This window comes from Nicotiana tabacum, chromosome 22 (assembly GCF_000715075.1).
Source record: "Nicotiana tabacum cultivar K326 chromosome 22, ASM71507v2, whole genome shotgun sequence".
NCBI lineage: Eukaryota > Viridiplantae > Streptophyta > Magnoliopsida > Solanales > Solanaceae > Nicotiana > Nicotiana tabacum.
Genome location: NC_134101.1, coordinates 156,000,273 through 156,072,361, shown reverse-complemented (window position 1 = coordinate 156,072,361; position 72,089 = coordinate 156,000,273). Strand labels below are relative to the sequence as shown.

Genomic DNA, 72,089 nt, shown 5'->3' with positions numbered 1-72,089 from the left:
TTGAAAACATAAACCAACTAACCGATTCGAAACAACGACGAATAAACGAAGAAGATGGAGAGGAAGGAGCAGCAGTCCGCAACCATTGATTCAATGTTTGTTCCTGAAGAAGCTGGACGCGGAGCTGCTCACGTTGATTCAAATGGAGAAGCTGCCGCGAAACAGCAACGTCGGGGAACTGGACGCGGCGAGAAGCAGTAACAGGCCGGAACGCAGCAGCAGTGGGGGAAACGGGCAGCAATGGCGCGTTTGAACGATGAGGAAGCAGCTGCGGCGAGCAAAAGGAGTTGAAGAAGAAGCCGCGATAGTAGCGGCGTACGTGTGGAGGACGACGAAGCAGTGGCTATGGCTGTTTGAGCTGAAGAAGACGACGTGAGGCAGCAGCTATTGCGGACGCTGAAGCAGACGCAGCGGGTAGTCCATGGTCGAGCTTGAGCTCGTCAATGGAGAAACAACGCTGGGATGATGGACTGTTGTGTCGTTTGTTTGTGTATGTGTGTGTGAGTGTGACGACGTGAGGGGGTGTTCATGGTGGAGGGTGGTCGATGTTGGTGAGGGCAGCCATGGTTGTGCTTTGGAGTTGTGAGGAAGAAGAAGGAGAAATGGGGGGGGGATGCTTAGGCATTTTTTAGGGTTTTCTTCTATTTATTTTTTTTGTTTTTCTTTGTTTTATTTTTTGAAATGCAAGATAATAGGGTGTTGGGTTATGGACCGGGTTGACCCAGTTCGAAATGGACTGGGTCGTAGGGAAGATTGGGCCATTTTTTGGGCCTATGGCTTGAAGTTGAAGAAGAGGCCTAATTCCGACTTTCTTTATATTTTCGCTCTCTTTTCTTCTTTTATTTTTCTAAAACTAAATTATAAAAATACTTAAACTATTATTAAGAACTAAATTAAGTTATAAAAGCGCAAATTAACTCCCAATAATAATTAATGCACAATTAAGTATTAATTAAGCATAAAATTGTATATTTGGACATTAAATGCTAAAAATGCAAACGATGCCTATTTTTGTAATTTTTAATTTTTGTAAAACAAATTTAATTATTATCAATTATAGAATTAAATCCTACATGCAAAATGCGACATATTTTTGTATTTTTTATTAATTTAGCAAATAAACACGCACAGACAACTACAAATAATTATTCCAAATATCACAAAATTGCACACCAAAGAAAAATCATTTTATTTTTGAATTTTTGGGAGTAATTCTCATATTGGGCAAAAATCACGTGCTTACAGCTGCCCCTCTTTGCCCGGAGACACGAAGGGTTTTCGTGCAAAGATAAAGCGAGCGATTTTTGCCCATCCGAATACTCTGTTGAAGCATTTTTTTGAAAAAGATTTGACCGAACCTTTGCTTCAAAGGTTTCCTACATATCCTGGGCTAAACAGGAATCAGGTCAATGTAGTTCGGGAAGTCTTGGTAGCTGGGACTACCATGGGACTGCAATGTTACTGCTGTTGCATGCTACTTTTACTGTTTGCTGACCTCCTTATTACACCATGCTTAAAAAAATAAGAAGCTAGACTAAGCTAGAAATTACAGAATCTTATCTGTTTTCCCCCTTGCTCCGGTTGCCTTGCTTTTTGTCGGTTTGTGTTTCCTCTGGTGCCTTTTTACCAAGACTTCTGGCCCTTGTTTTTTTTTTTAATACCAGTTTTATTCATTTTGTTCGGTCCGCTGGGGACATGGCTTTCTTCATTAAGCTTTTTGGCTGTTCCTCTTGGGACACGATTATCTTCATCAGATTCATCAAGACGCGTCTTTTCTTTCTTTTGACTCATGCGCTTGAATTTGCGCTGGGACTTCTTGTTGCCACCTTCTGCCTTCCGGTGTTGGGATTTTTATTGTTTCCTGCTGGGGATTCTTGTTGTAACCTTCTGCCATCCGGTGGGGTTACTGACTTCAAAATCTGCAGTATAAGACTGAAAAGTATTCCTCTCGTTATACAGGTGGGTGCCTGGAAATGGAAAAATGAAATGTATGCCCGCATTATACTGGTGGGCGACCTGGAAATGGAAAACTGAAATGTATGCCTGCATTATACTGGTGGGCGACCTGGAAATGGAAAACTGAAATGTATGCCCGCATTATACTGGAGGGCGACCTAGAATATGGAATGAACAGACAAAATGTATTCCCTCATTATACTAGTGGGCGACCTAGAACTGAAATGTATTCCCGCATTATACTGGTGGGCGACCTAGAACTTAAATGTATTCCCGCATTTTACTGGTGGGTGACCTAGAACTTAAAAGTATTCCCGCATTATACTGGTGGGTAACCTAGAACTTAAATGTATTCCCGCATTTTACTGGTGGGCGACCTAGAACTGAAAAGTATTCCCGCATTTTACTGGTGGGCGACCTAGAACTGAAATGTATTCCCGCATTTTACTGGTGGGCGACCTAGAACTGAAATGTATTCCCGCATTTTACTGGTGGGCGACCTAGAACATAAAGTATTCCCGCATTTTACTGGTGGGCGACCTAGAACTGAAATGTATTCCCGCATTATACTGGTGGGCGACCTAGAACTGAAATGTATTCCCGCATTATACTGGTGGGCGACCTAGAACTGAAATGTATTCCCGCATTATACTGGTGGGCGACCTAGAACTTAAATGTATTCCCGCATTTTACTGGTGGGCGACCTAGAACTGAAAAGTATTCCCGCATTTTACTGGTGGGCGACCTAGAACATAAAGTATTCCCGCATTTTACTGGTGGGCGACCTAGAACTGAAATGTATTCCCGCATTATACTGGTGGGCGACCTAGAACTGAAATGTATTCCCGCATTATACTGGTGGGCGACCTAGAACTTAAATGTATTCCCGCATTATACTGGTGGGCGACCTAGAACTTAAAAGTATTCCCGCATTATACTGGTGGGCGACCTAGAACTGAAATGTATTCCCGCATTATACTGGTGGGCGACCTAGAACTTAAATGTATTCCCGCATTTTACTGGTGGGCGACCTAGAACTTAAAAGTATTCCCGCATTATACTGGTGGGCGCCTAATTGGTAAAGAATAATTTGAATTTGTTTCCTTGATTCTCCGAGAAAATTTCCACTTGTGGCAGAAAATTTTCTGCCCCAATTCTGGCGATCTTTCTTATGGCGTATCTTTAGGCCATCATCAACACTTTATTTTCCTGTTCAAATCAAAGAAAATTTAGTTAGTTTTTTTTTTCGAATATGGCGAGTGGTCATGTCACTCCTGATGGGGATGATTGTCCCCTTTCCCTTATTTCTATCCGGCGTTCTCAAAACTTGTTGGGGATGATGTTATTTGCTGGAGATAACATTCTGCTGGGGATGGTTTTTCCATTTATCCCTTCACCATTTTGTATCTCAAAATTTCTGGAGGTTATTTTGCCGAAGATGGATTTTCCTTTCTTCCCTTCCACTTCTGTGTTGTCCGACCACCTCGGAGCTTGGTCGATATTCGGTCGGAGTACTCTGGGGATCGTCTTGGAACTTGGCTTACAATTTCCTCAACATGTAAGCCATGTTGGGGATCGTCTTGGGGATCGTTTTTCTGCTTGTTCGTTTTTTTTTCCGGCTCTTCCCCGTACTTTCCTTGCCATTTTAGGACAATATTATTCGGCCTGGCAATCAACGTCTTTTGCCTTATTGCCTTGTCTCTGGATTGCCCTTTTCACCTTTTATGTTGTACCATTTTGGCAACTGGTAGTAAGCTCTGAAAGACCTTTCTTAAAACATAAATTTCTAGAAAAATTCTTTTAAACAAAGAAATGAAAAGATAGAAAAATGAGAAAATCTTTCTGAACAAAAAAAATGAACTTATCTGGGTGATACAACCGATTCCAATGATCATGTTGTGCATTCTGGATTAGTCAACCCAGTCTATTTGTGTCGATCAAACTTTCTGATGTCTTCACTTGCTGGGGATAAATAGGTGCCCAATTCTTCGCAAAATACGGATCTTTTCCGTCAATCTATCTTGTCGCCTTATAGTGCCCTTCGCAGGGTTTTCACTAACAAGGCTCTCTCATTTCTCACAACTCCCGTCGCCTTATGGTGCCTGTGAAGGTTTTCACCGATAAGACTCTCTCATTTTGTATTTCTCAGCTTACGTCGCCTTATGGCGCCTGTGAAGGTTTTCGCCGATAAGACTCTCTCATCTTATTTTCTCAGCTTGGGATTGGAGTGTTGCCGATAAGATTTATCTCTGCCGGGAATTCTTTTGGCTATAAATTCTTTCAATTCATGATCCTCATTCAGTCAGGGACCGACGTTTTATTCTTGGTTTTCATTTGCCTATCTTAACACCTCTCGGATACTGATCGGGAGGTCTTTTTTGGATATCAATATAGGTTTTAGAAGAAAAGGATATAAAATTCAAAATAACTTTGATGGGTAAAGTATTACAACTCTTGGAATCAAACTCTTTTTTTTCTTCTTTTTTTTTCAAAATTTAGAAACATAATTTCTGCCCCAGTTTTCTTACTTGGGGATTTTTCTTTTGATTTTTTTTTCCTTTTTTTTATTACCTTATGACCGAGCCGTGAGGCGCCTACGTATCCTCTTTGAGGAATCAGGTCGAACGTAGTTCACTGACTCCTTTGTTTTCTTGCGACCTTCAAAAAGTTTTTTTTTCATACATTTTTTCATTAATGATTCCAAGAGAGGGGTATAAAAAGATAAGTATGGCTCAAAGGGGTAAAACAAAGGTTAAAAGTGTTTGGATAGAAGAAAGAATTGCCTCCGTCATTTCATTATCCGATAAGCACTAAGTACAAACAAACAAATAAACAACAAAAGAAATTACACATAATATCTTTTGACTGCATCAGAATTGATAGCCATGTCGACGCATCTTCCTTCAACATCCGTCAGACGTAAAGCGCCATTGGATAATACTCTGGTCACAATATACGGCCCTTGCCAATTCAGGGCGAACTTGCCTTTTGCCTCAATCTGATGTGGGAGGATCTGTTTCAATACTTGTTGCCCTACTTCAAATTTTCTGGGGTGCACCTTCTTATTGTATGCTCTTGCCATTCTCTTTTGATACAACTGGCCATGACATACTGCTGCCAATCTTTTTTCATCCATTAAACTCAGCTGCTCTAGTCGGGTTTTGACCCATTCATCATCGTCAATCCCGGCCTCAGCGATAATTCGAAGGGAAGGAATTTCAACTTCCACTGGTATTACTGCTTCGGTTCCGTATACCAACAAATAAGGAGTCGCACCTATTGAAGTACGAACAGTAGTGCGGTATCCTAACAACGCAAATGGTAGCTTTTCATGCCATTGTCTGGATCCTTCAATCATTTTCCTCAATATCTTCTTTATATTTTTGTTGGCTGCCTCAACTGCTCCATTCGCCTTGGGCCGATACGGGGTGGAATTACGGTGTGTAATCTTAAACTGTTCACATACTTCTCTCATCAAGTTGCTGTTAAGATTAGCACCATTGTCCGTGATTATTATTTTTGGGATCCCAAATCTACAAATGATATGGGAATGGACGAAATCCACCACTGCCTTCTTGGTTACAGACTTAAAAGTTTTGGCTTCAACCCACTTAGTGAAATAATCGATGGCTATCAGAATGAACCTGTGACCGTTCGAAGCTGCCGGCTCGATAGGCCCAATGACATCCATGCCCCATGCTACAAATGGCCATGGTGCGGACATTGTGTGCAATTCCGTTGGTGGAGAATGAATCAGATCTCCGTGTATCTGACACTGATGGCATTTTCGTACGAAACTGATACAATCATGCTCCATAGTGAGCCAATAATATCCCGCTCGCAGAATCTTCTTTGCCAACACATATCCGCTCATATGGGGCCCACAGACTCCAGCATGTACCTCTGTCATTACTATCGTGGCTTGACCTGCATCAATACATCTCAGCAATCCCAGATCTGGGGTTCTTTTGTACAACATTCCTCCACTGAGGAAAAATCCATTTGCGAGTCGTCGAATGGCTCTCTTTTGATCTCCGGTTGCCTGCTCCGGGTATATTCCCATCCTGAGGTATTCCTTGATATCATAAAACCATGGCTCGCCATCCATTTCTTCTTCTATTATGTTGCAGTAGGCATGCTGATTACGAACCTGAATATACAATGGGTCAACATGGATTTTGTCTGGATGGTGCAACATCGATGCTAAAGTGGCCAAAGCATCGACAACCTCATTGTGAACTCTCGGGATGTGTCTGAACTCCACTGATCGAAATCGCTTGCTCAAATCGTGCAAACATTGTCGATATGGTATAAGCTTCAAATCCCGTGTTTCCCATTCACCCTGGATCTGATGTACTAGGAGGTCCGAGTCTCCCAAGACCAAGACGTCCTGAACATCCATGTCTGCAGCCAATCGTAGGCCCAAAATACATGCCTCATATTCAGCCATGTTGTTGGTACAATAGAAACGTAGCTGAGCTGTAACAGGATAGTGATGTCCTGTTTCTGAAATAAGTACTGCTCCTACTCCAACTCCTTTTGCATTAGCAGCCCCGTCAAAGAAAAGCTTCCACCCTGGTTCCTCATTCAGTTCTAACTCCTCTATATGTATCACTTCTTCATCTGGAAAATACGTCCTCAAAGGCTCGTATTCTTCATCAATAGGATTCTCAGCCAAGTGATCGGCCAATGCTTGGGCTTTCATGGCCGTCCTCGTCACATAGACAATGTCGAACTCTGTGAGTAATATCTGCCATTTTGCCAATCTTCCTGTGGGCATAGGCTTCTGGAAAATATACTTTAATGGATCCAGACGTGAAATAAGGTATGTAGTATGTGACGACAGATAATGCTTAAACTTCTGTGCTACCCAAGTTAGAGCACAACATGTCTTCTCAAGTTGAGTGTACTTATTCTCATAGACTGTAAACTTCTTGCTGAGATAATAGATGGCTTGCTTTTTTCTTCCTGTGATGTCGTGTTGACCCAACACGCAACCAAACGAATGATCCAGAACCGTTAGATAAAGGATTAATGGCCTCCCAGACTCAGGTGGAACCAATACAGGTGGATTGGATAAATAACCTTTGATCTGGTCAAATGCCTCCTGACATTCTGCCGTCCATTCTATCGCGGCATCTTTCCTCAGCAATCGAAAGATGGGTTCACAAGTTGTTGTGAGCTGAGCGATGAATCTGCTGATATAGTTCAATCTTCCCAACAGACTCATTACTTCTGTTTTGTTCCTTGGTGGCGGCAATTCCTGGATGGATTTGATCTTTGACGGATCCAACTCAATGCCTCGCCGACTGACGATAAATCCTAACAGCTTTCCAGATGGAACACCAAATGCACATTTGGCTGGGTTGAGCTTAATGTCGTACCTTCGAAGTCTTTGGAAAAACTTCCTAAGGTCTGCTACGTGGTCTTCCTGACGCTTGGATTTGATGATCACATCATCTACGTACACTTCGATCTCTTTGTGTATCATATCATGGAACACAGTAGTCATTGCTCTCATGTACGTTGCCCCAGCGTTCTTCAAACCGAATGGCATTACCCGATAACAATAAGTCCCCCATGGCGTAATGAAAGCTGTTTTCTCTGCATCTTCTTCATCCATCAAAATCTGATGATACCCAGCGTAGCAATCCACAAAGGAGCCGATTTCTCGCCCGGCGCAATTGTCGATCAAGATATGGATATTGGGCAATGGAAAGTTATCCTTTGGGCTTGCCCTGTTCAGATTACGGTAGTCGACGCATACCCAGATCTTCCCATCTTTCTTTGGTACTGGCACTACATTAGCCAACCAATCAGGATATCGAGAGACCCGAATAACCTTTGCTTGCAGCTGCTTGGTTACTTCTTCTTTAATCTTCACACTCATATCTGTCTTGAACTTCCTCAGTTTCTGCTTGACGGGAAGGCATGCCGGGTCAATGGGCAATTTGTGAACCACTAGCTTGGTGCTTAAACCCGGCATGTCGTCATACGACCATGCAAAAATATCTTTAAACTCAATGAGTGCTTTGATTAATTCTTCCCTGATGCCAGGCTCAATGTGGATGCTGATTTTGGTTTCTCGGACATTATCCGCATCCCCTAGATTTACAGCCTCGGTGTCATTCAGATTAGGCTTGAGTTTCTCTTCAAATTGGCATAGTTCTCGGTTTATTTCTTCGAAGGCTTTATCCTCATCATATTCAGACTCATCGTCATAATCGATCTCTTGTATCATTAAATCAGAGTCAGATTGATTTATTAGACTAGGTCGAAGATCCGTCGTGTATGCCATGTCATTAGAACCAGTAAAAAGAGAACTGTTCAGAAAGAGAAAAGAATAAAACAAAATTAAAATAAGACAAGAAAAGAATTTTATTAAAATGCGGGATAACAGGGTTCACACTTTTACAAGATAAAATAAGATTTGGATTACACCCTGAATAATCCGAAAAATAAGAAAGCAAAAATCAAAGCTTACTACCAGGACTCTCCCCGAGTAGGAAGAGGAGTAACCGTCCAATTGTTGGTTTTGGCCTCAGGCCCCATAAACTGTATGTCTGTTCCGCTGGAACCCTCTCCGACTTCTACCATATTGACATCAGTGAACAATCTTTCGAAGCTCTGATTCAGATCCCCGTCAATCCCAATCAATGGCCCGAGAACTTTCGGGACCGGTGACCCCTTGGCGCTTGCTCTAACAAAAGATCTTGAGAGACGTGGCACAGGTTTGGGAAGAAACCAAACTTTCTTCTTCATTTTCCGCGCTCGTTTTACATCTGCCGCAGTCGGTTTGAACCCCAACCCAAAGGTCTCCAAATTCTTGGGCAAGGAAACAGGTTGAACAATTCCCTGAAGTTCAGCTCCCAAGCCTTTTCCTGGCATAAACCCATTACCCAGCATTTCTGAAACCATCATAACCGTTGCGGAAGCTATCCTAGGATGCTGAATGATTTCACCCTCGGGGATCTTGTTTGCCGACACTGCATCAAAAATCTGGTAGACCCAGGGACCTTTTGTCATCATTGGTCTCTATGAAGGGTACAATGGCGCCTCCTACGATGCACGCAGTGTCCTCGCCGTGCAACACGACCTCTTGTCTATCCCACTCGAACTTGACCATCTGATGCAAGGTGGATGGAACTGCTTTGGCTGCATGGATCCACGGTCGTCCCAACAGAAAGTTATAAGATACCGTAGCATCTAATACCTGGAATTCCATGGTAAACTGGACTGGACCGATGGTCAACTCAAGTACAATATCCCCCACGGTGGCTGTTCCATTTCCGTCAAATCCTCGGACGCAAATGCTATTCTTTTGGATTCTTCCGTGGTCGATCTTCAATTGGTTCAGGGTGGATAATGGACAAATATTGGCACTTGAGCCGTTATCCACTAATGCCCGAGTAACTGCCGAATCTTCACATTTGACAGTTAGGTAGAGAGCTTTATTATGCTCCGTGCCCTCCACTGGCAGATCATTATCTGAAAATGTTACCCTGTTCACCTCGAAAATTTTGTTGGCAATCGTTTCCAGGTGATTTACAGAAATCTCATTGGGCACATGAGCTTCATTCAGTATCTTCATCATGGCCCGACGATGTTCATCCGAATGGATTAATAATGATAGCAGTGAGATATGGGCCGGTGTTTTCTTCAACTGTTCGACCACGGAGTAATCCTGCACTTTCATCTTCTTTAAGAAATCCTCAGCTTCTTTTTCTGACACAGGTTTCTTTATTGCAGCTGGATTGGGTCTTCTCAACTCCGCCGGAGCAAAACACCGTCCCGATCGAGTCAGTCCCTGCGCCTCACAACTATTCTCCTCCACTTGTTGTCCCTTGTACATCACCACTGCCTTCTCATACTTCCAAGGCACAACCTTGCTATCAATCACTGGTGTTTGGACTACTGGTTTTATGATGACCGGTTCCCTGCAGACCCCTTTCACAACAACCACGGGTGCAGATGATGCTTCCGTTATTACCAACTTGGCTGGTTCTGGTTTCCTTGTAGCGGCAGATGGATTCTTCCCCAATATCACCACTGGCTTGACATCTTCCCCCTTCAACTGTACCCCTGCTTCCTCATTGATCGATTTTTCTTTCGGAGTGGCACGGATCATCATCACTGTCTGTGGGGGTTTCTTCGGCTCCCCTCCTTCGTGCACAAGCTCGATCATGTGGGCTTCAGGGTGCTTTGGCAATGGGTTCTGGTTAATGTTGGGTGCCTCCGGTGCCTGTACCTCGATCTTGTTGGTATCAATAAGATCTTGTATTGCATGTTTCAGCCTCCAACATTTCTCGGTATCATGTCCGGGAGCTCCCGAACAATATTCACATCTTACCGAGTGATCCATATTTTGGGGTAAGGGATTTGGTAATCTAGGCTCAACAGGATTTAATAAACCCAATTGCCTCAATTTGTGGAACAAGGCAATATAAGTTTCCCCCAACTCAGTAAAAGTTCTTTGCCTCTGCAATCTTTCATTTCTGGCGGCCGGATTTCCCCTGAAACCCATCCCTGGAGGGTTCCTGTAGGCTCTTGGTGGTGGATAGGTGTTTTGTGGTGGTGGGTATGTGTTATGTGAAGGTGGGTATGTATTGTGGGGAACCGGCGCGCGCCATTGTGGGCGAACCGGAGGTTGGGTGTATGTCTGGGCTTGATGGACGGTGAAATGTTGTTCTTGTGGTTGGTAGTAGGGTTGTGGAGGGTAATTTGGAATGTGTGGGTAGTTTAGACGATGGGGTCTGGGTTGGTAATGAGGGGAAGGACCTCTAGATCTGGACCAATTGTCGGCCTCTAATGTCGTGACCTCCTCTCTCCTTTTCTTCCCTAGCGCACCTCCCGTGCCGCTCTGAATGGCCTGAGTTATTGCCTTAATTGCCGAATAACTCAGGATCTTATTGGACTTAAGTCCCTCTTCTATCATACCTCCCATTTTCACAACTTCATTAAATGATTTGCCAACTGACGTCACCAAGTGACCAAAGTAAGTTGGCTCGAGAGTTTGTAAGAAGTAATCCACCATTTCTCCTTCTCTCATTGGGGGATCAACTCTGGCTGCATGTTCTCTCCATCGGAACCCAAATTCCCGGAAGCTCTCTCCGGGTTTCTTCTCGAGCTTTAGCAATGTGAGACGGTCTGGGACTATCTCAAGGTTGTATTGGAAATGTCCTGCGAAAGCCTGTGCCAAGTCATCCCAGGTGTACCACCTGCTCGGATCTTGTCTTGTATACCACTCTAACGCTGACCCGCTCAAACTCTGGCCAAAGTAAGCTATTAATAGCTCATCTTTGCCCCCTGCTCCCCTCATTTTGCTACAAAAACCTCGTAGATGTGCCATAGGATCACCATGCCCTTCGTATAAATCGAACTTGGGCATTTTGAACCCTGCTGGTAATTGAACGTCAGGGAAAGGGCATAGATCCTTGTAAGCCACGCTGACCTGGTTACCTAACCCGTGTATGTTCCTGAAGGATTGCTCCAGGCTTTTAAATTTCCGCATCACCTCGTCCTGCTCTGGGCTCTTAGCCGGCTTTTCAATCTCCGCCGGGACCTCAAAGTGGGGATTATAGGTATGTGGCTCGGGTGCTTTGAATGTGAGTTCAGGGGGTAGTATTGTGTATCGTGAGCCTGAAACAGTGGCTCACTAGATGATCTGTGCAATGGGGCTGGGGGAGGTGCCACAAAGACGGGAACATTTGGTGGAGGAGGGTTTTGAGTGGGTGGTGGAGCTTGGGAATCATAAGTCTCTCTTCCCTGATAATAGTGACGGATTGGGAAACTTGTTGAAGGACCGGGAGAGGGGTATTCCGGCGTGTATGTTGGTTGGAGGGTAGGAGTAACGGGCAGTTCTTGCCCCTTCTGGGCTCTAGCTAAGGCTATCTGCATTTCATTCATTTCTAGCCTCATTTTTTCCATTTTCTCCAGGGCTTCCTTCAGCATCTGATTGGCCGTTTTTTCTGACTCAACGCTGTTGTCTGACCCAGTCATGCTTTCTGGTATAGGACCTTTTGATCTTGTCTGATAATGGTACGGTGCCAGTACGCTCTAACAACTAACTGATATTGATTGGAAAAACAACAAACTTGTCAGTGTTAGAGTCTTAACAGATATTGTAATTGCACGTTAGGGGGATGCAATGCTCCTAGGCAGTTAATCATTTCTAACATGCTTTTGCTCTGACCGCATGCATCATCCCGGCTTATTTTTGCTCTGACAAATATATATTCTTCCTCTTTTTTTTTTTTTTTTTATTACGGTCGAATCCTATAGAGATTGCCTACGTATCGTGACCCCGCACGAATCAGACCAAGCGTAGTTCGTGCCATAAGACCAAATATTATTTTTTTTATTACTCAAAATAATGCTATTACAAGCCATCACAAAAAAAAACAAAAAATACAGACTTTATATATATATATATATATTTTTTTATATATATATATATATATATATATATTTGAGAATGTTTGAAGAAAAAAAACATATGGGTAGACAACAGACTCGAAAAACAAACAAGTGCAAGATTGAACTAGGGATACATTAAAGCTTTGAATTTTGGTGCCCGCGAGGCATCATTCGGCCTTTCCGCGGGCTTGGGGGCCAGGCTTCTTTGCAAGCTTTTTAGTTCCTCCATGATCTGATGGACATAACCCATGATTGAGGCAAATAGGACATCACGAGGCATATCTTCACATGTTAGGCACTTTGTGGTGATATAGCGCCCTATATCATTGATCCTACCCCTGATTCTATCCCTCTCTATGCACAGTTGTTCTATCCGTTGATTCTTTAGTCCCAATATTCGAGTATTGTCAATGAGCTTCTCTTGGAACCTTTCCATTTGTTCTTCCATCCGGGCTATCGACTCATAGCAGTGTTCTCTATATGTTCTAGCATCCTGGGCTTGTTTAAGGACCCGATTATTGAGAATGGAGTTTATCTCTCTCAATGTCGCAACACTCATTTCGTAGTCCCTTTTTACTTGCCATAGGTGCTCTCTCCGTGATGTTGTAACTGTAGCCCACCTGACCCGCATTCTTGTTATACAAGCCTGGGATCTCTCCAAGTCTTCTCGGCTTTGGCTGACTTGATTTCTCAATTCCGCTATCAACCTTTCATCAGAGCGACGTTTCTGTCGGTCGCTATCACTCTTACTGACTTGGCGAATTCGGGCTTTCAGTGCCTGGTTTTCTTTGGCTAATTTGTTCTTCTCACCTTGCTCTGAGGCTACTTGAACGTTGTTTTCAAACATAAGCCTTTCAATTTGTCGCTTCAGCTTCCCGATTTCAACCCGGTAGCCTTCCTCTCTCACTAACCAGCCCCACTGTTCCTGCGAATCATCCGTAAATTGTTGGACGTGAGCTCTTTTGGCAGGCCTCTGACGAATCTGGAACCTTTTCCCGAACCAAACATCGTATTTTGGGTCTACCTCACCCTTAGCCAGCTCTCGAACCATAGTCTTGGGTTCAAGGAATCTACATTCGTGCCACAGCTTTCTAATTTTTCCTTCGGGGAACACGACTCCTGGACTCAACTCAATGGCGTGCTTGCTTAGATCCTCATCAGTGGGAATTACCTGAAATCTTCCTAGTTGGCGCAGTACCCGATGAGGAGCATATGGTTGGATGCTACGAAGTCCCATCAAAAGAACATGACATTCCTCGGCCGCCATGTATATTACCTCAGTATCATTCAACCACCCAAATGCCCATTCAACTTGGTCGGCTGTTGTTGACCTCAATTGTGCAAGCCATGCTTCGACGCCTTCAGGAAATATGACGCCTGTCATTCGTTTCTCAAAGCCGCTAATGCAGTTTCTCTCAGTCAACCCGTGGTTCATGTATCCCACTCGGTGATGGAGGTGTTCTTGCATCCACAGCTGGAGTAACAGATTGCATCCCTGAAAGAACTTGCCTCCTTCTCGGCATATAGTTAAAGCTCAGTAGATTTCAGACAAAATCAAAGGAACCACAGTATTGTCGGTTCTTTTGATTGCAACATCGGCCATCCCTACAAGGCCTATCTCTATTTTTTTATCTTTGCGGGGACAGACCACAACTCCCAGAAATGCTGTGATAAATGCCAAAGTACGTCTTGCTTCCCACTTGATTCTGTTCCCAGTGTGAATTAATCCGAGGTTTGGTTCTTCCAAACCCTGAGGAATTCCGTACCGTTGATACAAGAATTGGAGAGTACAACATCCCTTCGACAAATCATCATTCTGTACCTTCCGACTAATGCTTAGCAAATCCAAGAACGCGTGCGGAGATACTGGTCTTGGTGAAAGTAAATACTGCCCTCTTAGTTTCCCATTCAACCCCGCATATCCGGCGACTTCCTCTAGTGTAGGTGAAAGTTCAAAGTCAGCAAAACGAAACACGTTGCGTGTTGGGTCCCAGAACGGTATTAGAGCCTCGATGATATCTGTCCTTGGCTTGATATTCAACAGATCGACAAAACCTCCCAAAACTCTTTCCACTATCTTTATACTATCCTTTCCCATATCATTCCACCACATGTGGAGTTGCGAAGGGACCTCGCTACACACTGAGAATGGTTCATTTTGACTTGTGCTCATCCTGCACATTTATTATAGTGATTAAAGAAGGAAAATTTTTTATTTGACTTAAAAACTATCTATATTCTAAAGAAATATTTTTTGGATTTTAATTTATTATTTTTTTTTTTGAAAAAAAAACTTTTAAGGAGAAAGGAAATATTTTTGAACCAATATTCTGAATTTATGAAAGAAATACTACAGAAAAAATATTTTTGAATTTTTTTTTGAATATCTTTTAAACAAATAATTGGGATTTTGAGATTAAAAGGAAATATATATATATATATATATATATATATATATATATATATATATATATATATATTTTAAAAAAATTTGAGGTCTAAAAAGAAAAACTTTCTAAAGAAGTGAGTAATGTTAAATATTTTTGGATTTTTTTGAATATGGTGAGCCGAAACCAAAGAGGTTTGCCTCTGATCTCACATCCGGTGAGAATCATACCCGCGTAGTTCAGGCTATAAACTAACTAATTTTTTTTTTGAAAACAAACAAACTTTTCCTTTTTCTTTTATATCAAAAAAAACTATTTTCCTTTTTCATTTTTTTTAAATAAAGCAAATTAAAATAAAAGACTTATTCCTACACACTTTCTGCTTTCTAGGCAAACCAACAATTCTAAAAGTAAAAATATATATGTTTTTTTTTTTAAAAAAAAAATTCGGCAGCATTTCGACAGTACTTGGACACTGATTTTTCTAAATTAATCAAATAACTTTCCACTTGCTATTTTTATTTTATTTTATTTTTTACACTCCCGAGACTCAAAAGCCGGTCAACATGCAAGACCGAGCAAATAAATGCACATAAAACAAATAAGATGCATCAGGATGGTCATTTTCATTTTTGGTGCACCTGTCCTAGACAGACCCAACCCCTGTGTTGAGCCTCCAAAGTCAGATGCACGTGATGCAAACAAACGTTCCTACTAGGGATCCGACATGTGGTTTTGTTATACTAGGTTCAGAACCTGGGTGTTTGTTCTAGACCTAGCTTACCCGAGCGGACAGCTCGAGCCGAGGGGGGGTAGCGTACCGGGAATACAGAAGCTTCACCGGCTTAGCAACTTGTCTGAAACTCGTTCTAAATTGGGATTTTACACTATATAGAAAAGAAGTCGTACTAAGTACACCCTTCTTCATGATTTAGAAGACTCAGAGAGGAGATGGGTTTCGACACAGTTTATACACAGTTCATGTAATATCAAAGCGGTAAAAGCAGCATTTAGCACATTAGGCTCAAACATGTAAAAATCAGATAAAACCAAATAAAACAATTTATATGAGCTCGAATTTCTAACCCTGAACCACTGGTTCTGGGTCCAAATCCCCAGCGGAGTCGCCAGAGCTGTCACACCTCCTTTTTCCGCACCGCGAGGTGCGTAGGGAGTTTTTCCAATTAAAGGACAATCAAAACGGGATTTATTTATTCATTTCAGAGTCGCCACTTGGGAGATTTAGGGTGTCCCAAGTCACCAATTTTAATCCCGGATCGAGGAAAAGAATGACTCCATATTACAATCTGCGTACCAGAAATCCGGATAAGGAATTCTGTTAACCCGGGAGAAGGTGTTAGGCATTCCCGAATTCCGTGGTTCTAGCACGGTCGCTCAACTGTCATATTCGGCTTATTTATCTGATTTTAAATACAATTATGAACCAATGTGCAAATTTAACTTTTTACCACTTTATTATTATTATTATTATTATTTTTTTAAAAAAAATTGTGAACATCGTTTAAAACATGTCTTTGGATTACGTCACATGAAATGCACCCGCAATCCGGAACACATTTTTATTCAATGTTTTAAGATTTAGATTTGGGTCGCATGAAATGCGCATCCGAGTTTAAGAAGGTAAAATTGATTAAATCGCGCCTAAAGAGTCTAGCGCGTCATTATCTTTGGGGAAGGAAGTGAAATTCACTAAACAATCCATCCCAAATTCTAAGTAAAATTTTTTTTAAAAAAAAAATTAAATAAATAAATGAGATTGGAGAATCCTGTAAATTTTTGTATTATTTACATCTATTTATTTTTAGCGAAATCCTTCCTTATTTTAAGAATATCCTTTAATGACTACCTTTTTATTATTACTAAGTTTGTTTATAAATATAAAATCAATATCTACATTCTTGAAAATGACATATTAAATAGAAGAGGAAAATAAATATTAACAGAAAGTAATAAAATTATAATCATAAATACAACATGGAATTATCGAAAAGTAAAAAAATAAAAATAAAAAAAACTAATTATCCCATAGTTGGATTAAAATTCAAATTGTTAGTAAGACTTAAGCTTATTGAAACTAATTATTTACAAATACTGAAAATTGAAAGAAATAAAAATAAAAACTTGAGTACTAAATCATATTTCTAAAAATTTAAACAATTTAACATTAACTAACTTTGTTTTAATTCATCATGTCCTAATACTTGTTCGCAAACTAATTCATGTTATAACTGAAATTGACTACATGATTCGGATTAACTTATCGTTGACGAAGAACCTTATGAATAAGGAACTTAGTTAATTTTTGCCAAACTGATTCAATAACGCCATTTTTACGTTATTTCTTCTATTTTTTGTTATTAAACAGTTTTAATTAATAATCAAGCTTAAATATATTTCCTAATAATCTGGTTAAGGCGTTATTTAATATGTCGCTATAATATGCCTAGTTATGCCAAATGACAGTGATTTACAGAATAATAATACATGAATAACCTAAATACAATACAAAAAATTAAATTAAACTAAATTAAAAAATTTAATTCTCCATTCTTCATTTCAGCTTACAAAATGCCAAAATTACAGTTGTGTACCTGATATTGTCAATATAAGAAGAAGAAAGTCAGCAACGTAATACGTAACACAGCAACAGCAGCAATAACCAGCCAACGAAAATCCCAGTGACAGCTTTGAAAAATTCAAAATAAAATCCAAGAATGCCGAAAATAACGGACAGAAACCAAGGGAAATTTTCAGATTTTTGAAAGGCTATTTAATCTTCAACCCTTAATTTCTACACCTGTATACCAAAATATTTATCAGGTGTGTATTACTTTCTCTTCTAATTTTCAACTTTTTATTTTTTTATTTTTTCTTTGTATGTTTTTCTTTTCTTGAGAGTTTGAATGTTTTTTCGGAATAAATGTTCAGCTCCTTTTTTTTTAATCTCTCTTTTTTTTTCTCCTGTATTTCTTCTCCTCTTGTGTTCAAGACTTCACATATATATAATCCCCACCCTTTAATCAATTAAAAACAATCCCTTTCTCTACCAAACCCATTATCTTCCCACTCATCCCCATTACATTAAATAAATATATCACACCACCCCGTTATATTTTGTCCCCCATGCTTCAAATAAAATAATGCAAGATTCCCCTTTAAATCAAATCTTGTCCCTCCTTTATATTAAATAATCATATCACAACCCACCCATTTCATTTTGCCCCCCATGCTTCAAATAAACAATTACAAAACGTACAATTCCTAAATTACCCCTTCCGACCTTACTGAAATTACCAAACTACCCCTGAACGTATTACAAATTTACCAAACTACCCATCAACTATAACACATCAATTAATCAAACTTAACCAAAATATAGACAATATGATCAATTTCTAACAATGTTCAAACAACAATATGAACACGGATGAACATCATAACAACAATATCACATGAACATGATTTTAACAACATTTCAACAACAAATCACATGAACACAAATTGAACAACAAAGAACAACTAAAATTTGATTGAACAATATTTTAGCAACAAACAATCCTATTTTCGGATTCAACACCAACAACAAACAAAGTATGAAGATTTCTAAATTCAATCATATTGAACTTAAAATCAATTCTAACAACATTACAACAAACAATTCTTATATTAAACTTTAAACAAGATTATGAGAACAATTCAAGCAATAATCATAAATGGTAAACAAGAAATCAAACTATACAAAATTCGGATTCAAGAACAATCAAACAAAGTATGAACATGGATGAACTATTTTAAACAACAAACATGACGGATTAAACGATTAAAACAATATATTCCTTTAATACAACTAAATTCTTTAAACAAATAACAAGATCGACGAAGAAACAATTATGAACTTAAACTTGAACTTAACAATATTAACAATTTCTAACAATACATAAACACATGAAACAAATTGAAGAAATAGTTGATTAAATTTCAATTTGAATCTAACAAACATCAAACCAACAAATACTTACTTAAACAATAATACAAACATGAAATAAACATGAAAACAACTAATTAAACTTCTATTTTGAAATCTGAAAATTAATTTAACGAAACATATGAATAAACTAAAATTATTTCAACTATGGACAAACAAAACAAACATTGAATCATTTATCGATTTTGAATCCGAAAACAACGAACAACAAAAAAATATGGACGAATTTTGAAAACATAAACCAACTAACCGATTCGAAACAACGACGAATAAACGAAGAAGATGGAGAGGAAGGAGCAGCAGTCCGCAACCATTGATTCAATGTTTGTTCCTGAAGAAGCTGGACGCGGAGCTGCTCACGTTGATTCAAATGGAGAAGCTGCCGCGAAACAGCAACGTCGGGGAACTGGACGCAGCGAGAAGCAGTAACAGGCCGGAACGCAGCAGCAGTGGGGGAAACGGGCAGCAATGGCGCGTTTGAACGATGAGGAAGCAGCTGCGGCGAGCAAAAGGAGTTGAAGAAGAAGCCGCGATAGTAGCGGCGTACGTGTGGAGGACGACTAAGCAGTGGCTATAGCTGTTTGAGCTGAAGAAGACGACGTGAGGCAGCAGCTATTGCGGACGCTGAAGCAGACGCAGCGGGTAGTCCATGGTCGAGCTTGAGCTCGTCAATGGAGAAACAACGATGGGATGATGGACTGTTGTGTCGTTTGTTTGTGTATGTGTGTGTGAGTGTGACGACGTGAGGGGGTGTTCATGGTGGAGGGTGGTCGATGTTGGTGAGGGCAGCCATGGTTGTGCTTTGGAGTTGTGAGGAAGAAGAAGGAGAAATGGGGGGGGGGATGCTTAGGCATTTTTTAGGGTTTTCTTCTATTTATTTTTTTTGTTTTTCTTTGTTTTATTTTTTGAAATGCAAGATAATAGGGTGTTGGGTTATGGACCGGGTTGACCCAGTTCGAAATGGACTGGGTCGTAGGGAAGATTGGGCCATTTTTTGGGCCTATGGCTTGAAGTTGAAGAAGAGGCCTAATTCCGACTTTCTTTATATTTTCGCTCTCTTTTCTTCTTTTATTTTTCTAAAACTAAATTATAAAAATACTTAAACTATTATTAAGAACTAAATTAAGTTATAAAAGCGCAAATTAACTCCCAATAACAATTAACGCACAATTAAGTATTAATTAAGCATAAAATTGTATATTTGGACATTAAATGCTAAAAATGCAAACGATGCCTATTTTTGTAATTTTTAATTTTTGTAAAACAAATTTAATTATTATCAATTATAGAATTAAATCCTACATGCAAAATGCGACATATTTTTGTATTTTTTATTAATTTAGCAAATAAACACGCACAGACAACTACAAATAATTATTCCAAATATCACAAAATTGCACACCAAAGAAAAATCATTTTATTTTTGAATTTTTGAGAGTAATTCTCATATTGGGCAAAAATCACGTGCTTACAATCCATATTCTTCAAAATGACATAAATAAAATATATTATAGTAAACATCATTATCAAAGCATAACTTTTATTTATGTACAATAATTACATAACCATACTATCTATTACAAACAACAAAAATTAAAATATTTACATTTCTACATATTCACTACCGATTACATGACTTGTTTCTTCTTCTGGGAGTGCAAAGTAATCAGCTACATCCAAATGCATAAAGTCTAAATTATCTTCAGAAATAAAATTTGCTTCAGCATTTTTCTCTGTCTTCTCCGGGGAGGCTTGATAAAGCTCAACCGGGTGTTTTGGCGTACGACAAGTACGTGACCAGTGCCTTTTTCATCCACATCTATAACATGCATTTGGTGCTTGCACCGCTTCATGCTTTTATTCCTTCCTTTTCCACTGTTGGTGGTGAGGAGGCTTATTTGGTGCACTATTATTACCATGATTGGGGTTTCTTCCTCGACCACGGCCATGACCGCGACTGGGGCCACGACCTCTTCCACGTTTAGCTTGATGGAAGTTCGTCTCATTCACTTCAGGAAATAGACAAGAACCAATAGGTCGACTTTCATGGTTTTTCATTAATAGCTCATTATGTTGCTCGGCTATAAGAAGATGTGAGATAAGTTCAGAATACTTTTTAAATCCCATCTCTCAATATTGCTACTGAAGGAGCATATTCGAGGCATGAAAAGTGGTGAAAGTTTTCTCCAACATATCATGATCAGTAATATTATCACCACATAATTTCAATTGGGAAATAATTCTGAACATAGCAGAATTATATTCACTGATAGATTTAAAATCTTCTAGCCTTAGATAAGTCCAATCATATCGTGCCTGTGGAAGAACGACCATCTTTAGGTGGTCATATCTATCTTTTAAATTATTTCACAGTATGACTGGATCTTTAACAGTAAGATACTCCATTTGCAGGCCCTCATCAAGGTGATGGCGTAAGAATATCATTGCTTTGGCACGGTCTTGGTTTGATGCTGATTTTTGTCTTTGATGGTGTCTGCCAGACCCATCGCATCAAGATGAATTTCAGCATCAAACACCCACGACATGTAGCTTTTGCCCGATATATCCAGGGCTACAAATAAAAGTTTAGAAATATTTAACATTATTTAGGAAAAGAAAGTTCGTACCTCTAATACTTTCAAAGTATTTGCTCGAGATGGCAGAGTCTCGTGCTGATAACGTGTTATAAAATAAAGACTGTAAAGTAAAGACAAGTATAGAGAGAAACTGATGTATTATTCGAATTCAAAATGATATACATAATGAACTGAAATCTCTTCTATTTATAGAAGAAAGGAAGTTGTTGTGTAAGCTGCTACTGCAAGCTGCTATGTAAACTGCTGCTACAAGCTGATGTGCAAGCTGCTATTATACCAGATATGGATAATCTTCTACTGAGAGCAATATTTATCCATAACGGAGTACTGAATGGATAAGCTCATTGTACCTAGTATAGATAATCTTCTACTAGGGGTAATGATTATCCATAACAGAGTACTAAAAGGATAAGCTCATTGTACCCAGTATGAATAATCTTCTACCGGGGATAATATTTATCCATAATGGAGTATCGAAAGGATAAGCTTATTATACCCGGTATGGATAATCTTCTACTGTAGGTAATGTTTATCCATAACCGGGTACCGAAGTGATAAATTTCTTCAGGAAGCTTATTTCCAATAGAGTACTAAAAAGATGAATATATTTACAACGGAGTCCCATATGAATAAGTTTCTTCAGGAAGCTTATTTACAATGGAGTACTAAATAAACATCCATAATATAATATATTTATAACAAGGGCGATAATAAAAATCATTTCTCCTTTCGAATTATTTAATTTTAAAAAAATCAATTCTCCTTTTAACGTTAAGTATGAAGATTTTCTTCCTCCCAATGTATACATTAGGAGTGGCAAATGGACGGGTCGAGTCGGATATGGTTCGGATCTGAAACGGGTATTGAAAAAATAGATCAATTATCCGACCCGACTCATATTTAATACGGATAAAAAATGGGTTAACCGACAGATAATATGGGACCATATTATCTATGAATTCTTGCATATGATCACTTTTGGGAGAATTCTTAGTCTCCCTAACTTGAGGAACCCCCAATTTGAGGCTTTACAAATATAAAAGTTAGACTTATTGGTTATACATTGGTTACTCATTGGTTATCCATTTTCTAAATGGATAATATGGTCCTTATCCATATTTAACCCATTTTAAAAAGTTCATTATCCAACCCATTTTTTAATGGATAATATGGGTGGTTAACTGTTTTCTTTTAACCAATTTGCCACCCCTAGTCTATGTTGTCCTTTTAACTTGTATTAATTTACAAAATCGCATGTCAATTACCCGTAAAATTGTAATTTGGAGAAAGGGTAAGACTTTGGTCAGGCAATTGTTGCAGTTTCTCATTCTGCATATCATCCAATCCTTCTTCTTGAGCCTTTTAGAGGGCTTTCGGATCCACCGCTTAAAAGTATAGATAAGATCATAAGAAACTAAATTAGTATTGTAAATTAAAATATTACATGAAGGGAAATCGGCAATTTAACTTGGTAAAAATATTTTATTGGATGCAATTATTTTACAATATATTACACGCTGTCACGATCCAAAATTTTCACCTTCGGGACCGTGATGGCGCCTAACATTTCACTTGCTAGACAAGCCAACATTAGAGAATTCACAAAATCAACTTCTGCCAATTTTTAGTAATTGCTAAACAGAAGCTAAACAGAGTTTGCACAATATTATAAAACCCAAAATATCTTAAACATTTAGGATCTGGAGCCACAACTCACGAGCTACTACGATTTACTACAAACAGAGTCTGAAAGATAATACATTATTCTGAAGAAAAAGAAACAGTAAAATAACAAGACTAGGAATAGGCTTCAGGGTCTGCGGACGCCAACAGATCTACCTTGGTCTCCGGACGATCAGGTCTAGCTGCTAAACTCGGGATCAACTCAATCCAGTACCCAAATCTGCATAGAAGTGCAATGTAGTATCAGTATAACTGCCCCCATGTACTAGTAAGTGTCGAGCCTAACCTTGGCGAAGTAGTAATGAGGCTAGCACAAGACACCACAGAACCAACTTTTCAGCCATAACAATATATATATATATATATATATATATATATATATATGCCAAAGAATGAAAGGAAACAAGACAGGTAATATTGGAAGGGGGCATGCTGAGGGGATCACAAAATGTCATGACCCTAACCCCGAACCCGGTCGTGATGGCGCCTCTCGTGAAGACAAGGCCAACCAATTAGACCCAATTCACTTTTTAAATCGTTAAATGACATAAAAACAGTCTAAACATGATATAGCAATACTAAGTAGCGGATAATGTCAATAAAGTGCGGAAGTACAACCTAACACAGCCCTAACCGGGGTGTCACAAGTCATGAGCATCTAACCATACCAAATCCTCACATGCAACTACAGAGTTTTAAATACTGAAATAAGAACACAAGGAAATAGATAGGGAGGAGCTCCGGGCTGCGAACGCCAACAAATACCTAAAGACTCCTTGAAGATCCGCCTGAAGGTAGAATGAATCAGCTCTCGGGAGCGGGACCAGCTACGCCTGAATCTGCACACATGGTGCAGGGAGCAAAGTGAGTACTCCAACTCAGTGAGTAACAAATACAAATGACGATTGAAAGTAAGAACACATGTAAGGCACAAGGCATTCTATAATGAAGCAGTAAAATCACTTAAAAACAGTAAAACCAATAAAAAAATCAAGTAAAATCCTTTTTCAACCAGTAAACAGGTAATTGGCAGATAATTAAGATAAAGTAAACAAATAGAAGTTCGCCCCCTCGGGCACAGTATCAACAAATCCGCCCCTCAGGCAACATCTCATATCAGTACCAGCCCCTCGGGCTCAATCTCACATCATAATGGGTACCCGCGCTCACTGGGGGTGTGCAGACTCCTGGAGGGGCCCCTTACGGCCCAAACGCAATAACAAGCCATCTCGTGGCATCAAATCTAGGTCTTCGACCTCATATCAATCAATCCACCGCGTGACATATATATCTCAGGCCCTCGGCCTCAAATCAGTATTAGTGTTTCCTTACAATTAGGCCCTCGGCCTTACTCAGTCAAAAATACTCACAAGCCCCAAGGGCAGTAGTAAAACAGTGTTTCTCAGCCCAAACATCATTTAAGTCTTAAAACTGAGTAAACATGGCTGAGTATGAAAAAAACAGTGAAAAAATAACATGACTGAGTTTAAGTATAAAGTCAAAACAGTGAGGAAATATCAATAGAAAGCCCCAAAGGGTTCAAATAGTTGGCACTAATTCCAAATATGGCATTCAGCCCAAGTAATGAGGATAGCAAATAGTTTTCATTCAAATATGCGGTAAAATCATCAATCGGGACGGACCAAGTCACAATCCCCAATAGTGCACGGCCCCACGCTCATCATCAAGCGTGTGACTCACCTCAATATAGCACTACGATGTGCAAATCCGGGTTTCAAACCCTCAAAATATCATTTACAATCATTACTCACCTCGAACCGGCTAAATCTCTAGCTTGTGACGCCTTTGCCCCTCGAATCGGCCTCCACGCGCGTCGAATCTATCCAAAATCAGAACGAGAACGTCAAAATATGCTAAGGGAATGAAGCCCAAGCGAAAACAAACAATAAAGGGCACAAATTCCGAAATTACCAAAACCCGACCCCCGGGCCCACGTCTCGAAATTCAGAAATTTTCACATCAATAGATTCCTTATCTCCCCACGAGTTCATACATATCAAAAGTTCTCAAATCCGACCCCAAATGGTTCTTCAAATCCACAATTAAAGGCCGAAGTTCTCAAGCCCTAGTTTCCCCAATTTTAACTTTTGATTTCCATAATTTCTAGATCTAATCTATGATAGCATAAGAACGAGTTTTAGGTCCAAATTCCTTACCTCAATGAAGTTCTCTTGAAATCGCCCTCTCAAATCGCCCAAAAAGCTCCAAAGCCAAAGTCAAAAATGGTGAAATATCCCAAAATTTGTGAAGAACCCTTTTTATACTTTCTGCCCAGTTGTTCCGCATCTGCGACACCATTGCCGCTTTTGCGGTTCCGCATATGCGGTCTCTCTTCCTCTTCTGCGGAAATCACTTAACGGGCTTTTCCACATCTGCGATCCAATCTCCGCACCTGCGACTCCGCGGGTGCGGTCCAACTACCGCATCTGCGGCTCCTGGCTCTTCCTCTCAAATCCGCTTCTGCGGCTCCCCTTCCGCACGTGCGACGCCGCACCTGCGGTCCCCAATCCGCAGGTGCGAAAATACCAGAAGCAGCAAATTCAGCTGCTGCAACAAAATTCCAACTTCTCTGTTAACCACCCGAAATCATCCTGAGGCCCCCGGGACCTCAACCAAAAGCACAAACATAACCCAATACCTTATTCAAACTTATTCCAATCATTAAAATGCCTCAAACAACATCAAATCTACCAAATCACATTGTATTCAAGCCAAACTTTCTAAAATCTTCCAAATTATGCTTTCGATCAAAAATCTAACCAAACCATATCCGAATGACCTGAAATTTTGCACACACGTCCCAAATCACACAAAGGAACTACTACAACTCTCGGAATCCAATTCCGACCCCTATATCAAAATATCGCCTATCAACCGGAAATCGCCAAAATCTCAACTTCGCCAATTCAAGCCTAAAACTACTCCGAGGCTCCAAAACCCATTCCGGTCATACTCCTAAGTCATAAATCATCTCCCGAAGCTAACCGAACCATCAGATCTCGCATCCGAGCCCTCTAACACACAAGTCAACATCTGATTGACTTTTCTAACTCAAACTTCCTTAAAAGAGGCTAAGTGCCTCAAACCTTACCAAAATCATTCCGGATTCGATCCGACCAACCCGATACTTCAAAACACGGATAATGAAGCATAAAGAAGCAAAAATAGGGGAAACAAAGTGGTAACTCATGAGACGACTGGTCGGGTCGTCATATCCTCCCCAACTTAAACAAACGTTCGTCCGCGAACGAATCAAGAAACATACCTAAAGCCTCAAACAGGTGAGGATATTTGCTTCGTATCTCCCCCTCGGTCTCCCAGGTAGCCTCCTCCACGGGCCGACCTCTCCACTGCACTTTTACTGAAGCTATATCCTTTGACCTCAACTTTTGAACCTGACAACCCAAAATAGCTACTGGCTCCACATCATGGGTCAAATTAACATCCAACTAAACCGTGCTGAAATCCAGAACATGAGACGGATCCCCAATATACTTCTAGAGCATAGAAACATGAAATACCGGATGCACACTCGACAAACTATGTGGTAAAGCAAGCTCATAAGCCACCTCCCCAATCCTCCGAAGCTCCTCAAAAGGCCCAATGAACGGCGAATTCAACTTCCCTTTCTTCCCAAACCTTATAACACCCTTTATGGGTGAAACCTTCAATAGAACCTTCTCGCCAACCATATAGGACACATCTCAAACCTTCCTATCAGCATAACTCTTTTGCCTCTACTGCGTTGTACGAAGCCTCTCCTGAATCACCTTCACATTCTCCAAAGCATCCTGCACTAAATCAGTCCCCAATAGCCTAGCCTCACCAGGCTTGAACCAACCAACTGGAGATCTACACCGCCTCCCATACAAGGCCTCATATAGAGCCATCTAAATACTCGACTGGTAGTTGTTGTTATAAGCAAACTCTACAAGCGGTAAAAATTCATACCATGACCCTCCGAAGTCAATGACACAAGCACACAACATGTCCTCTAATATCTGAATAGTGCACTCGGACTGCCCGTCCGTTTGAGGATGAAAAGCTATGCTCAACTCCACCTGAGTACCCAACTCTCTCTGCACGGCCCTCCAAAACTGCGAAGTAAACTGAGTGCCCCGATCTGAAATGATAGAAACTGGGACACCATGCAAATGAACAATCTTTCGGATATAGATCTCTGCCAACCGTTCTGAGGAGTAGGTAGTACACACAGGAATGAAGTGCGCGGATTTGGTCAGCCTATCCACAATCACCCAAACAACATCAAACTTCCTCAAAGTCCGTGGAAGTCTAACTACAAAGTCCATAATGATCCTCTCCCACTTCCACTCTGGAATATCTATCCGCTGAAGCAATCCACCCGGTCTCTGATGCTTATATTTCACCTGCTGACAATTGAGACACCGAGCTACAAATCCCACAATATCTTTCTTCATTCTTCTCCACCAATAGTGCTGCCTCAAATTCTAATACATCTTCGCGGCACTCGGATGAATGGAATACCGCGAGCTATGGACCACCTCCAGAATCAACCCCCGAAGCCCATCCACATTGGGCATACAAATCCGTCCCTGCATCCTCAACACCCCATCATCTCCAACGGTCACATCTCTAGCATCATCATGCTGAACTCTGTCCTTAAGGACAAGCAAATTCGGATCATCATACTGGCGCTCTCTGATGCGCTCATGTAAGGAAGATCGAGAAACCACACAAGCCAATACCCGATTGGGCTCCAAAATATCCAATCTCATGAACCGATTGGCCAAGGCCTGAACATCGACTGCAAAGGGTTTCTCCCTAACTGGAATATATGCCAAACTCCCCATACTCACTGCCTTTCGGCTCAAAGCATCAACCACCACATTGGCCTTTCCCGGATGGTACAATATAGTGATATCATAATCCTTCAGAAGCTCCAACCATCTACACTGTCTCAAATTAAGATCCTTTTGCTTGAACAAATGCTGAAGATTGTGATGATCAGTAAACACCTCACAAGATACGCCATACAAGTAATGCCTTCAAATCTTTAATGCGTGAACTATGGCAGCCAACTCCAAATCATGAACGGGGTAGTTCTTCTCATGGGGCTTCAACTGACGAGAAGCATAAGCAATAAATCTACCCTCCTACATCAATACACAACCAATATTAACTCTCGAAGCATCACAATACACAGTATATGAACCTGAACCTAATGGCAAAACCAATACTGGATCTGTGGTCAAAGCTGTCTTGAGCTTTTGAAAGCTTTCCTTACACTCGTCCGACTATACAAATGAAGCACCCTTCTAAGTCAACTTGGTCAAGGGCGATGCGATAGATGAGAATCCCTGAACAAACCAGTGGTAATAGCCTGCCAAACCAAGAAAGTTGCAAATCTTTGTGGTTGAAAACGGTTTGGGCCAACTCTGAACCGCCTCTATCTTCTTTGGATCAACCTGAATACCCTCGCTGGACACTACGTGCCCCAAGAAAGCCACTGAACTGAGCCAAAACTCACACTTGGAGAACTTTGCATAAAGCTTTCCCCATCAATCTCTGCAACACAACTCTCAAATGCTCTGTGTACTCCTCCTGAATACGCGAATACACCAGAATATCATCAATGAAGACTATGACAAACGAATCAAGATAAGGTCAGAACACGCTGTTCATCAAATGCATAAACGCTGTTGGGGCATTGGTCAGCCCAAAAGACATCACCAAGAACTCATAATGACCATATCGGGTCCTGAATGCCATCTTAAGAATATCTGAAACCCTGATCTTCAACTAGTGATAGCCTGAACGGAGATCAATCTTGGAGAACACTCTCGCTCCCTGAAGCTGGTCAAATAAATCATCAATGTGAGGAAAAGTATACTTGTTCTTAATTGTTACCTTGTTCAATTGCCTATAATCAATACACATCCTCATAGTGCCATCCTTCTTTTTCACAAATAGGATTGGCGCACCCCAAGGTGACACACTAAGCCGAATGAACCCTTTATCAAGGAGTTCCTAAAGCTTTTCTTTTAATTCCTTCAACTTTGCTGGTGCCATATGATATGGCGGAATAGAAATAGGCTGAGTGCCCGGCACCAGGTCAATACCAAAATCAATATCCCTGTCCGGTGGCATGCCCGGCATGTCTGCAGGAAACACATCGGGAAAATCCTTCAGAACTGGAACAGAATCAATACTGGGAGTCTTAGCTCCGACATTCCTCACGAAGGCTAGATACGAAATACAACCCTTCCCAACCATACGCTAGGCTTTCAAGAATGAGATCGCTCTACTAGGAACATAATCAGTCACACCTTAACACTCGATCCGTGGCACACCCGGTGTAGTAGTGTGACTGTCTTAGCATGATAGTCCAGAGTAGCACGACACGTAGATAACTAATCCATGCTTAAAATAACATCAAAATCCACCATACTCAAGAACAACAGATCCACTCGGGTCTCCAGACCCCCAATAGTCACCACACACGACCGGTACACACGATCTACAATAACAGTATCGCCCATCGGGGTAGATACATGAACAGGTAAAGCAAGAAACTCACGGGCCGTACCCAAATAACGAGCAAAGTATGATGACACATAAGAAAAGGTGGAACTATGATCAAATAACATAGAGGCATCTCTATGGCAGACTGAAACAATACCTGTAATAACAACATCTGAAGCGATATCATCGGGTCTGCTTGGGAGTGCATAGAAACAAAACTGAACACCCCCTAATCGACCTCCCCCTCTAGGGCGACCCCTGGTTAACTGACCTCTACCCTTAGCTAGCTGAGCGGGTGGTGGTGAAGAAACTGGCACTGAAGCCGATGACTGACCCCTCTGCTGGGACGAACTAGCAACACGATGAGGACACTGCCTCCACATGTGGCCCATCTCGCCACACTCATAACAACTCCCAGGTGTTGGAGGAGGGGACTAAAGGGAACCCCTCGCACCAGAGTGAGTAGCAGATGCACTCGGCATAGAAGAGCCCTGAGCTGATGGAGCACGAGATGAACTCTGAGCTAGAAGGGCACTAAGTGATGACTGGCCCTGCTGAGAACCATGATAACCATCACCCGAAGATGCCCCACGATAACCTAGGCGAGCTGGCTGAGCAGATCTAAATGAACGGCCTCTGTCGTGCTGAAATTGACCCATCGAAGGAGTACCACTATAGCTGCCAGATCCTTGAGGCCTCTTGGCCTCCCTCTCCTCTCGCTCTTGGCGACGAACAGACTCAATATCACGGGCGATATCCACAACCTCCTCGAAAGTATCACCAGTCACCCTCTCCCTAGTCATGAGAATACGGAGTTGATAAGTAAGACCATCAACAAACCTCCTAATCCTCACTCTATTTGTCGGGACCAACCAGATGGCATGACGAGACAACTCAGAAAACCTCAACTAATACTGCAACACAGTCATCTCCCCCTAACTCAACCCCTCAAACTGCCTGCGCAGCTTCTCTCTACGAGACTGCGGCACATACTTCTCCAAAAAGAGAACGGAGAACTGCTACCAGGTAAGAGGTGCTGCACCAACAGGCTTACACCTCTCAAAATCCTCCCACCAAGTGAAAGCAGCTCCCGAAAGCTGATAGGTGGTAAAAGCGACCCGCTGGTCTCTAGAATACCGGCAATACGAAGCATTCTCTGACACTTATCCAAAAAGCCCTGGGCATCCTCGCCATCTGTGCCACTGAATGACGGAGGCTGAAGTCTACTAAACCTCTCTAACCTACACTGCTCATCCTCCGGTATGGCAGGAACTACATAGTCCTGAGCAGCTGCAACCAACTGGGCTAGATGCGCCCCCGGCGTATGAAGTCCCTGCACGACCTGCTCAGGTGTGCGAGCGGCGGGAGTCTGATTGCCTCCCCCGGCTTGAGAAGTAGTTGCGGTTGTAGTGGCTGAGACCGCCTGAGCCAGGCTAGTACAAACTGATAAGATCTGTGCTAAGGCCTCCTGAAGACCGGAATCACAATGGGCACAGCTGGTGTCTGAACTGGTGTCGCTGGAGCATCCATAACTGGATCCTGATCCTGAGCTGGGGCAGTTGGTGGATCTATAGGTACTGCCCTCGCTGCTCTGCCTCTGCCACGACCACAATCGCGCCCTCGGCCTTTGGTGGCCTCAGCTGGTGGCACTAGTGGTCGTCCACCCCATCCGGTAGTGCGTGTCCTCACCATCTATGAGAGAATAGAATAACAGAAGTTTAGTACTCGGATCAACAAGTTCGCACGACAAGAGTTTCAAGAATATAATGTTTTTCCAAAAGGTTCTGCAGCCTCTCGAGGATAAATACGTACAGATCCGCGAGATCTATTAAACCTGCTCATGACTCGTGAGACCTATGTAACCTAGACTCTGATACCAACTTGTCACGACCCTAACCCCGAACCCGGTTGTGATGACACCTCTCGTGAAGACAAGGCCAGCCAATTAAACCCAATTCACTTTTTAAATAGCTAAATGACATAAAAGCAGTCTAAAACATGATATAGCAATACTAAGTAGCGAATAATGTCAATAAAGTGCGGAAGTACAACTAAACACAACCCTAACCGGGGTGTCACAAGTCACGATCATCTAACCATACCAAATCCTCAAATGTAACTACAAAGTTTTAAATACTGAACTAAGAACACAAGGAAATAGATAGGGAGGAGCTCCGGACTGCGAACGCCAACAACTACCTAAAGACTCCTCGAAGATCCGTTTGAAGCTGGAATGAATCAGCACTCGGGAGCGGGACCAACTACGCCTGAATCTGCACACAGGGTGCAGGAAGTAAAGTGAGTACTCCAACTCAGTGAGTAACAAATGTAAATAATGACTGAAAGTAAGAACACACGTAAGGTGCAAGACATTCTATTATGAAGCAGTAAAATCACTTAAAAACAGTAAAACCAGTAAAAAAAATCAAGTAAAATCCTCTTTCAACCAGTAAACAGGTAATTGGCAGATAATTAAAATAAAGTAAACAAATAGAAGGTCGCCCCCTCGGGCACAATATTAACAAATCCGCCCCTCGAGCACCATCTCAGATCAGTACCAGCCCCTCGGGCTCAATCTCATATCATAATGGGTACCCGCGCTCACTGGAAGTGTGCAGACTCATGGAGGGGCCCCTTATGGCCCAAACACAATAACAAGCCATCTCGTGGCATCAAATCTAGGCCCTCGGCCTCATATCAATCAAGCCACCGCGTGGCGTATATATCTCAGGCCCTCGGCCTCAAATCAGTATCAGTATTTCCTCACAATTAGGCCATCGACCTTACTCAGTCAAAAATACTCAGCCCCTCGAGCAATAGTAAAACAGTGTTTCTCAGCCCAAACATCATTTAAATCTTAAAACTGAGTAAAACATGGCTGAGTATGAAAAATAGTGAAAAAATAACATGACTAAGTTTAAGTATAAAGTCAAAACAGTGAGAAAATGTCAATAAAAAGCCACGGAGGGTTCAAATAGTTGGCATTAAGCCCAAATATGGCATTCAACCCAAGTAATGAGGATAACAAATAGTTTTCATTCAAATACGCGGTAAAGCCATCAATTGGGATGGACCAAGTCACAATCTCCAATAGTGCACGACCTCACACTCGTCATCAAGCGTGTGCCTCACCTCAATATAGCACTACGATGTGCAAATCCGGGGTTTCAAACCCTCAGAACATCATTTACAATCATTACTCACTTCGAACCGGCTAAATCTCTAGCTCGCGATGCCTTTGCCCCTCGAATCGACCTCCACGCGCGTTGAATATATCTAAAATCAGAACAAGAACGTCAAAATATGCTAAGGGAATGAAGCCCAAGCAAAAACAATCAATAAAGGGCACAAATTCCGAAATTACCAAAATCCGACCCCCGAGCCCACGTCTCAAAATTCAGAAATTTTCACATCAATAGATTCCTTATCTCCCCACGAGTTCATACATATCAAAAGTTCTCAAATCCGACCCCAAATGGTCCTTCAAATCCACAATTAAAGGCCTAAGTTCTCAAGCCCTAGTTTCCCCAATTTTAACCTTTGATTTCCATAATTTCTAGCTCTAATCCATGAAATAATAGCATAGGAACGAGTTTTAGGTCCAAATTCCTTACCTCAATGAAGTTCTCTTGAAATCCCCCCTCTCAAATCGCCTAAAAAGCTCCAAAGCCGAAGTCAAAAATGGTGAAATATCCCAAAATTTGCGAAGAAACCTTTTTATACTTTCTGCCCAGTTGTTCCGCATTTGCGGTACCATTGCCGCTTTTGCGGTTCCACATATGCGGTCTCTCTTCCTCTTCTGCAGAAATCACTTAATGGGCCCTTCCGCATCTGCGATCCAATCTCCTCACCTGCGACTTCGCAGGTGCGGTCCAACTACCGCATCTGCGGCTCCTGGCTCTTTCTCTCAAATCCGCTTCTGCGGCTCCCCTTCCGCACGTGCGGTGCCGCACCCACGGTCCCCAATCCACAGGTGCGAAAGTACCAGAAGCAGCAAATTCAGCTACTGCAACAAAATTCCAACTTCTCCGTTAACCACCCGAAATCATCCCGAGGCCCCCGAGACCTCAACCAAAAGCACAAACATAAACCAATATCTTATTCAAACTTGTTCCAATCATCAAAATGCCTCAAACAACATCTAATCTACCAAATCACATCGGATTCAAGCCAAAATTTCTAAAATCTTCCAAATTATGCTTTCGATAAAAAACCCAACAAAACCATGTCCGAATGACCTGAAATTTTGCACACACATCCCAAATCACACAACGGAACTACTGCAACTCTCGGAATCCCATTCCGACCCCTATATCAAAATCTCGCCTATCAACAGAAAATCGCCAAAATCTCAACTTCGCCAATTCAAGCCTAAATCTACTCTGAGCCTCCAAAACCCATTCCGGTCACACTCCTAAGTCATAAATCACCTCCCGAAGCTAACCAAACCATCGGAACTCGCATCCGAGCCCTCTAACACACTAGTCAACATCTGGTTGACTTTTTCAACTCAAACTTCCTTAAAAGAGGCTAAGTGCCTCAAACCTTACCAAAATCATTCCGGATTCGATCCGACCAACCCGATACCACAAAACACGGATAACGAAGCGTGAAGAAGCATAAATGGGGGAAACAGAGCGGTAACTCATGATACGACTGGCCGGGTCGTCACACAAAATAAGGATCACATCAGAAACTAGAACTTTGATCAACCGATATAATTAGAACAAATAAGGACAAGTAGCCACAGCAAAAGAAATTACACGACATCACCCTTCGTACTTTTACTCTGATCCTCACCATATGAATCAAATAGAAACGACACGAAATCAAACTTCGTGCATTACCTCTCTCATAACATGGCACGACATCACCCTTCGTGCATTAACACTCATAACATGGAACGACATCACTCTTTATGCATTAACACTCACAAAACATGGCACGACATCACCCTTCGTGCATTAACACCCTCCCTCACCAAAACAAGGAGCAATAATAATAAAAAGATAAAAATGACAACTACAAGTCTTACTTCAACGTTTGATTCCACAATATCAATCTCAACGTTGAGTCAATACTCAATCAATACCAAGGTTCGTAAACATGATAAGATTGCTCAACATAACAAGTAGCTAGTCTAAACATGGATAATGGGATCAAAGAAGCAACAATTTCAAGAATAGGACCCACTTGCATGCTATAACTCGACAACAACGTACTGGTACTCGTCACTTCACCTATACATTGTACCTAACATTCAAACACGCAACAAATAGGCAAATAAGACCTAATCCCTCAAGCCAAGGTTAACCACGACACTTACCTCGATCCAGCGGCCAACTCAAAGCTCAATCAGCACTTTTTCCTTCACACAAGCCTCCAGACTAATAGAATCTAGCAAATTACCAATCAAACGATTCAATTTAAGCCTTAGGAACTACCCACGATCGTAAAGAATTCAATTTAGGCAATTTTTGAAAAATTCAACAAAAGTCAACACCGGACCCGCTTGGTCAAAACCCGAAATTCGGACCAAAATTCAATTATCCATTTACCTCCGAGCCCAAATATTTAATTAGTTTTGGAATCCGACCTCAATTTGAGGTCTAAATCCCCAAATTTCAAAATCCCTAGTTTCTATCCAAAAATCACCATGAAAACCTTAGATTTTAGGTTGAAATCTTGTAAAATGAAGTGAAAGATTTAAAGAAACTAGTTTAGAATCACTTACCTATGATTTGGAGAAGAAACAGTCTTTGGAACAATCGCCTCTTGTGTTTTAGATTTTTAAAATTTGAAGAATGAGAGAAAAATCCCGTCTAAGTCTCTTTCATCAGCTGCAGATGTCGCATTTGTAACCTTGCGAAGCTCGCAAATGCGAACCCCTTCTCATTTATGCATAGTCCGCAAATGCGAGAAAATGTTCGCAAATGCGAACACTGGATGACCGCAAATGCAACACAATCTCGCAAATGCGAAGGCTACCCTCCCCAGACCAACTTCGCAAATGCGAAGTTTGTTTCGTTGCTCGCGCAATGAAATCGTCAAAATAACACCTAGAACTACGAATTTAGCACCAAATCAAATAAAATTTTCAAGAAAACTTTGAAACTTCTAATTTCTCAACCGGACGTCCGAATCACGTCAAACCAACTTTGTTTCTCACCAAATTTCACAGACAAGTCATAAATAGGGTATTGGACCTATACCGGATTTCGGAACTAAAATACGGACCCGATACCCAAAAAATCAAACCTTGGTCAAACATCTCCATTTCATTAAGTCTTTAACTTTCAAATTTCGACAAAGTCCGATATCTCGGGTTAGGGACTTCCGATTTCGATTTCTGGCATACGTCCAAATCCCAACTCACGATACGGACCCATCGAAACCGTCAAAACATGAATCCGGGTCAGTTTACAAAAAATATTGACCTATTAAAAGTGCCGAATTGAGTTCTAAAACAGAAGATGACATTTCGGGTCATCACACACGCATGATCAAGAATAGAACAAATTGTAAGTCTCGAATGATTTAAAATATTTACTAATAAAAACGTTAACATAGAATAGTCCATTATTTTATTGATTTATTTTATTTCTCAAATTTATTGCCAACTAGTAAGTCCATTCCTTTGGAAGAAAAATATTTGACGAATAATGTTGCCTTGATAAATCACCATTCTCACTCTTGGCAAAATTGCACTCATCACTTTTCCAGCTTTCATGAACATATGTTGCTACCCAAAAAAAAAAAAGGACCAATCAGTAATATTAATGTAGATTACAAACTTGTATACCTAACAAAATGCTAACAAAAGAGAGAACTATAGAAAAACTAAATTAAAGAACAACAACTCAATGATTAATTTTAAGTGAATTAGGGCTAATATCGTAAAGATACTATAAGTAGAGTTGCTAATTTAAAAATAGTTAAAATACAAAACTTGTCGATTAGCTGAAACTAATTGCACTCGCCAATCGAAAAATATATAATATATATATATATATTTGTATGTAATACGCATATATACAAAAAATATATATTTTATTGCCTATTATTTTTTAGAGCGGCTAAAAATATACAACATCTTAAAAGATGAAAAACATACCTCTCTTGGACTTGATATGTATATTGAGCTGATGTACATTCAGATTTAGAGCTTGAACAACACGGGTCGGAAGAAGGACAGGAAACGTTGCTGTTTTTTCACAATTATTTGAGTTATTTTAATTTTTTTTTTCAAATAGTACAATAAATATTGATGCAGCCAAAATTATTGAATCCTATCATCAAAGATAACATTACTTCACTATCTTGTTACACATCTATGAAAATACATGTTATTCTCTTGTTTATATTGATAGTAATTGATACTTAATAGTTTAACTAGACTAATCTTATTACTGAAAATGAGAAAAGAAATGAATATAAGAGAAGACTAGAAAATGCATTTTTTTCCCTTGTGTTTTTGGTTGGAAAATTGGAGAAAATTATCGACATAGTCAATTCACATGTATTTGTGTGACAGACTCTAAGCGATACTAATAAGCTGAATGTTTGTTGGCAAGTAAATACAAATTTAGAATTTAAAACTCGTTTTTCTTTTTTACCAGACTTATTAGATGGTTGTAGGATTGTTCCTCCTCTTTGAGGAAGGAAAACTCCCGTCCCACTGGATCTCTGTCCATAATCTAGGAAGATTGCTTGCATTTTAGTTTCTCCAATAGCACAATTTTTTGAATGCATTCTTCTTTGAGACGTCAATCCAAAATATTTTTAGTGATGCTGAAATACAAGATCAAGACATTAATTGGTTTACTATAAAGTAATGGTTAATTCTGTATACAATCTCGAGATCGAATCATATTTACTATTATTAAATTATTAAGAGAAAGTACATCCCATCATCCTAAAACTGAAAATTAGTATATAATTAAAAACAAATATTTTAACTAATTATCCGAAATTTTGAGCTAATCCCAAAACATAATCTAAAAAGTATTTAGTAGAAAAAGCAATTCTCTTGATTGAAAATGTACTAAAGATTAGACCAAAAAATAATAACAAATAAGAAAGCGTAAGAAGGAAAAAAAAATTATCAAGGGCAATGAAAAAACTTATATCTCGATTATGGGATTTGTGTCTTTCATAAACGATTCACGCACCGTAGATAACACTTTCATTAAAATAAAAGCACGATATTATGGAGTTCATTACTCAAATGATCACTGAACTTTGCAAAATGATGGAACAAAGTCACTTACCTTTAGTTTATAACAGGAAAATCACTCAACTTTTCCTAATGCACACAGATAGTCACTCAACCGGAAATATCAAACTTTTCGGTGGAAAAAGATGACATGACAGTCTACATAGAATTTTTTATTATTTGACCAAGGAACACCCAAACAAAACATTATAACTCTGCCCATACACCCAAACCGACCCGCTGAATAAAAACCCACCCACTTAATAAATAAACACTAAAGAATAGCCAAACCCTCTGACCATTATTTCACGCTGCTCTTCTTCTCCATGGTTTCACTTTAGTCCAAAGTTGAGCTTTTCAACATGGAATTGGAAGGTGCATCAAGTAGATAATATAAAAAATCTCAAAGGAGGGATCCATCTCTTCCCCACAACCATTGTTTAATGTGGATTTGAACCACTATGTCGAGGGTATTACACAACACATGAGAGAAAACGAGGTAATCTTAATAAATATTATTTGTTTGTCTTTATATGATACTTTAGGAGTGGTTGGAAATTCTAGATGGGTATTTCAGGAAAATAGTGTTTTGAGTAATACGGTGGCTGAGAGGAAGGGTAATGGTGATGAAGAAAGTGAGGATAAAGATCGGTTAGATGATCAAGATTTCAATGATCCAGCCTATAACCTAGAGGAAGATGATGACGAGTATCATGATATTACTGTTGATAATCATGATATTAATGTTGAGAATTATTTTAAGAAGGCAAAAGGAAGACCAAAAAAAAAATACCAATGATGGAAACAATAGAGTTGGACTATCTGTTGGCATCCTAATTCCAGAAATAAACGAGAATGGTGATTCAGATTATGCTAATCTGATGAATTGCTAGAGCGAGATACTGATAAAGAAGATGAGGTAGAGGTCGCATATGAGGAGTATAACGAAGAAATGGACAACCCTATATTAGAACTAGGAATGAAGTTTGAGTCTTTTAAACAGTTTAAGGAGGCGTGTATGAATTGGGGGATTAAGAACATGTTGAAAAGCTCAATTTTGGATTAGAAGTGAAACCATGGAAAGAAGAGAGTAGCGTGAAATAATGGTCAGAGGGTTTAGTTAGTCTTTAGTGTTTATTTTATTAAGTGGGTGGGTTTTTATTCAGTGGGTTGGGTGTATGGGTAGAGTTAATATTTTGTTTGGGCGTTACTTGGTCAAATAATAAAAAAATTTATGTAGACTGCCATGTCATCTTTTTCCACCAGAAAATTTAATATTTCCGGTTGAGTGACTATCTGTGTGCATTAGAAAAAATTGAGTGATTTTCGTGTTACAAACTAAAGTTAAGTGACTTTGTTCCATCATTTTGCAAAGTTCAATGATCATCTGAGCAATGAACTCCGATATTATGGTAAGACAACCCAATGGATTGAAAAGTATGGATTGAAAAGTATAGATAAGAAAGTTGATTTGGCATAACTTAACCTTAAAAGTTAGCTCACGAGGCGTAGATTATCCAAGACAATACAAAAAGGAAAATAACCCATACCCTACCCATGTCGCAAATCAAAAGTATAGAGGAATAAAGATTGTGCAAACTTTGAGTTTACTAGGTTCTTTTTTTTTTCCTTTGGCTTTTGTTCTCGTTTAATAGGGAGTAACTATAGTTTCCCACTAATTCATTGTGCGACTCTAACTCTCAACTCATATACTGAAGAAAGAACCAATCATTATTGTTGTCAAGCATACAACACAAACTCTATTATTCATTGTTTCTTTAAGGAAAAAAAAGTATACAACATAATTACAAATTAGAAGTTAAGATCAAAGCGAAGAATTAAAGTATATAAAGAAGCTGACCTTGCCATTTTGGTTATCAAAAACCTCTTGGATAATATGGGCAGGTACCCATGGTTTGCATTCTTCAAATCCAATGCTAGCTTCCTCATTTTCAGCCATTAAACAAAAAAGATAAAATAGTAAGAAACTACAAAAGAAAGAAATAGAAAAAGGCGAGATATCTAATTATGGTTATGTGGAGAACACTAGCTTTATATAAAGACAAATTAATTCAAGACAGACTTTGATTAATTGTTCTTATTTACACAATTTGATCATTCCTTTTCTCAAGAATACTGGTAACTATAATTTTCTGAGACCTTTCTCAAGAATTATAATGTTCGTGCAAGTATACTCCATTCATTTCTAGAGCAGACAAGTCATATTATGAATTCTAAGATTAGATATTATTTCAAGGAAACAATATTTCAGAAAGTCATTTATGATTTCCAAAGTTAGCTATTTTTTTTACGGAGACATTTCCTTCTAGTTCCTGAATTTTTTTAATGTCTTATCATCTTTTCTAAATCTATTCAAGCATAGAAGTAAAAAAGAAAAAATGCATGGTAATTGGGATTCGAACTTGTAATACTAATTTCAAAATTTGACATCATAACTATTGCTTGAATAACACCAAAGTTTTTCAATTAAGGTTAGGGAAGGTTCAATTGACATTGTAATCAGAGGCAACTATTGAACTATCTTTTTAAGACGGTCCCATTATCTTTTTACCGTTGTAGAGTTTTTTCGCGCAATACTTTTAAACATTCCTTTTCAACTTCAATTTTGGTTATATATATTTTTGAATTTCAACAAATGTCGTCCAAACTCCTACATAAAACACACAAAGGGGATTCTTGAAACAAAAATAAAGTTATTCATAGAATCAGCCATTGATTCAGGGTAGAGTGCTTAGTGCCTGCATCGCACACCAAAGGGTGCGACCCTACCCCAAGCATAAATACGGAATGTTTAATGCATCGGGCTGCCCTTCCCTAGACCACAAGAAAGTCCATCTCTTTGGGCCAACCCATCTTACTCTGAATGAATGATCCAATTTTTTCATAGTGGGCTAGCAGTCCAATCAAGGTAATTTCCAGATCCAAATCGTAAGAAATCCATGGATTAGAGTCATTAGACAGTCGACAGTTACCTTCTCACTATTCCATATAGTAGTTGCACACCTCAATCGTACAGTACTCCATTAAATTACTAACTTAATTCTTTCAAAAACTGGGTAAACCAACAGAAAATTTCAGAGAAACAAAGACAAAATAAAATAGTTAAATAGTTAAGTATATATTTTATTCGATTCCCATTTTCTAGTGTCAAAATCCACCATATATCACCACATTGTGCACGACGTTGTTTCAATCATCATCGATTCAAATGCTCGGCGGTTCAATTTCCGGCGGCCGTACTAACGTCCGCGTTGTCGTCGTCGGCGACCGCGCCACCGGCAAATCAAGCCTCATTACCGCTGCCGCCACTGAAACTTTTCCGGAGGAAGTTCCGCCGGTGCTTCCTCCGACTCGACTTCCCGCCGATCTCTATCCTGATAATGTTCCTGTTACGATCATTGACACTTCCTCGAGGTTCTTATTGCTCTTTTTTTGGAGTTTGAATACTTGATTTGTTGGTTATACGTCATGAAAGTTATCATATTATGATGAATTGTTTGGATATGATATGTAGTTTGGAGAGCAGAGGTAAGGTTGCTGAAGAATTGAAGCGAGCTGATGCTGTCGTCCTCACCTATGCTTGCGATCAACCTTCTACTCTCAATCGCTTGACTACTTTCTGGCTTTACGAGTTTCGTCGCTTAGAGGTTCCCCCCCCCCCCCCCCTCCCAATCAACCTATTTTACTCCATCTGTGTCCAATTTGTTTGGCTTTTTTCCATGGTTAGTGTGTCAAACCTTGAAGTTAAAGTCAGAAAATATTTTAGTTCAATTTTCAAAAGTAAAATTTATATAGTCAGAAGCTACAGAAACATATTGAGTGTCGGATGGTGAAAGAATACATTCAAAAAATACTGGTCAAATTCACTAATTCCAGAAAAGTGCCAAATATCTTGAGAGGGAGCATATATTCCTTTTTACGTGCCTTTTGCTGTTAATGGATTGATTATTACTTTATTTTCTTAAACATGGAGGACTATGTCTATGGTCACCAGCTAGTTTTAGTATTTTAAAGTATTTTTTCTGGAAAGTGTTGTTCCTTTTTGTTGATGCAATTTCATTGTTATTCCAAATATCATCTTTATGGCAAGTTGATTAAGTATCACACTGTAACTCTTTTGGATGGGTAGTGTACTTCTGTGGTATGTATTGAGATATGAGAAAGTGACTTCTGGACATTCTACCATGGTTAGATCAAGGTGCCGGTAATTGTTGTTGGCTGTAAGCTAGATAAGCGAGATGAGGAGCATCATATGAATCTAGAGCAAGTGATGGCTCCAATCATGCAACAGTTCCGCGAGATTGAGACTTGCATAGAATGTTCTGCGGCAAACCTAGTTCAGGTGGGTGCAAATTGTCACTAGGAACTTTTCCTTGCAGATGTTTTATATTTCAGTAGTGTGATGTTTTTTTTAACCTTTACAGGTACCCGAAGTGTTCTATTATGCTCAGAAAGCTGTACTTCATCCAACAGCTCCACTTTTTGACCATGAAACTCAGGCTCTTAAACCCCGTTGTGTTAGAGCATTGAAACGGATATTTATCCTTTGTGATCATGACATGGATGATACTCTCAATGATGAAGAGCTTAATGAATTTCAGGTCATTCTTCACGTTGATGTCCTCTAATTTGTTAAAACATTTGATTACTTACTTTTAGTTTTTTATTTCAAGAAGCCTTATTCTCTAGCATTTTGTGTTCCATCAAAATTGGCAGATTAAGTGCTTCAGTGCTCCCCTGCAGCCTGCTGAAATAGTGGGTGTCAAGAGAGTAGTACAGGAGAAGCTACCTCAAGGTGTAAATGACATGGGGCTCACATTGACAGGCTTTCTTTTTCTTCATGCACTTTTTATAGAGAAGGGTCGACTCGAGACCACTTGGACCGTGTTAAGAAAATTTGGGTACAATGATGAAATTAAGCTGAAGGATGATTACCTTTCAATACCTTTCAAAAAAGCTCCTGATCAGGTGACTCTATTTATGAAGCAGATGACTATTATGACACTCGTTAAAGTCCAAGATATTATTAGGGTTATAGTTGACTGTCTGTGTTTGAAAGAACTTTGGCACAGATGCTAGAGGGAAAATTCATGGGGAATATCAATAATAGGTTGACCTAGCTTGCATAGAGTTTCTGATTCATGGTGAATCAGCACCCTTATTCACAGTTCTGATAGTGGAAAATTATCAAGGATCAGATTATGGGAACTGTCTTTCTACGTTCATGCTGCTTCTTTTTCGTTGTTCCGAAGGTTTAAGTTGTCTGACACAAATATTGTTTGTTAGTACAAGAAAAACTCCGTTGGTATATTCATATCTGTTTTTAGCGGCTCACTGTCTTTCTGTCAGTTCCCTTCTCAATAATATTTTGTTTTCTTGCAGAATCTGGAGTTGACCAGCGAAGCAGTGGAGTTCTTGAAAGGGGTCTTCAGCACATTTGACACTGATAAAGTATACCTGGGCACTGTTTTTTCATGCATTTTGTCGTATGTGTGACTTTTTTCCCCATGTATTTAATATGACTTGATAATAAAGTTGATGATGTTATGCGTTCATTGGTGGTAAGGGGTGGGCTTATTCTGAGTAATCTATGAGTGAATTGATCTCACCAGAACTCTTAATGGCAGTAAAGGTAAAGGACAATCTTTGATACAGTAAGTCAAAAAGAATGTTCTTAAGACAAAGGAACAATTATGTAGTCACAATGTAATTTTAACCCAATTAGAAACGAAAAATGAACTTTGAGGAATTTTAATTGGTTGAGCTAAATTCCGATTATCCTCCTTTTTTTAAGATTCCAAAATCAAACTTAAAGATAATAAAGAGTCAAAGGAAGACGGTCAAACACAGTGCACAACTTCTAAAAGATTCACACTCAGCTCATTGGCAGATCTAAGAACTTATCCATAAATAGCCTTCATGATTTGGAAAGAGTTTTAGAACTTTATCTCTCATTACAGTCCTTATCTCTGGATGAAAGAATAGCTCTATCCGTTTTTGACACTGATTCCATATTTAAGCTGTTGTCGCTTCCAATTTTTGTTCTTTAGGATGGTATTAAGTTTATGAAGACTAGAAAGGATTATGCAAATACTTTTTGCTAAGCCTTTTAAGTCTTTTGATAATACCAGACATCTTACACTTATTGTCTGTTGTTCCTAAATCTGTAAATCTTTGTTTTATGCAGGATGGAGTCCTTAGAAATTCTGAACTTGATGATCTATTTTCAACTGCACCAGAAAGGTAAATTGGTTTCTGTGAGCTCTTTGTTGTGAAAGTATTTACATCTGGATGGTTTTGTTGCGCACTTCCTGCTAATTAATGTGAATTATTAGGACACTACTATTACAAATTTTGTCCATTCATTGATTGAAGCTGCTTCACTTATACATCCATTAAATGGCAAAGGTTGCTTACATAATTAATTTAGACTTTCAGAAGAAATCTGTCAAATGTGCCTATATGCTCTTGCTTGACACATTAAGATTGATCGAATGAGACAGACTTCAGCAGACTTGTAACACACCTATCGTGAATCTCATATAGGATGTTGGGTCTTTCCTTAAGTTATCCTTTGATATGGTAGCTCTAAGTAATTTGTGTGCAGCTAATTGTGAGGATGTGAATTTTCAGTCTTTTGAATTTACTAGGGATAAGTTGAATAATGCTTTCAGATTAATTTAGACGACTTCTCATTTCAGTTATCTTTTTTCTTTTCTAATAGGTTCTGTAGAATAATTTTTGTCATTATCATTGATGCTCTTTGTTTGAATCTTATGACGAGAAGTGTTCTCGACTTATCCTCTCTCTCTCTCTCTCTCCCCACCCTTCCCTCTGAGCTGATTGCTAACCTGGCTTTTTTATGTTTGAAAAAATTGCAGTCCCTGGGGTGAAACTCCCTACAAGGATGCTGTGGAAAGAACTCCATTAGGGGGCTTGTCTCTTTCTGCTTTCCTGTCTGAGGTTCGTACCTCTAGTTTTCTTTCTCATCCCCCTCTCCCTGGTTGTTGCATTTGTCAAGAGGGTTTCCTAACTCTTTAAAAGTACTTCCAACAGATTCCATATTATTTTGTTTCAGAATCAGATAATTTGGAAATATGCCTCCCCTTGCTTTAATTCCCTAGATTCATGGCACAGTTAACTTGTTCGAATGTAGTAGGTGGATAGCAACTCAAAATTTAATTGATCTTGTTTTTCTTCCCTTTTAAATTCTTTTCTACTGAGTAGAAGGGTCATTAGGATATTGAGCTTATATATTTTGCTTTTTAGGATTATATAATTATATTAATAAAAGGGATTGTTAGTCTGCTATATCTGGTTTATTTCACATTCAATGCCTATAATGTTACATATTCTAGTTGACATACCCTATAGGAGCAAAAATATTTTTTGTTAAGGCAATTTCTTTAAAGATCCAAACTGCTAATGCTTGCCGATAACAATGTCAGTGGGCTCTTATGACGTTGCTGGAACCAGCTCAAAGTTTGGCCAACTTGATATACATTGGGTATAACTGTGGTGCTGCATCAGCACTCCGTCCTACCAGGAGAAGATCAGTCGATCGAAAGAAACAACAGACAGATCGAAATGTTTACCAGTGCTTTGTTTTTGGTCCTAAAGGATCCGGCAAATCGGCCTTGCTGAAGTCATTATTGGGAAGGTATCTATCTGAACTTTAGCTAGTGAATTGCTTTTGTTAATAGTAGTTCTTGTTAATGGCTTATAGAAATATGCAGTTTTTAATATTATGAGCAGATCTCCATTTTTCCTAAGATTGGCCAGGCAAATCACCATATCTCCCTTTGTCATTTTTCTTTAATATTCTTTGTCTGGCAATTTCTGATGCATAACTTTTGTTCACCAAAGGCCTTTCTCAGAAAATTATGCAGCGACAACTGACGAGCACTATGCTGTTAGTGTTGTTGACCGTCTTGGGGTAAGTGCTCTCAGAAGATTATCATTTGGCTTGATAGGATGTTATACTTGATCTTTAAAACACTTGTCTGCCTGTGTGCTGCAAATATAATATCTTAGCTTCTGCTCAAATGATTCCCTATTAATATGCATAGTGTTAATTAGAAGAGTATTATGCTTTTTCTTGATGCATGGATACCCATCCTCTGTTAATTAAAAGAGTCATAGCATTTACAACTTTGTTCCCTTGTTGAATGCTCTCAAGATTGATTGTAAGTACATTCCCATAATACTAAACATGGTTTTTATGCAGGGAACTAAGAGAACTCTTGTACTTAGGGAGATTCCAGAAGACGAAGTTAAGATGCTTCTATCTAATAAGGAATCTTTGGCGTCTTGTGATGTAGCAGTGTTTGTATATGACAGGTGAATAATGCAAGATCTGAGTTAGACTAAAGGCTTTTCTGTACAGTTGAATTCATTGTTATACACCATCGCTTGGACAGAGAGAGGTTGTTCTAAAATTTTATGGGGGTGAAAAGCCCTGTATTTCTTTCACTTACAATTTACAAAGGCAACTCTCTTATGCTAACATTTCTTTTTGATAAGGCTCTCTTCTCTCTTATGCTAACATTATTTTGGGAAATCACAACTACTGATGTGTACACACAAACACATCTTTAACCATCAGGAGTATGGACTGCTCATAGGCTCCATCTTTTTTAAAGTTGTACAAAATCAGCTAGCAGAAGCATCTGTTGCTTGATGCAACATGGTTATATCACTCTGTATATTTGTTGGTTAAAAATTGATCTTATACTGGATCCTAGATTAATCCATCCATAGTTGGTATATAGCCACTTAGATGGAACATTATCGTGGCTCTTTGGTTTTTATGTGTTGTTGGGTCTATTTAATGGTTAATCAATTTTGTTCCCCACCCTTGCGGTCAAAGAAGAACCCCCTCCATGATATGTATGACATTTACAGACTAGTTATGGTTCCATATGGTATTAACTTCATATCTTCTCTCTTACTATGTTATGGGGGTTTTTCCCAATAATCAAGTGCTGTTGATGCTTAATGCTAGGTTTTCATTTACTGTGGGTGTGAGAGGTTCTTTCTTCTTCAACTTTGTCATGATAATGTATTTTTTTTGTGTGGAAACTTTCTTTTCCCTTTAGCTCGGATGAATATTCTTTAAAAAGAGCATCGGAATTGCTAATGACTGTGGCAAGGCGAGGGGAAATTAGTGGTTTCATGATGCCTTGTCTATTTGTTGCTGCAAAGGACGATCTTGATTCATATCCAATGGCAATAAAGGATTCAGCAAAGGTATTTATGGTGGTTTCATTGTGTTCTATGTTTTTGCTCAAATTGAATGTACCCTGTGTTTTTGAAAAAATACATAAACGATTTTATGATTTCTTGATTTTGCTTTCCATATATGCCTTTTTGATAAAAAAAATTCAATTTATGCTCAGATATGTCAGAGTTTTGGAATAGATGCACCTATTCACATAAGTGTAAAGGAGAGAGATCTGAATAGTGTGTTCAATAGAATTGTCGCTGCTGCAGAGCACCCTCATTTAAGTGTTCCCGAAACTGAAGTTGGACGTAGCCAGAAGCGATATCGTCACCTTGTTAATCGCTCTCTCATGTTTACTTCAGGTACTTTTGACTCTAATACCCCTAAAGATATCTCCAAAAAGAAGTACAAAATGGAACTGAAATAACGAAAATTGGCACTGAAGATAGGATGGCATATTAGAGCGAAAAGTTTTAAATCAATTTTTTGCATACCATCTAATTCTTAACTCAAAAATTGCAGTTGTGGCTGCTGTTGCCGTAGTTGGACTGGCAGCATATCGATCTTATGCTGCACGGAAGAATACCTCAAGCTAGGTAATGTCCTGTTCTACTGGAGAACCAATATTCAATTTTCAACCTAATAAGAAAGTTTCCCCGCTATTCCTTTGATCTCTACTAGAGAATTAGCTAATGTCCTTGTACATAGAGTATGCTCAGACTTCTTCCAAAGGTTATTTCAATTTTGTCCATCTGGTCTTATCCATTTCCTGTTGAAAGTATCAGCTAGGTGCTATTTTTCCTTTACACTTTGTTTTAGAAAGCACGATCTACCTTTTTTGAGCTACAATTTATTAGTAATGTAAAGGCATTTGAACTTTGGATATCATTATTAGAAAAGCTTTGGGAAAATAATTCTGGGAAAAGTTGCCTATTCAGATTGGTTTTGGAGGAAATGTTAAACATCTGGTTAGTTTTTCTGGGAATCTGGCTAATTTATTTTCTCATTTCATTTTTCGAAATCAACTTTTTCATTATAAGTCAAAAAGCAAAACAAATTTACTTAATAAACTTTAAAATATTTACTAAATTTTCCATTGAGTTAAAATCTTATGTGTGTGTGTGTAAAAACTTCAAAATATATATACAGGTGCATTTGTGTCTCTCTGTGTGTGTATATATATATATAAAATACACTTTTATATGTATGTATAATTAGATCGCTAAATTTACATTTCAAAAAGGTAAATAAATTTTCTTAATAAAGTGATTGTCTTACTTCGTTTCAAAATATGTTGAAGATGAAAGTAGGAGCAAGAATGTAAACATATTTAAATAGAAATCAATAGGTCATTTCCTTCCAAATAAGGATGTACAATAAATAAGTGAAAAAGTTGATTATATTTTTACAATTAAGGTTTTTAGATGTGTGTGGGTGTGTGTACTAAAGGGACAAAAGGAAATTCTAGATTTAGAATAATGGTTTGAAATATACTTATTACCCTAAATTTAATTTCTATTTATTGAATGAAAATTTCATCTAATCGTTAGGTGGTATTCAACAAATTAAGCATTTTTTTTAGCAGCAGTTGGTGGTACATCAGTACATGTATCAATATGGACCCTTAGAGTTTAATGTTATCTTACTGACGATGTGTTTTGATATCATTCGTGAATGTTACATCTGCAATATGTAACATTATAGATATAAAAAGTTCTTAGACAAATTATACTCTTTGACGTACAATAAACACTCACTTAAAAGTGTAAAGATCATGAGCTCTGAGTGAGCTCCACTCCTCCTTCAATGGAGGATTTAGAATATTCTTGAATGTGTGTTTCGAAGAGAGAGAAATGAGCAGTGAGGAGTCTCTGATTTGGAACATAAAACTCAAAAATATCAATTACTGAATATTGTCCTCTTTATACACATAAGCAATAAATAATACAACTAAACTAACTAAACTGACAGCTGGAACCTAACTAATGCTATGCTGACTCAGCAATGTATATACAAGTGTAATACAAGTGCGTTTAAATATAGAATATAATCTCAATACCTCTCCCCCCCCCCCAAGTTGGAGGTGAGGTAATCACAACCAACTTGCCAAGAACAGAGAAATGCTTACCCCTGTGAGTGCTTTAGTGAGAGCATCTGCCAGTTGTTTTGTAATGCCAATGTGATGCAAGGAAATGAGGCCCTCCTGAAGCTTGGTGCGAACAAAATGGCAATCCACTTCAATGTGTTTTGTTCGTTCATGGAACACAGGATTCCTTGCAATGTGTAGAGCAGACTGACTATCACAATGCACAGAGACAGGAATATTGAGCTCTTCAAACAACCTGTGCAGCCATACCAGCTCACCCACCACCTTCCTAAGTGCTCTGTACTCTGCTTCTGCTGAGGACAAGGAAATGGTTTTCTGTTTCTTGGACTTCTAGCTCACAGGACTGCCTCCTAGAAGGATAATGTAACCAGACACTGATCTCCTAGAGTCAGGGCAGGCTGCCCAGTCAGAATCACAGTAAGCAGTGATGGAAAGATCAGATGCATGCTGAAGTACAAGCCCAATGTAGGATCTTTTTTGAGGTACCTCAACATGTGATAAGCTGCATGTAAATGAAGTTCCCTGGGGTCTTGCATAAACTGACTCAAGTGTTGGACCCCATAGGCTATATCCAATCTAGTGTTTGTAAGAAAATTTAACTTCCCAACCAATCTTCTGTAGAAAGTAGGATCAGATAAAGGAGAGCCCTCTTTAGCCTTCAGTTTCACCGTAGGATCAAGAGGAGAGCGTCAGGCTGGTTGAGTGCAGGCAATCATATTCTTTCAGAAGGTCCAGAACAAATTTTCTCTGTGAGATAATAATACCATCTTCCTTGTAAAAGACCTCTAGTCCTAGAAAATAATGCAGTTGTCCCAAATCTTTTATTTTGAATTTATCATGTAGGAAAGCTTTGAGTTGTCTGATTTCTTCTAAATCAGTCCTTGTGAGGAGAACATCATCAACATAAACTGCTACAAAAATAGTTGAAGAACCTTGCTTCTTAAAGAACAGGGAGTAATCATGCATGGAATGTATGTATCCTCTTGTGTACAAAGCCTCCGTCAATTTATCATACCACTGTCTATTGGCTTGTTTTAGCCCATAGAGGGACTTGTTCAGCTTGCAGACCAAGTTTGGAGACTCTAGCTCAAGCCCTGATGGAGCTTTCATGTAGACTTCCTCATGCAGATCTCCATGGAGAAAGGTATTATTTACATCTGATTGGTAAATCTGCCATCTCTTCTTAGCTGTAATGGTAATCAAGGATCTGACAGTGGTCATCTTGACCCTAGGAGAAAAGGTCTCAGTGTAATCTATTCCAGCTTGTTGTGTGTACCCCTTCACAACTAGTCTAGCTTTGTACCTTTCTATGCTACCATCTGCTTTGTAATTTACCTTGTACACCCACCTACAACCAATGGTCTATTTACCCTTTGGCAAAGGGACTAAGTCCCAAGTATTGTTGGCATATAAGGCCTCAAACTCTTGAGTCATGGCATTCTACCAAGGAGGATACATGGCTGCCTCTTCATAAGAAGTTGGCTCTCTATCATGACAAATATTTCTTACAACATGCTGACTATTATGTTGCAAGTCATCAGGAGTAATATGGTTATTTTGTGAAAACAAAGCATTGAGAGAAAGAATGGAATTACATTTCAAATTGGGTATACATATTCATTCAAGTGAGAGGGGAGTCTTGATTCCCTACCAGATCTTCTTTGGGCTAAAAGGTTCTATAGAAGAAGTATGAGGTTGAGTTGTTGACGGTGATGTGGGAAGATGGATTTGGTGTGAGTTTGTAATTCAGAGGAAGAAGAGGTACTAGAAGGAAAAATGGGTGACATAACAGGTAGAGGAGTTGTGGTGCTGGAGGGAGAAGGAGTGGACTGATGTGTGTCCCCTTGATCAGTGGTAGAAGATGTAGTAGAAATAATAGTGCAATCATGTAGGTGATCTGTAGAAGAAGATGTAAGAAAGTATGAGGGTAGATTTTGTACATCTGAAGTGAAAGTGAAAGGGAAAATAGTTTCATGAAACAAGACGTCCATTGAGACAGAGATTTTCTTAGTGGCTAGACTTAGTACTTTGTAACCTTTTGTCCCAAATAGATAACCTACAAATACATGTGGAGTGGCCCTTGGTTCAAACTTATCCCTGAAGGGTTTGGGCATAGTAGGATAACACAAACAACCAAAGCTTCTCAAGTGGGAGTAGGTTGATTTCTTGTCATACAAGAGTTCAAAAGGACATTTATTCTTTAGAGGAACTGTTGGTAGTCTATTGATTAGAAAGGTTGCTGTAAGGACACACTCTCCCCAATATTTTAGTGGTAATTTGGACGGGAAAAGAAGTGCCCTGGTAACTTCAAGAAGGTATTTGTGTTTCCTTTCCACCACCCCATTTTGTTGGGGTGTATAAGGACATGTTTTCTGGTGATTTATACATTTTGATTGGAAGAAAGAAGAAACTTCATTGCTAGTGAATTCTAGGCCATTATCTGTCCTTACACATTGAACATTGGTTTTGAATTGGTTCTCTACCATGTTCACAAAAGTTTTTTATGATTTGAAGAGCATTGCTTTTATAGCTTAGAAAATGTGTTCAAGTTGACCTATTGTAGTCATCCACTAAGATGCGAAAATACTTGAAATTATTGTGTGTTGCTACATGATAGGGGACCCACAGGTCAACATGAAGGAGTTCAAAGATTTTTGTAGTACTGATTGTTTTCTGAGAGAAAGGGAGTCTACAATGTCTGGCCATGGGACAAATGGAACAAATAATTGGTTGTCTAGGAGAGAAAGATGCATGTATAGTAGGAATGCTTTTCATTTTATTGAAGGGTATATGACCAAGTCTATAATGCCACAGAAGATCCACACTGTCTCTAAGTGAGGTAGAAGAAAGTAGTGTAGAAACACTGCCTTTATTATTGCAAATGAAATTATTTACAATAGGGTGGTGGGAATGGGATAGACAGTGTACTACATTCATATCAATAACATGACTGGACAAGCATGGAAGTGCACACCTAGAAACAGAAACGAGACTACCTTTCTTGAGACATTGAGAACATAGAAAGTAAAGTCCATCATACATCTTACCAATCTCCATAGGCCTCTTCAGTGAAGGGGCATGCAGTGGACAGGAAGTATCAGAAAAAGAAGCAACACATTTGAGATGCACTGCTAATGAACTAATGGAGACTAGATTGAACTTGAAGGATGGTATAAACAAGACTTTATGTAAGATGATTTTGTGGGCTAGATGTACATCTCCTATTTGGGTTACTTTAACTTTGTAACCATTTGGCAATTTAACAAGCAAGAGATATATGGTAGATTTATAATATTTTGTAGGTGAGTTTTATCGAAAGTCAAGTGGTGTTAAGCTCCTGAATCCAATATCCAATATCCACAAGTCAGCTTTTGCATTGAAACATTTGCATGATGGATTATCAAAATCAATGGAAGAAGTGCAAGCAATCATGCCTGCAAAATTCACAGAAGCTCCACCAGAAACACTTGAAGTACCTCTCTTCCACTTCCAACTTGAAAATGCTACAGTAAATTGAGATTTGTCCATATTGTTCTTTTGAAAGGTTCATGTTCTGATTGTCTCCCTGATGTTCTAGTTCAATTGCTTTAATTGACAACATGTCTGATGACATTCCCTGCACACTTGCAACTGTATTTGCCACAGTGCTCTTCCCCTTGTTGGACCTCATGTTGTTGTTACTATTGTTATACCCTTGTGAATTCTGCCTGTACTGTTGTGTGCCCTGGCCAAAACCTTGAAGGTATCCATGCAGCTTGTAGCATCTGTCTTTGGTATGTCCTGGTCGTCTGCAGTGGTCACAAAATAGCCTAGGCCTGTTGTTTGAAGTCTGATTCCCACCAGGTGAGTAATTTGTCTTAAAAGTTCTTCCCCCTACATTGACATTCAATGCAAAAGAATCAAAATTCAATTAATTTCTAGGCTTGAATTCTCTCTGCTTATCCTCCTGTATCAGTAAAGCAAATGCCTGTGCCATAGAAGGCAATGAGTTCATCATGAGAATGCTTCTTCGAACAACTGTGTAAACCTCGTTGAGTCCCATTAGAAACTGTATGAGTCTTCTATCCTGCTCTGCCTTGTGCATGTTGTTTTCCTTTGCTCCACAAGTGCACACACAAATACAGTGGGTTTTAGCACTTAATGTGTCCAACTTTTCCCAGAGTTTCTTTATTTTTGTATAATAACCTGTGATGTCAAGCACTCCCTGACTAAAATCGTTAATCTCTTTCTGGATTTGATACAATTTAGCTCCATTCGTCTGATCATATCGATCCTCCAATTCCTTCCACAATTCAACAGAATTATTTACATACTCAACGCTGTCTGCAATGTCCTTCACTAAAGAGTTCAGAATCCATGAAGCAACCATGTCATCACACCTCCCCCACTGACGAAACTGCGGAGAGGTCACATCAGGTCTAACACACTCTCCATTGATAAAACCTAGCTTATTTTTCACTGAGAGGGATCTTAACACTCCTCTTCTCCCGGAGCGATAGCCAACTCCATCAAAAGGAACAGGTACTAAGGTAGAACCGGGACTGTCAGATGGATGAATATAGAGGGGACTAGTTGTATCAATTACCGTTTATGTAGTCGCTGCCGTCGTCGCTTCGTCGGTTTGGTGCAGAACCGCCATGAGAATATTGAATTAGTTGGATTACTGCTCGCCTAGCCGGAATTAAGCTCAGAAACCTCTATTCACTGGCAATTGTTGATGGATGTGTCGATTCAGAACTTTTCCCCAAATTGTTTGTTTCTGAAAGAAAAACCCTAGATTACTCTGTGATTGAAAACAGAAGAAGAGAAATTGGATTCAATGGCGTGATCGATGAAGAAGACCTCTGCTCTGATACCATGTCAAGATCATGAGCTCTGAGTGAGCTTCGCCCCTCTTTCAATGGAGGATTCAGAATATTCTAGAATGTGTGTTTCGAAGAGAGAGAGAGAGAATGAGCAGTGAGGAGTCTCTGATTTGGAAAATGAAACTGAAACATATCTATTACTGAGTATTGTCCTCTTTATATACATAAGCAATAAAGAATACAACTAAACTAACTAAGCTGACTGCTGGAATATAGCTGGAACCTAACTAACGCTAAGCTGACTCAGCAGTGTATATACAAGTGTAACACAAGTGTGTATAAATATAGAATATAATCTCAATAAAAAGTATTACTATGATATTATATAATATTTACATGCGAGCAAGTGTTTCTACCCAGTTGTATTATAATAGCTCTTTGTTCTCTCTGCGAGACTAATGTATATGTACGGCTTGATGGAAAGTATGGGTAGTGGTTGCTACCAGTATTTTGGTCATTAGTCGGCTGATCTAGTCGAGTTAACCTAGGTACAAATTCGCTCAAAATCTAATATTTACCCCATCTGACCACGGAGAATAATTCAGTATTACTTCAGTATTTAATTTGCATGTACTGGTCTGGCCATCAAAACTTGTAAAGACTAAACTTCAATAATCCTAGTGAATATTGAAAAACTTCTTCGAGAAGCATCCAACTGCAGCGTAGTTGCTGTAGAAGACATGACCAAGTGAAATCAGTATTTTTACTAAGGGGGTCAAAATATAAAGAAATAAACTCATGAAGAGCCAAAAGGTATCAATATATAATATATAGTACATATTAAAAACAAAAAACTAGTTGCAAGTGTAATTTTCCGAGGAAAAGGTATCGGTTAACTCTTCTTGAGACTTGTGGTTTCACCGCACAAGTAGTAATGCTGTAAAAGTCCGAAGTTCTCTCAGATTTGAATTAAATGTCAACTACTCTTTTGTCGACTCCAACCTTTCTTTTTCTCAACTCCAACCAAATATTTTCCAATTCCTACTTAATTAATTACGTCTGAAACATTATACGTACTAATCAGATATTCTTATGCTTTCAAACTTTTGCTTACACTCATAAACAGTTTGTTAGGCGGCATGAGAGCTCGAAGTAATTGGGTTCAGTTGTTCTGTTTTGCTACTGAAGGCAGTGTCCTGTCCTCTAGCTATTCTTATGGCGTACTTTACTGAAGAACTTTCCTTTCCCCAAAAAGATAAAAAGGTGGATTAGCTTAAAAAGAACTTGCAACTTATTTGGTAGTGTTCAGTTAATTTTGGATATAATTTACCGAGTCTAAGAAAGACTAGGATTATAGGAATGCGGTTTTGTTGGTGGAATTATCATAAGGGAACAACACAAGTTCATATTAATTATGTAATTTCTCATCAACAAAAACGCACCAATCTGCATTACTTACTATTCAATTAATTTCTTGTCTCTGAGAAATGAATGCAAGCTGATAATATTTGCAAACTCTATAGAATTTGATTTAGACAAACTTGGTTTGTTCTGATCCTGTGAGCCAAGACAAGATCTTGCTGGATTTTGGATAAGAAAAATTGTCTATCTCGGAGGGCAGGATCACAGCATAAAAGTTGAAACACCATAGCTTTATTTTGTAGTATTGCGGGGAAGGGGATAAAGCTGGGAGATTTGGAGGATTTTGTTGCAGCTTTGCACAAATACTGTCTTCAATTCGCAATCTAAGGGCAGATATATCTGTTCAAAGATTTTGTATTGGACAGACCTAAAGATCATAATTGGAATATGAGTTGATCATATATTCTATCCAGGATGATAAAATGACAAAATCAGACCTATAAGAGCAAATTTCTTGCTCACAATTCAATACATTCCAACGGTTAAAAAGGTCTTTGGGAAATCAAGTGCATCTTTCCCCTTTGAAATATCTACGAAAGGTCTTTGTCAAAATTATCAGTAAACTGAAGGTACCAAAAGTAAAACTACTCGAATTCTGGGGACGAGACCTCCAATTTCCAAAAGGAAAGAAATCGAAAGAGAGGTTAAAGCTTATGCCTTAACGAATATGTCGTTCAATAACTAGCATGAGTAATTATATTCAGTGTGTATCATGGAAAAGTTGTCGATCGTTTAACACAATTAATTAAATCCTGTTATGAATAGTCTTAAAACGATTAAATTTAAGCTTTAAAAAGTAATTTAGAGAGGTTAATGGATTAAATCAACTAGTAATATACAAGCTGATTCTAGCTTCTTGTAACTAGCGGCGGATCTAGGGCATAATATATGGGTTCCCGAGAACCCAGTAATTTTTGCGTAGACCCTGTATTTTTGTTAAATTTTTTATTAAATATCTATTTGTGAACCCAGTTATTATTGTATATTAATTTGAGATTGTGACAAAAACTCATAAACTTAAAATCCTGGATCCGCCTTTGCTTGTAACAAGCAAAACCAAGGGCAACTGCTTGCACCAGTATATGTAAGATGCACTTAAATCGACATGACCTTGTGTTCTTTACGGAATCATTCTTCGCTATTTTTTGTTTTAATTTAATCATTCGTATCCGAAGCCCATTGGTCGATTAATTTAAATTTACACCGGATAGTGCAGTAAAAGATGATAAAACTTATCCTATCAAAGGGTGTTAGGATCAAAATAATGTTATGACCCCAAATACCCGGTCGTGATGACGCCTATCACACTACTAGGCAAGCCAACCCAAACCATCAATCACATCAAATTTCTTCTATAAAACCATTTTTCCAACACATGATTAAATACCAGTTTTCCTAAGAAGTGTTTAAAACAGCTAAATTAATGCGGAATCCAATAAAAACATAAGACAACATAGCCCAAACATCTGGTGTCACGAAGTCTAGAGCCTCTAAATATACAAATCCGACTGTCTAAGACATAACCAGTCTAAAATGCGAGAAAACAAGGATAAGAGGAAGAAAGCAGGGTTGCGGACGCCATGCACTACCTTGCAATCTCCGGCAAACTCTGACAATGATGGGGACTCTCACTCTGCCGCTCGGGCGCTTGGATCCGCACACAAGGTACGGGGAGTAACGTGAGTACGCCAACTCAGTAAGTAACTAAAGTAAATAAGGTCTGAAAGCAGTGACGAGCAATTAAAAATCATATAATTTACTAAACGACAGAATAACAGATCAACTCCACAGTTTAAAACCAGTTTCGTCATAAAATCTTCAATTTCAGTTTAAATACTTGAAATAATATACTTAGAAATTTTTTAACAGAGGCTTATTTTAAAAGAAGAGTGAAATTAGTGAAAACATCATAACAGGGCCCCTCGGGCAAGGAATCACTCAGAATATAGCCTCTCGGGCAACCTCTCAGTCACTCGTGACTCAACTCTCGTCACTCAGTACTCACTCTCATCACTCGGCTCCTTAATATCTCATAATAATAGAAATCATAGTAACCGCTGCGGCGTGCAGCCCGATCCATAATTTACACTCGACTACGCTCATTGGGGGTGTGCAGACTCCGGAGGGGCTCCTATAGCCCAAACATCATATTGCTGCGGTGCACAGCCCGATCCAATATACATATCGCTGCGGCATACAGCCCGATCCAATATATATGTCGCTGCGGCGTGCATCCCGATCCATATAAGTATCGCTGCGGCGTGCAGCCCGATCCATATAAGTATCGTTGCGGCGTGCAGCCCGATCCATAACTCATACGTATATAAATGTCCTCACCATTAGGTTCTTAACTTCTCTCAGTCATTAACCTCACAGCCTCTCGGGCACAACAATAGAAATTCGGGAACTCAGTCCAAACAGTCCTCACATTTAGAAGTAGAGTGATAAAACCAGTTTTAAACATTTAAACAGGTAAAACATGACTGAGGATATGCTTTCAACAAGTAGAGTGAGGAAAAATTGTAAAAATACCCCTAAGGGTCTCAACAGGTCGATACAAGACCCCAAACATGGCATACGTCCCATAATATAGTATAAATATCCAAAATACGGAATAATATAATATTTCCAAATCAAATACGCGGCTTAATAGTCGCTACGGGACGGACCAAGGCACAATCCCTACCGGTGCACGCCCACACGCTCGTCACCTAGCATGTGCGTCACCGCATTTATCAAAACAAGTCAAATACCGGGGTTCGTACCCTCAGTTCCAGCTTTACAATGGTTACTTACCTCAAACCGGTGAAAATACTACTCTGCGATGCCTTTGCCTCTCGAATCGGCCTCCACTCGCATCGAATCTAACCAAAATCAGAACGAGGACGTCAAAATATGCCAAGGGAACGAAGCCCAAGCGAATACAATCAATAAATGACACAAACCCCGAAATTACCAAAACTTGACCCCGGGCCCACATCTCAGAATTCAATAATTTTTACATCAACGGAATGCTTATCCTCCCACGAGTCTATACATATCAAGAACACTGAAATCGGAATCCAAATGACCCTCCAAATCCCCATTTAAAGGCCTCTTAAACTCAAGCCCTAATCCCCAATTTTCTTCCTTAATCTCCACTAATACCATGATTAAACAATGGAAAATTGACCTTAAACCCAAATAAATAAGCTTAGGGAACTTACCCAACTGATATCCTTTGATTCCCCTTGAAATCTTATGCCTTAGCCTCTTTCCCGTCTTCAAAAATGATGAACTTAGCAAAATTTCGCGAAGAAGACAATATATACCTTCTGGCCAGGGATTTTCGCATCTGCGATCCTTTAACCGCTTCTGCGGTACCGCATATACGGCCAAACCGCCGCTTCTGCGGTCCTTCACTTATTAGCCCACTACCGCTTCTGCGCTCAGCCTTCCGCACCTGCGACTCCGCAGGTGCGGTCCCACACCACATCTGCGGTTCCTGGCAAATCCTCAAAAATCCGCTTCTGCGGATCCTCTCCCGCACGTGCGGCGCCGCACCTGCGGTCCCCAATCCGTAAGTGCGAAAATATCAGAAGCAGCAAATTCAGCAGCTGCAACAAAATCCAACTTCTCTGTTAACCATCCGAAATCACCCCGAGGCTCCCGGGACCTCAACCAAAAACACAAACATATCATAATACCTTATTCAAACTTGTTCTAATCATCAAAACACCTCAAACAACATCAAATCACCCAAAACACATCGGATTCAAGTTAAACTTTCTAAAATCTTCCGAATTTCGTTTTTGATCAAAAACCCAATCAAACCACGTCCGAATGACCTGAAATTTTGCACGCGCATCGCAAATGACTCAACGGAACTACTGCAACTCTCGAAATTTTATTCCGACCCTTATATCAAAATCTTGCCTATCAATCGAAAATCGCCAAAATATCAACTTCGCTAATTCAAGCCTAAATCTACTACGAACCTCCAAAATTTATTCCGATCACGCTCCTAAGTCACAAATCACCTCCCGAAGCTAATCGAACCATCGGAACTCACATCCGAGACCTCTAATACATAGGGAAAATAGAGTGGTAACTCATGAGACGACTGGCCAGGTCGTCACATCATCCCCAACTTAAACAAACGTTCGTCCTCGATCGAGTCAAGAAACATACCTGAAGCCTCAAACAGGTGAGGATATCTGCTCCGCATCTCCTGCTCGGTCTCCCAGGTAGCCTCCTCCACGGGCCGACCTCTCCACTGCACTTTCATCGAAGCTATATCCTTTGACCTCAACTTTCGAACCTGACGACCCAAAATAGCTATTGGCTCCACATCATAAGTAAAATCATCATCCAACTGAACCATGCTGAAATCCAAAACATGAGACGGGTCCCCAATATACTTCTAGAGCATAGAAACATGAAATACCGGATGCACACTCGATAAGCTGGGTGGCAAAGCAAGCTCATAAACCACTTCCCCAATCCTCCGAAGCACCTCAAAAAGTCCAATGAACCGAGGACTCAATTTCCCCTTCTTCCCAAATCTTATAGCACCCTTCATGGGTGAAACCTTCAACAAAACCTTCTCACGAACCATGTAAGACACCTCTCGAACCTTCCTGTCAGCATAACTCTTTTGCCTCGACTGCGCTGTACGAAGCCTCTCCTGAATCACCTTCGCCTTTTCTAAGGCGTCCTGCACTAAGTCCGTCCCCAATAGCCTAGCCTCACCGAGCTCGAACCAACCAACTGGAGATCTACACCGCCTCCCATACAAAGCCTCATATGGAGCCATCTGAATACTCGACTGGTAGCTATTGTTATAAGCAAACTCTGCAAGTGGCAGAAACTAATCCCATGACCCTCCAAAATCAATGACACAAGCATGCAACATGTCCTCCAATATCTGAATAGTGCGCTCGGACTGCCTATCCGTCTGAGGGTGAAAAGCTGTACTCAACTCAACTTGAGTACCCAACTCTCGCTGCACAGACCTCCAAAACTGCGATATAAACTGAGTGCCCCTATCTAAAATGATGGAAACTGGAACACCATGCAACCGAACAATCTCCCAGATATAGATCTTTGCCAACTGCTCTGAAGAATAGGTAGTACACACAGGAATGAAGTGCGCGGACTTGGTCAACCAATCCACAATCACCCAAATAGCATCGAACTTCTTTAAAGTGCATAGAAGTCCAACTACAAAGTCCATAGTGATCCTCTCCCATTTCCACTCGGGAATATCTATCCGCTGAAGCAAGCCACCCGGTATCTGATGCTCATATTTCACCTGCTGACAATTGAGACACTGAGTTACAAATCCCACAATGACTTTCTTCATTATTCTCCACCAATAATGCTATCTCAGATCCTGATACATCTTCGCGATACCCGGATGAATGGAATACCGCGAGCGATGGGCCTCCTCCAGAATCAACTCCTGAAGCCCATCCACATTGGGCACACAAATCCAGCCCCGCATCCTCAACACCCCATCATCACCAATGGTCACATCTCTGGCATCATCATGCTGAACTCTGTCCTTAAGGAAAAGCAAATGCGGATCATCATACTGGCGCTCTCTAATGCGATCGTATAAGGAAGACCGAGACCACACAAGCTAATACTCGACTGGGCTCCGAAACATCTAATCTCACGCTGTAAGAGGTCTCTCCCCAACTGGAATATATGCCAAACTCCCCATACTCACAGCCTTTCAGCTCAAAGCATCGGCCACCACATTGGCCTTTCCCGGATGGTACAATATAGTGATATCATAATCCTTAAGCAACTACAACCACCTCCGCTGCCTCAAATTAAGATCCTTCTGTTTGAACAAGTGCTGGAGGCTACGATGATCAGTAAACACCTCACAAGACACACCATACAAGTAATGCCTCCAAATCTTCAACGCGTGAACTATGGCAGCCAACTCCAAATCATGAACAGGGTAGTTCTTCTCATGGGGCTTCAACTGACGAGAAGCATAATCAATAACTCTACTCTCCTGCATAAAAACACAACCAATACCAACTCTTGATGCATCACAATACACGGTATATGAACCTAAAGCTGATGGAAAAACTAACACTGGAGCTGTGGTCAAAGCTGTCTTGAGCTTCCGAAAGCTTTCCTTGCACTCGTCCGACCATACAAATGAAGCACCCTTCTGAGTCAACTTGGTGAAGGGCGATGCGATAGATGAGAATACCTGAACAAACCAGCGATAATAGCCTGCCAAACCAAGAAAGTTGCGAATCTCTATGGCTGATGACGGTCTGGGCCAACTCTGAACCGCCTCTATCTTCTTCGGATCAACCTGAATACCCTCGCTGGACACTACGTGCCCCAAGAAAGCCACTGAACTGAGCCAAAACTCACACTTGGAGAATTTTGCATAAAGCTTCTCCTCCCTCAATCTTTGCAACACAACTCTCAAATGCTCCGTGTGTTCCTCCTGACTACGCGAATACACCAGAATATCATCAATGAAGACTATGACAAACGAGTCAAGATAGGGCCGAAACACACTGTTCATCAAATGCATGAACGCTGCTGGGGCATTGGTCAGCCCAAAAGGCATCACCAAGAACTCATAATGACCATATCGGGTCCTGAAAGATGTCTTAAGAATATCTGAGTCCCTGATCTTCAACTGGTGATAACCTAAACGGAGATCAATCTTGGAGAACACTCTCGCTCCCGAAGCTGGTCGAATAAATCATCAATGCGAGGCAAATGATACTTGTTTTTAATTGTTACTTTGTTCAATTGCCTATAATCAATACACATCCTCATTGTGCCATCCTTCTTCTTCACAAATAGAACCGGCGCACCCCAAGGTGACACACTAGGCCGAATGAACCCTTTATCAAGGAGTTCCTGAAGCTGTTCTTTTAATTCCTTCAACTCCACTGGTGCCATACGATACGGCAGAATAAAATGGGCTGAGTTCCTCGCACCAGGTCAATACCAAAATCAATGTCCCTGTCCGGTGGCATGCTCGACAGGTCTACAGGAAACACATCGGGAAAATCCCTCACAACTGGAACAGAATCAATACTGGTAGTCTCAACACCGACATCCCTCATGAAAGCTAGATAGACATCCCTTCCCAACCATATGTTGAGCCTTCAAGAATGAGATCACTCTACTGGGAACATAGTTAGTCAAGCCTAGCCACTCAATTCATGGCACACCCGGTATAGCCAATGTGACCGTCTTGGCATGACAGTCCAGAATAGCACGACATGGAGATAACCAGTCCATGCCCAAAATGATATCGTAATCCACCATACACAGTAATAACAGATCCACTCAGGTCTCCATACCCCCAATAGTCACCACATACGACCAGTACACACGGTCTACAACAACAGTATCGCCCATTGAGATAGATATATGAACAGGTGAAACAAGAGACTCATGGGTTGTATCCAGATAACGAGCAAAGTATGATGATACATAAGAAAAGGTGGAATCGGGATCAAATAATACAAAGGCATCTCTGTGATAGACTGAAACAATACCTAAAATCACGACATCTGAAGCAGCAACATCTGATCTACTCGGTAGAGCATAGAAACGAGCCTGACCACCACCTGATCGACCTCCCCCTCTAGGGCGACCCCTGGCTGACTGACCTCCACCCCTAGCTGGGTAGGTGGGTGGTGAAGTAACTGGAGCAAAAGTCGAGGGCTGATCCCTCTGCTGAGACTGACCATCACGAAGACGAGGACACTGCCTCCTTATATGCCCAAACTCTCTACACTCATAACAACTCCCCGGTGCTGGAGATGGGGACTGAAGGGAACCCTGGCACCGGAGTAACCAGTAGAAGGACCTGACATGGAAGAACCCTACACTTATGGAGCATGGGACGAACTCTGGGCTGGGAGGGCACTGAGTGATGAGTGGCCCTGATGAGAATTGTGAGAACCATGACCCGATGATGCCCCACGATACCCCGGGCAAGCTGAATGAGTATGTCTGAAGGGACGGCCTCTGCCCTGCTGGAACTGACCCCTTGATGGAGCACCACTAAAGCTACCAGATCCCCGAGTCCTCTTGGCCTCCCTCTCCTCTCGCTCCTGGCGGCGAACTGACTCAATCTCACGGGCGATGTCAATAACCTCCTCGAAAGTAGCACCTGTCACCCTATCCCTAGTCATGAGAATCCGAAGCTAATATGTGAGACCATCAACAAACCTCATAATACTCTCTCGATCTGTGGGAACCAACCAAATTGCATGACAGGCTAACTTAGAGAACCGCATCTCATACTGCGTCACAGTCATCTCTCCCTGACGCAAATGCTCAAACTGCCTGCGCAGCCCCTCTCGGCGAGACTGTGGCACATACTTCTCCAGAAAGAGAACAGAGAACTGCTGCCAAGTAAGGGGCGCTGCACTAACATGCCTACGTCTCTCATACGTCTCCCACCAAGTGAAGGCAACAATGAAAAACTGAAAGGTGGTAAAAGCTACATCACTGGTCTCTAGGATCCTCGCTGTACGAAGCATCCTATGGCACTTATCCAAGAAACCATGAGCATCCTCGCCCTCTGCACCGTTGAAGGTCGGAGGCTGGAGTCTACCAACCTCTCAAGTCGATGCTGCTCGTCATCCGGCATAACTGGTACTACAAACTCCTGAGCTGGTGCAACTGGCTGGGCTGGAGGTGCCCCCGGTGTCTGGAGTCCCTGCACAACCTGCTCAGGTGTGCGAGCAACGGGAGTCTGGGTGCCTCCCCCGACTAGAGAAGTAGCTACAGCCGTAGTAACTGAAACCGCCTGAGCCAAACTGGTACACACTAATAAGATCTGAGCTAAAGCCTCATGAAGGCCTGGAATCACAATGGGCACAACTGGTGCCTAGGCTGGTGCTGCTGTAGCGTCCACAACTGGGACCTGATTCTGAACTGGGGCAATTGGTGGATCTGCACGTGCTGCCCTAGCTGCTCTGCCCCTACCACGGCCTTGACCGCGTCCTCGGCCTCTGGTGGCCCCAATCGGTGGAACTGGTGGTCGTCCACCCTGCCCGGTAGCTCGTGTCCTCACCATCTATGTGTGAATGGAATAATAGAAGTTTAGTATTCGGATCGACAAGTTCGCACAACAAGAATTTTAAGAATATGAAGATTATCCTAAAGGTTCTGCAGCCTCTCGAGGATAAATACAGACGTCTCCGTACCGATCCGCGAGACTCTACTAAACCGGCTCATGACTCGCGAGACCTATGTAACCCAGACTCTGATACCAACTTGTCACGACCCCAAATACCCGGTCGTGATGATGCCTATTACACTACTAGGCAAGCTAACCCAAACCATCAATCACATCAATTTTCTTCTATAAAATCATTTTTCCAACATAGGATTAAATAGCAGTTTTCCTAAGAAGTGTTTAAAATAGCTAAATTAATTTGGAATCCAATAAAAACATAAGACAACACAGCCCAAACATCTGGTGTCACGAAGTCTAGAGCCTCTAAATAAACAAATCCGACTGTCTAAGACATAACAAGTCTAAAAGGCGAGAAAACAAGGATAAGAGGAAGAAAGCAGGGCTGCGGACGCCATGCAGCTACCTTGCAATCTCCGGCAAGCTCTGACAATGCTGGGACTCTCACTCTGCCGCTCGGGCACCTAGATCTGCACACAAGGTGCATGGAGTAACGTGAGTATGCCAACTCAGTAAGTAACTAAAGTAAATAAGGTATGAAAGCAATGACGAGCAGTTAAAAATCATATAATTTACTAAACGACAGAATAACAGATCAACTCCACAGTTTAAAACCAGTTTCATCATAAAATCTTCAGTTTCAGTTTAAATACTTGAAATCATATACTTAGAAATTTTTCAATAGAGGCTTATTTTAAAAGAAGAGTGAAATCAGTGAAAACATCATAACATGGCCCCTCAGGCAAGGAATCACTCAGAATATGGCCCCTCGGGCAGCCTCTCAGTCACTCGTGACTCAACTCTCGTCACTCAGTACTCACTCTCAGCACTCTGCTCCTTAATATCTCATAATAATAGAAATCATAGTAACAACTGCGGCGTGCGGCTCGATCCATAATTTACAGTCGACTACACTCACTGGGGGTATGCAGACTCAGAGGGGCTCCTACAGCCCAAGCGTCATATCGCTGCAGCGCGCAACCCCATCCAATATACATATCGCTACGACGTGTAGCCCGATCCAATATATATGTCGCTGCGGTGTGCAACCTGATCCATATAAGTATCGCTGCGACGTGCAGCCCGATCCATAACTCATACGTATATAAATGTCCTCACCGTTAGGTTCTCAACTTCTCTCAGTCATTAGCCTCACAGCCTCTCGGGCACAACAATAGAAATTAGGGAACTCAATCCAAACAGTCCTCATATTTAGAAGTAGAGTGATAAAACCAGTTTTAAACATTTAAATAGGTAAAACATGACTGAGGATATGCTTTCAACAAGTAGAGTGAGGAAAAACAGTAAAAATGCCCCTAAGGGTCTCAACAGGTCGACACAAGACCCCAAATATGGCATACATCCCATAATACAGTATAAATATCCAAAATACGGAATAATATAATATTTCCAAATCAAATACGCGGCTTAATAGTCGCTACGTGACGGACCAAGGCACAATTCCTACCGGTGCACGCCCACACACTCGTCACCTAGCATGTGCGTCACCGCATTTATCAAAACAAGTCAAATAGCGGGGTTCGTACCCTCAGTTTCAGATTTACAATGGTTACTTACCTCAAACCGGTGAAAATACTACTCCGCGATGCCTTTGCCCCACGAATCGGCCTCCACTCACATCGAATCTAACCAAAATCAGAACGAGGACGTCAAAATATGCCAAGGGAACGAAGCCCAAGCGAATACAATCAATAAATGACACAAATTCCGAAATTACCAAAACCCGACCCCAGGCCCACATCTCGGAATTCAATAATTTTTACATCAACGGAATTCTTATCCTCCCACGAGTCTATACATATCAAGAACACTGAAATCGATGTCCAAATGACCCCCCAAATCCCCATTTAAAAGCCTCTTAAACTCAAGCCCTAATCCCCAATTGTCTTCCTTAATCTCCACTAAAACCATGATTAAACAATGGAAAAATGACCTTAAACCCAAATAAATAAGCTTAGGGAACTTACCCAACTGATATACTTTGATTCCCCTTGAAATCCTATGCCTTAGCCTCTTTTCCGTCTTCAAAAATGATGAACTTAGCAAAATTTCGCGAAGAAGACAATATATATCTTCTGGCTAGGGATTTTCGCATATGCGATCCTTTAACCGCTTCTGCGGTACCGCATATGCGGCCAAACCACCGCTTCTGCGGTCCTTCACTTAAAATCCCACTGCCGCATCTGCGGTTCCTAGCAAATCCTCAAAAATCCCCTTTTGCGGCTCCTCTCCTGCACGTGTGGCGTCGCACCTGCGGATTGGGGACCGCAGGTGCGAAAATATCAGAAGCAACAAATTCAGCAGCTGCAACAAAATCCAACTTCTCTGTTAACCATCCGAAATCACCCCGAGGCCCCCAGGACCTCAACCAAAAATACAAACATATCCTAATACCTTATTCAAACTTGTTCCAATCATCAAAACACCTCAAACAACATCAAATCACCCAAAACACATCGGATTCAAGCCAAACTTTCTAAAATCTTCCGAATTTCGTTTTTGATCGAAAACTCAACCAAACCACGTCCGAGTGACCTGAAATTTTGCACGTGCATCCCAAATGACTCAACGGAACTACTGCAACTCTTGGAATTTTATTCCGACCCCTATATCAAAATCTCTCCTATCAACCAAAAATCGCCAAAATATCAACTTCGCCAATTCAAGCCTAAATCTACTACGAACCTCCAAAATTCATTCCGATCACGCTCCTAAGTCACAAATCACCTCCCGAAGTTAACCGTACCATCAGAACTCACATCCGATCCCTCTAACACATAAGTCAACACCGGTTGACTTTTCCAACTTAAACACACTCTAAAGAGACTAAGTGTCTCAAACCTTACCAAATCCTTTCCGAACTCGATCCGACCAACCCGATACCACATAACACGGATAAACAAGGCATAACAATGCAGAAATAGGGAAAACGGAGCGGTAACTCATGAGACGACTGGCCAGGTCGTCATAAATAAGCAGTGTCATGCGGAAGCTAACAAAGCATATCTTGAACGACAATAAATCAGACAACAAAAGAGAAGTATCCCAAATGAAACACACATATTTAACTTAGTTCGATCAATTGACCTATATCTGTAGGCGAAGATGAGCAATCAACCATATAAAAGGAGAGTACGAAATATCGAGGGAACAACCTCACAAAGAGGGACACACAAGTGACGGGATAACACTTGTCTAAAAAATTCTCATCCTAAACAAAATTCTCAAACCCCTTACAGCTACATTGTGGATGGTACTATATATATATATATATATTGAAATTCCATAACCTTATCTCAATTTACGGCTACATTGTGGTTTTCCATTCCCAAAGCTCAAAACCTATGACCTCTCGCTAAGAGTAAAAATATTCCAACCATTTCATCATATCCGTTGGTAGTTGACTCGCTAATTTGATCTATATCTTCTAAATACAATATTAAAAACATGATGAAACCCCTTAGTGAAATATTATTCGTCATTTTTACCTTTTAAAATTAAATTTCACACCAGACAAAATAATAATTTAGTTATTTTTCTAATAGTTAGGACTTTAATTTTCCTAATATTTAGTACTTTGAACTCAACTAAAATTGTGGTTATTAAATATTTTCTTATTTGAAGTATTTAAGAAGTCCTAATATTTAAGAATTTAAACTCAAGCAAGCTTTTATTTATAAAACTTCTCTCCTTATTTGAATTGAATAAAATAACTATTACTGTGTAATTATAAGTATGTTTCTTCTGTATAGAATAATCTATATATCTATTTATAAAGGTGGGAATATAAAAGGTGACTTGACACCTCTCATTGGCCAAGGATTGTATTTATCTTTTTTCTCCTTTTTCTCTACTTTCATTTGTCTAATAATAAGATATATGTTGTAGTTATAAGAACTCATTTATTACAAAACATTAAGAATTTAATTATAGCTCCATAATGAATAAGGGAAGAGAGAAAACATCAGTTTCAAAACCAAAAGAAATCCATTTTTTGACTTAGCAAAAGAAGGAAATTACAACCTTCTTTAATTTCTCAACTGTTACAACTTTCCTCAATAATAAAAAAGGAATGATACAATAGTCTTCCTTGCAACCTCCCCCTATTCAATCTTTTCTTGTGATGAATGAAAATTTTGGTGGCGAAGCCTCTATTAAGGTATAATTATCTACTTTCCTACTCAATATATTTTTTTTATGGTACATTGAGATGAGAATGTTGGGGCATATACTATTAATCATGCATTTGGATATAGTATATTCTAATAATTATCATGGTTAAAAGTCTAAGTGGGAGATTGTTGGGATATATACTATTAACCATGAGTTTGGTTTAGATATAGTATTTATTATGAAATAATTGTTTATTCAGTTTTAATAAAGTTTTAAATAGATCATATAATAGTCTGTGTCCTTTGCTTATATAGTAGATGATTTAGTGTATAGAGTTTAGCTTATACACGGAAGATTAAATCATCGGTTCTTATAAGTATAAAGTTTGAGTTCACAATCTAATGATGGAATTGGACAAACCATCAGGAATGATTGTAGCACAAGATTAAATATAATTAATCTTGATTATGAGAATGGTTTAATTCCAACTTCTTGTGCTAGTACATTTTGTATGTATTGAACGGACCAGGTAGAGATAAGTATTTTATACTGACTTAATAAAATAAACTCTCTAGCCATTAAATGTACTTATACTCTTAATCTTGATATAATTATTATTAGCTGTGTATATTATTATTGTTTTGATTTATTAAAAGGCAAGATTCTTTCGTGGGTCAATATGCCTGGTAAATTGGATAATAATAATATACATTGGCGAAGTAATAGTTAGTTGATGGAATCCATGTCTCGGTTTAGAGATTGATGATATACCTTTATGAAAGCTTATAAGTTTTCATGTGTAAACCCGGCCGGTGGATTTTGTATCCGACACATGAAATAAGTTAAGCGAAAGTCTAAAGGAAATAATCAATAAATTAAATCGTCAGTAATTTAATTTAATTGATTCGTATCTGAATCTTCACATGGGGAGTTAAATAAGATTTAATGGATGAATTTCGAAATTGAATAAGGAGTGTAATTACGAATTTTTAGTGGAATAATTCGTAATTAATTATGGTGGATATTAATTTCGAAAATTACAAATTAATTCCATAATTGGAAGCCTTGTTAATTAAATTCCGTGATCCCTACTGTGCCTAAATAATAGGAAATAAAGGAATCCTTTTTCTGGTGGAAAAGAAAACCTAACAGGTTTTGGAAAAGGGTCTTAACCCTTAAAACTTGTGCTATAAATACATAAGGTTTTCCACCTAGAGGGATGAGTAGATGGTGGCTGAAATTTTCAGCCAAGTTTTCCTAGAAATTTCGCCCACACGAAATTGCTATTTTCGGGTATTATTTGGGTAACACAGTAGAAGACCGTGGAACGTTCGAGGATCACGATTGTGCGGGTGATGGAGATTCCATTGAGAAGTTATGGAACTGAAGGCTCACGTGGTAGAAGAGATATGTTCACGCTTCAAGAGGTAACCCGTGAAATCCCGTTTATGCTAGTTGTCTAAATTACATGTGATTTTGATACTGGAATTGCTTCCGCTGCATATAATAATCCATCAGAGAATATATTGGTTTCTCATTTGATATGACCCATCAGTGCCTTTACAATAGAAATAAATTATTGGAAGAGAGGAAGTGATTATGGAAGCTCCGATGGAAAAGCTCATGGACGGTTTGAAGCTTCATGTTTGGTTGGAGTTAGATTTTCAGGTTTTTCTATTTAAGTTTCAATTTGTTTTTTAATTTTTCTATCACGGGATTTATATTTATTTTTCTCAACTTGTGTCATAGCCGTCGAAGGTAATTATGAGAGCATCAAGGTCCAAAGAACAAGAGGACTTGGTCCTTGCACAAGAACTGCGGATGCAACTCGATATCCTTCAAGAGACGATAGGACACAATTGGTGCCATCTGTTTTTTCCATAATATTTGTCTCAAGAAACAAGAAATTCTTCGTATGAAGTTTGAACAGTTGTAATAGGTAATTTATCAACTGTTTTAGTTCATAGAATAATCACGACAATATATTTATTACTAAAAATATGAATTTTCTTTTACAAAAATTAAGAAATTATACATTAGTCTTGTCACAATTTACAATTTAAAATTGTAGCATCGCAAGTTTGGAATGCTTGGTTAGACATCTTTTATTCGCCACTAATTATATGAAGAAAATATCTTGAAATATTATAAAAAATATAGAGGAACAAGAATCCTAAAATATTTAGTTAACGTCTTTACTCCACACGATTAATGTGAAAAGGGAAAAAGGTTATCTGATTTTCTCCTTCTCATTTTTCGAACTCAATGCTTCGTAGTTCAGACTTAGAGTTCTTTTTTTTTTGTCTGAAGGATTACTTTCCCTGAAATTTTAGGATGAAGAAGAAAAATTTTAATTTTTTTTTGTAGAGAATCTGGAGAAGAAAGTGGATATTGTGGATATTAAGGAGGATCATAGTTTAATATTTTTTGGAGTAACCCAGGAAAGAGGAAGAAAATGGACGGAAAGAGAAGAAAAAAAAGAGGCCAATAGAGGAAGTACTGATAGTAAAGAAGGAGAAAAGAGAAATATTAAGAAAAATTAAGAGGGAAAAAATTACTTTCCGAAAATGAGAGCTTATGTAGGGGATGAAAAATTTAGGGGGATTATAGAGTAGAATATGAGTAGAAAGAAAAAGAAGAAAAGAAAATTTTGGAATAGCAAAAGAAAGAAAATCAAATATTCATGTACTATGTATTTAATATATACGGTCATATTTATAGCGAAATGCTGTTATAGAGAATATATGAAAAATCATATCCAAAGAAAACTATGACAGGTTTGTAAAATAATGTTATAAAGAATGGTTATAGAGAGAATCATGTGTTAAAACAACATATTCACTATATTCCTTCAAAAAAATATTTTCCTTTTTATGAGAAAATAAATAAAGGAAAATGCAGTTCATTCAGCTTTGTTTGTGTGCGGGCGCATATATAATTAATATATAGAATAAAAAATTTGCCTGCATATGCATAAAAAAATTATTTCTAAATTCATTGATATCTTTCACCAATTCTAAAGTGAGCAAAATTCCTCCAAAAATATCTCCTTTTTTTTCCGCTTCATGAGAAAATCCAATTCATGAAAAATGCAGTTCATGTGTTCGTGAGCACATATACGTCAATATATGGAACTAAATTTTGCCTGCATATACATGACATATTTATTTCTTCTATTTTAACAAAATTTATATATTATACATTAATTCCAAATTCATTTATGTCTTTTATAACCGCGCGAAGCGCGGACAAATTTACTAGTAATCCTAATAATACCACAAAAGAACGTTGATAGACATAATTAATTTGCAACTATTAGTACTTTTCTTACTCCAAATACAAAAAACCAAAATATCCTTAATAGATTATGAAGCTTAAAGGTATAAAAGAACAAAGTCAAATATTCTA

The 72,089-nt window shown here is 39.6% G+C and overlaps 1 protein-coding gene across 1 annotated transcript; it reads left to right on the top strand.

Annotated features, from left to right (window-relative positions):
* Positions 1–40,786: 40,786 nt before the first annotated feature.
* LOC107811897 (mitochondrial Rho GTPase 1-like) lies at positions 40,787–47,954 on the top strand. Its single transcript, XM_016636890.2, has 14 exons — positions 40,787–41,220; positions 41,321–41,453; positions 41,999–42,148; positions 42,231–42,407; positions 42,523–42,774; positions 43,189–43,257; positions 43,994–44,049; positions 44,688–44,769; positions 45,255–45,466; positions 45,673–45,742; positions 46,034–46,146; positions 46,905–47,055; positions 47,205–47,391; positions 47,552–47,954. Exons 1-14 carry the CDS (start codon positions 41,015–41,017, stop codon positions 47,623–47,625), a joined length of 1,932 nt encoding a protein of 643 aa, XP_016492376.1. The 5' UTR covers positions 40,787–41,014; the 3' UTR covers positions 47,626–47,954.
* The last annotated feature ends 24,135 nt before the right edge of the window (positions 47,955–72,089 follow it).

Coding starts and splice junctions, on each gene's coding strand:
- LOC107811897 (XM_016636890.2), top strand. CDS start 41,015: ATGCTCGGCGGTTCAATTTCCGGCGGCCGTACTAACGTCCGCGTTGTC. Junction 41,454..41,998: donor ACGAGTTTCGTCGCTTAGAG/GTTCCCCCCCCC, acceptor TACCATGGTTAG/ATCAAGGTGCCGGTAATTGT. Junction 42,408..42,522: donor AAGAGCTTAATGAATTTCAG/GTCATTCTTCAC, acceptor CAAAATTGGCAG/ATTAAGTGCTTCAGTGCTCC.